The sequence below is a fragment of the Castor canadensis genome, chromosome 2, assembly GCF_047511655.1.
Source record: "Castor canadensis chromosome 2, mCasCan1.hap1v2, whole genome shotgun sequence".
Lineage (NCBI taxonomy): Eukaryota > Metazoa > Chordata > Mammalia > Rodentia > Castoridae > Castor > Castor canadensis.
This window is the reverse complement of record NC_133387.1, coordinates 161,769,575-161,841,663: the sequence shown is the minus strand read 5'-3', so window position 1 is coordinate 161,841,663 and position 72,089 is coordinate 161,769,575.

Sequence of the window (72,089 nt, the reverse complement as noted above, 5' to 3'; positions counted from 1 at the left end):
ATCAACAATCTGCCATTTGGTTTAATCTCTCTCTTTTTTTCTTTTTTTTTTTAATTCTTTGTCTCTGTATTTGTTTCTTCATTGTTGTTAATGTTTATAACTTCAACCCATCTAGTTTTCCTCTCTTACCTATCTTGCTTCTTCTAACATTTTCTTTAACCCATCTCCATCTTTTTAATTTTTAACATCTACAACTTTAATAATTTTTAAACTCTTAATTTATCTGATAAGCATCTTATTTCCTTTCTTTTCTGACCATATTGGAGGTATAGATTTTCCTATATTTTAATATCTGGTTTGGTTTTGAATTGATTTTATTACTACTGTGTACTATCTCTTCTCTGAGTAGCAGTGGGTGTTATGAGCTGAAGAGAAGGCTTCCCAATAAGAAAATGAAACAGAAAAAGAGGCATCAATCTCAACAGATACATGAATCACAACACAAATTAAGAAACATGATTCATATGAAAAAGCAATACAATAGGACTGTTCCAAAAACTCGTAACTCCTGAATAACTGAATCCAAAGATATTGAAATGACTGCAGTGTTGGAAAAACAATTCAGAAGTCTAGTTTTGAAAATGACAAAGGAATAAAAAAGGATTCAAACAAACAGAGGAATAAGATAAGGAAGTTAATTCAAGAGGTGGAGAAGAAAGGCAGAAACATGGATTAGAAATTCAGTAAGGAAATGGAGATTATGAAAAGAAAATGTAAATGAAAAACTAAATAAATCAAATAAAGAACACAGTGGAAAGTATTACCAATATGATAGGTAAAGCAGAAGAAGAAAGGAATATTAGGAATTAAGACAAGGTTAAGGAAATATTATATCTACATAGCAATAAAGAAAAAAATGATACAGACTACAACTTTCATGAACTCTGGAACATGATCAAGATACCAAGCCTAAGGACCCATGACATAGAAAAAGATGCTGAGATAAAAACTAAAGGCATAGAAAACCTATATATTAAAAATACTATAAAATTCCCCAAATCTAGTCCAAGATATGGTCATCCAAGAACACATCATACTCAGAATCCAAAATAGACTTGATCAGAAAGGAACCTCAACATTTGATTATATTAGTGTTACAATGTCAGGAATATGAAGCAAAGAAAGATTTTCACAAACTGCAAGAGAAAAATACCAATTTATTTAAAAAGGCATACTCATCAGAATTACATTCAGACCCCTCAGCAGAAACCCTAAAAGCCAGGAAAGCATGGAATGATACCTTTCAAGCCCTGACAGTAAATAACTGCCACTCCAGATTACTTTATAAACCAAAGTTATCCTTAAAGTTGGTGGAGAAAAAAGAACTTTCAAGATAAGCAAAAACTAAATAAGTTCATGACCACTAAAGCAGTATTGAAGAACTTAACAGAATCTTGAATGAGGTTGAGGAAGTAAGTAAACATGAGAACTCAGGAAAGAGTAAATATCACAAGAGGAAATAGATGAAAATAAGGAATTAGGAAAGAATTAAATCAGTAAACCAGCAAATTCCTAATATGAACAAGGGATAAAGATAAAAAACAGGACTTGAATCAACCAGGAAAAAACAGGAATCAGAAAACACCTCTCAATAATAACCCTAAATGTATATTATCTTAACTCTCTAGTTAAAAGACACAAACAGGCAGAATGGATTTTTTTTTTAAAAAAAAGATTCAACTGCTTATTGTCTGTAAGAAACACATCTCACTGGTTAAAACAGACCCAGAATTAGAGTGATAGGATATAAAATGATATTCCAAGCCATTGAAATCTGAAAGCAATCAGGACTAGCTATATTCATCTCCAATAAAGATTATTTCAAGACAAAATTAGTAGAAGGTCACTACTTAGTAAGAAAGGAAAAAGGGAATAATCTATCAAGAAGATGCAACAACTGTAAACATATAGACACCAAATGTTGAAGAACCCAATTTCATAAAGCAAAGACTATTGGACATAAAAGGACAGATAGGTGAAGATAAAGCAGAATATGTGAATTCAATAATCAACCGTCATTAATATATAGATCATTTGGACAAAAAAATCAACAAATTTCAGTGCTTAATATCACTATTAAGTAAATGGTTTTACAATAAAGAAATCCTAGATCTAAAACATACCATATACCATTTGATAATGGACCTAGTTGACGTCTCCAGAACATCTCATCCAACTTCTACACAATATACATTCTTCTCAGCAGCCCGAGGAACCTTCTCCAAAATAGATCATATCCTAGGGCACAAAGCAAGCCTCAACAAATATGAGAAAATAGAAATTATACCATGCATTCTATCTGATCACAATGCAATAAAACTAGAACTCAACAACAAAAGTAAAGACAAAAAACATGCAAACAGCTGGAAACTGAATAACTCATTGCTTAATGAACAATGAATGGGTCATTGATGAAATAAAAGAGGAAATTAAAAGGTTCCTGGAAGTCAATGAAAATGAAAACACAACCTACCAGAACCTATGGGACACAGCAAAGGCAGTAGTAAGAGGAAAGTTTATAGCCATGAGTGCATATATAAAATAGACTGCAAAATCTTAAATCAATGACGTAATTATACATCTCAAACTCCTAGAAAAACAAGAACAAGCAAATCCCAAAACAAATAGAAAGAGAGAAATAATAAAAATAGGAGCTGAAATCAATGAAATAGAAACAAAAAAAAACTATATAAAGAATTAATGAAACAAAAAGTTGGTTCTTTGAAAAATAAACAAGATCGATAGAACCTAGGAAACCTGACTAAAATGAGGAGAGAAAAAACCCAAATCAGTAAAATCAGGAATGCAAAAGGGGAGATAACAACAAACTCTATGGAAGTCCAGGAAATCATCAGAGACTACTTTGAGAACTTATATTCAAATAAATTTGAAAATCTTGAAGAAATGGACAGATTTCCAGACACTTATGATCACCCAAAACTGAACTGAGAGGACATTAAGCTCCTAAATAGATCTATAACACAAAATAAAATTGAAGCAACAATCAAGAGTCTCCCAAAAAAGAAAAGTCCAGGACCTGATGGATTCTCCGTTGAATTCTACCAGACCTTTAAAGAAGAACTGATACCAACCTGCCTTAAACTGTTCCACGAAATAGAAAGGGAAAGAAAACCGCCTAACACATTTTATGAAGCCAATATTACACATATCCCCAAAACAGGCAAAGACACCTCCAGAAAGGAGAACTATAGGTCAATCTCCTTAATGAACATTGATGCAAAAATCCTCAATAAAATAATGGCAAACTGAATTCAACAATACATCGAAAAGATCATTCACCATGACTAAGTAGACTTCATCCCAGGAATGCAGGGGTGGTTCAACATATGAAAATCAATAAACGTAATAAACCACATTAACAGAAGCAAAGACAAAAACCACTTGATCATCTCAATAGATGCAGAAAAAGCCTTTGATAAGATCCAACACCATTTCATGATAAAAGCTCTAAGAAAACTAGGAATAGAAGGAAAGTACCTCAACATTATAAAAGATACATATGACAAACCTACATCCAGCATTATCCTTAACAGTGAAAAACTGAAACCGTTCCCTCTAAAATCAAGAACGAGTCAAGGATGCCCACTATCTCTACTACTATTCAACATAGTACTGGAATTCCTAGCCAGAGCAATTAGGCAAGAAGAAGGAATAAAAGGAATACAAATAGGTAAAGAAACAGCAAAATATCCTTATTTGCAGATGATATGATCCTATACCATAAAGACCCAAAAAACTCAAAAGCTCCTAGACACCATCAACAGTTATAGCAAGGTAGCAGGATATAAAATCAACATAGAAAAATCAATAGCTTTTCTATACACTAACAATGAACAAAATGAGAAAGAATATATGAAAACAATCCCATTTACAATAGCCTCAAAAAAATCAAATACCTAGGTGTAAACTTAACAAAGGATGTGAATGACCTCTACAAGGAAAACTAAAATTCTGAAGAGATAAACTGAGGAAGACTGTAGAAAGTGAAGAGATCTCCCATGCTCATGGATTGGTAGAATCAACATAGCAAAAATGTCTATACTCCCAAAAGTAATCTACATGTTTAAAGCAATTCCCAACAAAGTTCCAATGACATTCATTAAAGAGATTGAAAAATCAACTGTTAAGTTTATTTGGAAATGCAAGAGGCCATGAATAGCCAAGGCAATACTCAGTAAAAAGAACAATGCTGGAGGTATCACAATACCCGACTTCAAGCTATATTACAAAGCAATAGCAATAAAAATAGCATGGTAGTGGCAAAAAACAGACATGAAGGAAAGTGGAACAGAATAGAGGACCTGGATATGAAGCCACACAACTATAACCAACTTATCTTTAACAAAGGCGCTAAAAATATATGATGAAGAAAACACAGCCTCTTCAACAAAAACTGGTGGGAAAACTGGTTAACAGTCTGCAAAAAACTGAAACCCCATACCAATATTAACTCAAAATGGATCAAGGACCTTAATAACAGACACCAAACTCTAAAGTTGGTACAGGAAAGAGTAGGAAATACTTTGGAACTAATAGGTATAGGCAAGGATTCTCAATGGAACCCAGCAGCTCAGCAACTAAGAAATAGCATAGATAAATAGGTCTTCATTAAACTAAAAAACTTCTGCTCAACAAAAGAAATGGTCTCTAAACTGAAGAGAACACCCACAGAGTGGGAGAAAATATTTGCCCGCTACACATCGGACAAAAGACTGATAACCAGAATATATAGGGAACTCAAAAACCTAAATTCTCCCAAAATTAATGAACCAATAAAGAAATGGGCAAGTGAACTAAACAGAACTTCTCAAAAGAAGAAATTCAAATGGCCAAAAAACACATGAAAAAATGCTCACCATCTCTAGCCATAAAGGAAATGCAAATTGAAACCACACTAAGATTCCACCTCACCCCTGTTAGAATAGCCATCAGTAGCAACACCACTAACAACAGTTGTTGGCAAGGATGTGGGGGAAAAGGAACCCTTTTACACTGCTGGTAGAAATGCAAACTAGTACAGCCACTCTGGAAAAAAATTTGGAGGCTTCTTAAAAGTCTAAACATTGATCTACCATATGATTCAGCAATACCACTATTGGGGATATACCCAAAAGATTGTGACACAGGTTACTCCAGAGTTACTTGCACACACATGTTTATTGCAGCACTATTCACAATAGCCAAGTTATGGAAACAGCCAAGACCCCCTACTACTGACCAATGGATTAAGAAAGTGTGGTATTTATACACAATGGAATTTTACTCAGCCATGAAAAATGAAATCTTGTCATTCACAAGTAAATGGATGGAACTGGAGAACATCATTCTGAGTGAAGTTAGCCTGGCCCAAAAAACCAAAAATCATATGTTGTCCCTTATATGAGGATATTAGATCAAAGATAAACACAACAAGGGGATTGGACTTTGATCACATGATAAAGTGAGAGCACCCAAGGAAGGTATGAAGATAGGTAAGACACCCAAAAAACTAGATAGCATTTGTTGCCCTCAATGCAGAGAAACTAACGTAGATACTTTAAAGCAACAGAGGCCAATAGGAGAAGGGTAGCAGGAACTAGGAAAAGGCTAGTTCGAGAAAAATTAATTTAGAAGGTAACACACATGCACAGGAAAGCAATGCGCGTCAACTCCCTGTATAGCTATCCTTATCTCAACTAGCAAAAACCCTTGGTCATTCCTATTATTGCTTATATGCTCTCTTCAACAAAATTAGAGATAAGGGCAAAGTAGTTTCTGCCTGGTAGCAAGGGGATAGGAGGGGTGAGGGTGGGAGTGGAGTAGGTAAGAGAGGGCACAGGGGGGAAGGAGGAGAAATGACCCAAACATTGTATGCACATATGAATAAAATAACAATTTTTTAAAAAAGAAATGACCAAATGGAAAAAAAAAGTAAATGGATTTAACAGACATCTATTGAATATTCCATCCAACAGCTGTAGAATATGCTTTCTTCTCAGCAGCCCATGGGACTTTCTCTAAAATAGATATTATTTTAGGCCATAAGCAAGTCATAACAAATTGACAAGTAGCTGAAATAATTTCTTTATCTTAACAGATCACAATATAATAAAATTAGAAATGATTAGCAAATGAACCTAGAGAAACTATACAAACACATAGAAATTGAACAATGCACTTTTTGAAGAAATCAGGGAGGAAATTAAAATATTCCTTGAATCAAATGCAAATGAAAACACAACATATTGGACCCACGAAATACAGTGAAGAGGTTCTAGGAAGGAATTTTATATTTATAAATACCTATAGGATATAAACAATAAAGGTCTCAGATAACCTAATGGTCCACTCAAAATCTTAGAAAAACAAGAGTATATTAATCCCAAAGTTAGTGAAATGAAAGAAATAATATTGGATCTGAAAAGAATGAAATTAAAATTAAAATAATAATAAAAGGCTCAATGAAATAGTGTTGGTTCTTTGAAAGGATAAACAAAATTGTAAAACCCTTAGTCAAACTACTAATGAGACAGAGAGAGAACAAGTTAATAAAAATTAGAGATGAATAATTTGATTTGACAACAGATACCACTAGAATACAAGGAATATTTGAAAACTTATATTCCAATAAATTAGAAAATCTAAAAGAAATGGGCAAATTTATTGATTCTATGAGCCACCAATATTTATTCAAGAAGATGCAAAAAAAAAAAAAACAAAAACAAAACAAATAAGTAATGAGCAATGTGATGTGATTGAGGCAGTAATAAAGTATCTCCCAACAAAACACAGGACTGGATGGATTCAATGCTGAATTATACCAGACTTTTAGAAGAACTGAAACCAATGCTCCTCAAATGATCTGATAAATTAGAAAGAGTAGGAACACTTCCAAGCTCATTCTGGAAGCCAGAATTACCTTAATGCCAAAAATGGATAAGAGTTCAACATCAGCAGCAACAAAACGTTTTTCCAATTGAATATAGGCTAAAAAAAGTCTTCAATAAAATACTTATAAACCAACTTCAACCACCTATTAAGATTATATACCATAATCAAGCTGGATTCATCCTAGGAATGCTAAGGATGGCTCAATATAGTCAAATTGACCAAGAAACAAAGCCCATAATCAGAATCAAGGACAAAAAAATCACATGATTATCTCAATAGGTGCAGAAAAGCCTTGAAAAATATTCAACAAGGCTACATGATTAAAATCCCCAACGAAATTAGAAATAGAGGGATCATATTCCAAGACAATAATAGTTGTATATGACTCACCTACAGCCAACACTATACAGAGTTGGGAAAATCTGCAAGGATTTCTTCAAAATCATGAATAAGGCAAGGTTATTCATTATCACCAGTATTACTCAATATTGTGCTTTAAATCTTAGCCAGAGGAATAAGGCGAGATAAAGAAATAAAAGAGATACAAACAACAAAGATAAAGTCTCCCAAATTATCCCTATTTGAAGATGATATAATCCTATATTTAAAATACCCTAAGGATTCCACTAGAAGACTTTAAGTCTGATAAATATGTTTGGCGAATTAGCAGTATACAAAATCAACATATAAAAATCAATAGCTGTTCTATATACCACCAACAAATTCAATTCAAGGAAACTAGGAAATACTCCCATTCACTATAGTCTACCCTCCAAAAAAAAAATACCTAAGTGTAAATCTAGCCAAAGATATGAATGGCCTCTATAACTAAAATTATAAAACTTTGAAAAAAAGAAATTGAAGAAGACATTAAAAGGTGGAAAAACATCACATGTTCATGGATCAGCAGAATCAATATTGTGAAAATGACCATATTACATAAAACTATATATGGATTTAATATACTTCTCATCAAAATTTCACTGAAACAGAAAAAAAATCCTACAATTCATGTGTAATTATAAGATACCCCAAGTTACTAAAGCAATTATGGGCATAAAAAAGCAATGCTGGATATATCACAATACCCAATCTCAAATTATAGTAACAAAAACAGCATGATACTGTCAAAAAAAAGAAGACACATGGACCACTGGAGTAAACCAGAAGATCCACAAATAAGTCAACAAAGCTATAGCCACATGATTCTTGACAAAGATGCCAAATACATGTATTGAAAAAATAACAACCTCTTCAACAAATGGTTCTGGGAAAACTGGATATCACACATAGAAGACTGATACTAGATCTCTACCGCTCACCCTGTATGCAAATCAACTCAAAATGGATCAAATACTTTCATGTGACACCTGAAACTTTGAAACTACTAGAGAAAACTCTTCCAGATATAGGGATAGGAAACAATTTTTGATAGGACTCAAAGAGCCCAGTAAATATCAAGAATTGACAAATGGGATTGAGTTTTTGGAAAAAAAACAAAAAGCTTCTGCACAGTAAAGGAAACAACAGAAGACATAGCCCACAGAATGGGAGAAAATTTGGTCAACTCAAAACTTAATAAAGAACTAAAAAATGTAATAAAAATAAGAAATTCAATTTTAGAAAATTGACAAATGATTTGAATAAATACTTCTCAGAAGACAAAATACAAATGACCAACAAATTTATAGAGAAATGCACAATATCATAAGCTACCGGGTACTACCCTGAGATTCCATCTCTCCCCCAGTGAGAATGACTATCATCAAGAAGACAAATGACAGCAAACTTTGGCAAGGATACAGGGGAAAAGCAAACCCTCATACACTTTTGGTAGGAAAGTAAATTAGTCCAGTCTCTATGGAAATCAGTATGAAGCTTCCTCAAAAACTAACAGAACTCCTGGTCTTATACCTGAAGGAATGAAAATCAGCATACAACAGAGATATACCTACCCGCCTATGTTTATCACAGCTCTATTCGCAACAGCCAAGTCTAGATGCCTATCAATGCATAGATTAATAAAGAAAATATGGTATATATACTCAATGAAGTATTACTCAACTATAAAGAAGAACAAATGAAATAATGCAGGAAAATTGATAGAACTGGAGATTAGATGTTCATGGAAGAAGCCAAACTCAGAAAGATGAGTATGCCATGTTTTCTCTGATATGTGGCAGTCTGAAAAAAAGGAAAGCTTGAAAGTTGAAGTGGTAGTATTAGGCAATAAGAAAGGGACCAAGGTGAAAGAGTAGGGGGAAAGTGTGGGTCAAAAAAGGAGGATAAATATGATCCAAATATCTTATATACATATAAGGAAGTTTCATAATCAAGTCCACTGTTTTGTACAATTAATATATACAATTTTTAAAAAGAAAAGAAAAAGTTATAATGGAAGATATCCTTCCTTAACCTTTCTGTGTATATAGGCATGCTCTCTGGAGTTATAGCTGCTATCTTATAAATATGAGGCCATATAACTTGAGAAAGGTCAATCAAATCACAGAGCCACTGGACCTGATATTTCAACCAATACCAGCAGCTGCTGAGAAAAATGAAACTGTATCTTTTTAAGCCTTCAGAGCAAGAATTTATTTAACATGCTATTGAGTACATATATAAAATTGTTAGAGACTTCAGTGACATATGAAATTATATAAGAATCATCACTAGGCTAGTGAAATGTTACAAAAGACCAACTAATACAAATGCTAAAATAATTGAGAAAATATTGTAGGATGTAACAAAGGCTGACACTAAGAGACTCTTTTAAAAATTTTGTATTAGGATATATTCATTGCACAGGTGGAATTCATTGTGACAATTCCACATAGGCTTGTATTTTACATTGATTAGATCATCCCTACCATCTCTCCCTCTTGACTCCCTCCTGTCTTAAAGCAATTGCAAGAGGTTTCTTTGTTCTATTTTATATCAGTATATGAAGTCCATCAACCATATTCCCACCAAGAGGCTCTTAATGGACCTTATCTTCATTATCATCTTACCTTATTACTTCCTCTGGTAACTTCATTTTTCTCCTTCTCTTTCTTGAGTTCTAAATTCAGTACAACATTCTTCTCTGGTATATTACAAAGTGAAGTACAAACTTGGATGAATGGATTGATAGGCAAGTAGATAGGTAGGTACAAAAATGGGAGAATGGGTGGGTTGGGGTTGGACTTGGGTGGATGAATGGGTAAATGTATAGATGAGTGGCTGGGTGAGTGGGTAGAAGGACAACTGGATGAGTAGATGAATGGATAGGTTTCTATGGGTACAAAAAACAGTTGAAACAGGTGACATTTTTCTTGGGGTCCTATTTTGTAGAGCAATAATGTCCAACAGAAATACAGACATATTATATGAAACATATACATAACTTTAAATATTCTATAAGCTACCCTTCAAAAAGTAATAGTTGAAACTGATTTTAACATGCTATATTTAACCCAATATATCCAAATTATTATTCCAACAGGGAATCAACTTAAAAATCACTATGGTGTTTATATTCTTTTTGTATACACACATGCACACATACACACACACACACACACACACACACACACACTCAACTGGTTCTATTTTTCTGGGAGCTTATAGTTCCAAACTTGTCTTGTAGGTGTCAAACGCTCCCCTTCCCTCTCCTATGTCATCTGAATGCTTATCTTGGGCTCAGAGAGCAGATAGGGTGGTGGGGAGGTGGACATATTGCTCATTGTCTCCATTGCTCTCTGTTTGACACTGTCCAAATTCAGTTCTCATTGAGATAGCTTCTGCATTGGGCTCCTTTCTCAGACTGCATTTAACTTGATGTAAAATCATTTTTTGTGGCTACCATGTTATCATAACAGCTTTATAGTATGAACAGCTTCATCTTGTGAAGAATCCTGACAACTGTATGGAAATCAGCATCTTGTCTGTCCACAGTAAACAGGACTCTGAAAAAATAACAACAGAAAGTCTGGATGAAGTTGTAGAATCTTGCACATGAATTTGGGCTGTTTAAAGAAAGTGTACCTGGTACTCATCCAGATTGAATATTTACTTTTGGTTATTTTATTAATTTAAAGATTTATGTCCCATTTTCTGTCCTCCCTAAAAATGGTTGAGGCAGCTTATATCAATGACTACAACACTGGTAATACAGTTGATGCAAATCAGAACTAAAGGAAAGAGAAGGGAGTATGAGTCAATACCTCTTCCATCTTGGAGGACATCTTAATTCTGACCAGATGTCAGCTATTTCTGCAATTCTAAACTATTTGCAAGGATCAGCAGTCTTAGCATATGATGCTCAGAGGTAAAATAGACTTGGAGGGATTAAGAGCTTTTAGGTATTCTGATATAGACTTCTGCTTCATTTCCCTTAAAACTTAAAAGAGGGGAGGACATGTAGCTCAGCAATAGGCCACTTGCCTAGTATGTGCAAAGCCCTGAGTTTCATTCTCAGCTCCAACAACAGCAACAAAAAGAGAAACACTGATTAGAAAAAACCTGCTAAAACAGGATCAAAACAAGGCTAGGAAAAGCCCACAATTCACAACAGATTTTGGAAACACTTCAGAAATTAAAATGAGACCAATAATATGACATCAGTTTCCAACTGCCTTGGGAAGGCTCATGAAGAGAAAGGGAGTCAGCCTTTATTGACTGGATTCAAGGGAGAGCTAGAAACTCAAGAGGGTCACCTCAGTCTCTTCTAGACTTGCATGCTGTCCAGGCCAGCCAGCATCTCCATCCTTCTTCAATGCCCTGTGCGCCTTGTTCTAAGCGCTGCTTGTATAGCCGAGGATGATAGAAAGTCATTGAGACCTCCCTGCTGGCCAGGGATGTCTTTCCTTTCTCTCTCCACTTTTTCCCTTCTGGGGACCTAGTTATAAGCCTCCTTGTGGTGGAAACAACATTGGTTTGCAGGTCAAGAAAGTTTCATTCTTGTACCTTCCTCTATAAACTTGGAGTACCTTCATCTAGGGGGGAGTTGGGGCTGTGTTCCTTTCAACAATGCACTTCAGAGAGTGAGGATGAGGAAATGAGCGCATAAATCCTTCAAAAATGGGAGTGCAAATAACCTACAAGATCCAGTAGTACAGGCGCATTTGCAGGGACAGGGTCAACTCTAACTTCTGTTTAAAATACTACTGAGACAGATCACTGACCTGAAATTTGAACAGATGTTTATAATCGCTAGAGGCAGCTCTCACACTGGCAAGATCCATATGTATGGTACAAGAGGCCAGCTGTGCTCCATTTTCCAGAAAAGAAGCCAGAGAAAATAGCCCTGAAAAAATGTATGTAGGATTCAGATTAGCTGTGGGAAGTCTCACTAGTGGATGCTCTGTGGCGAAGAGGGCAGCTATGTCATTTCCTGGTGCCATCAAATTCTTCATATGTGATGAAGTAGGCAGTGTGACCAAGTAATAAACACATCCACCAATTGTTCACCATCTGTCATGCATTTCTTCAATGCCTCACAGTCCTCTGAACAGTCCTGGAAGATTGGCAACTGTGAGCCCCATGTTAGAGAAACCCCAACCCTGTGCTCCCATGTCTTCCCAGCTGCACATTTTCAGCCTGTGGCTGTGGGATGTGCAGAGCTAAAATAAGAATGAGCTTAGACCAAGCAGAATACCTCTGAAGCTACCTGCTCCTGTTTATTCCACTCATTGTCTTGAAAGATCCTGATGGTCCTTGATCAGGAATCCTTTATTAACCAGGGTTATAGTTTTTCAGGAGACATACGGAGTGCAGCAGGGCTGGGAAAACACTTATGCCCCTTCATGCCCCTCCCCCAAGTAGTGAAGAAACAAGGAACCCATCAGTCCTTATCCTAATTGTGGTCCTACCTTACATACCTGAGTTAACACAGGTAAAGGAAGTGGAGGAGGTTTGGGCACAACAAACACTCAGTGAGTGCTCCTTATTTTTACTCTCATTGCAGCACCTATTTTGGGATTAAGTAAAGTGTCCACACTCAGAATAGACCAGAGAATGTATGGTCCTGAAAATTATTCTCAGTTCTGTCACATATTGCCATTATAACCATGGGAAAGTTCCTTATTAAGACTCAGTTTCTTCCATTTCAAAATGGGGATATTAATGATAACTACCACAGGAGGATATTGTGCTGATGAAATGGAAAAGAAGGAGGAGGAGAAAAAGGAGGAGGAAGAAGGAAATAGGAGGAGGAAAAAGATGACTTGTTTAAACAGTCATCACAGTACCTGATAAGCACTTAGTAAATGTTAGCTATAATTCCATTATTAATATTATTGAAGACTCAGCCCAGGCATGAGCTCCAGGATTTCTCAGCCTTAAAGGTTTCCTTTCCTCTTCTGTGTTATGAGATTGCCCTCTAGTGCCTATCTTGTAAATTACAATGAGACACCCTGAAGTACCAGAACTGGCACCTTGTTCTAAACTTTTTCTAAAGCAAATTTTGCAAATATTCTAAGTAAATTTCCAATTTTTTACTATGCAAATATCAAAAATAATTTTAATCTTTAAAATTTATATATTTAAAAATATATAAAGTTTAATGTTTAAAATTTAAAGCCTATTTCTATGCTTTAAACAAACCAGTGAGCTTCTATATAATCCCAGAACTGACAACAGTAGACACTGTGATTTCATAATTAAGGTAAATAATACATTAAAGTTACTTTATTTTTATTTATATTCCTTGGAAATGCTTCATTGTTTTGGTTAAGTTCATTGTACAGAACTAAAGATCCTCTCCCAACACAGAGAGTATTAAGTAGTAGAAATTAGTTGTTTTCTGAGCACAATAAAATTTGTATGATCCAATGTATATTTATTCCCTCCTATAGTGTTATCTGAGGCCACATGTCTGTTCCAGGGATATGCTCACTAATCATTTAGAGACTCTTTGTAGTGAACTATACAGTGACCTCAAAAGTATATTAACTGCTTAATGCTTGCAATCATAAATGTGATTTTCATGGCAAAAGGTATGATTAAAGTTAAAGATCTAGAGGGGAGAAGTGTGTCCCAAATGCAATCATATGCATGCTTGCAGGAGACAGCAGAAGATTAAACACAAAAGAAAAGAACAGATATATGGAGAAGGCCAAGTGAAGATGGCGACTGAAATTGGAGGGATGTGGCAATGAGCTCAGGAATGCCAGGGAAGCTATTAGAAGTTGGAACAGGCAGAGTGGTCACTGCTCCAGAGCCCCAGGAGGGATCAAAGCCCTGCCAGATTTCTGATGTCTGGTGTCTAATTTGCTTCTGTTATACAAGGTGATTTGTAATAGAAGTCACAGGAAACTAATACATTACCATCCCTGTGCAATGGTCTTCAGAACATACATTTTTTTCCTTAGTCAGTGGCAAAGCATTGCTTTAATGAGGATTTTGCCAAAAGTCAGTTGGGGACAAATCTGGAAGATAGAGTGAGTCATTCAGCTAACTAACCACAATGTGATTTGAAGCATAACTGTGGCCTTAAAATCATAGTGCTGTTTTCTGTGTGCCTCCTAAGTCCCTTTGGAGGCTGGCATGAAGATAGGTCTCACAAAAACAGAAGAGCCTGGGATAGGAAGGAGTAGGGCATTGGCTGCAGAACCTAGGACCTGTCCCTTCTGCTTTAAGTCTGCTTTCTGTTGCTGCACCAGAATACTTGTAACTAGGTAATTTAGAAGGGGAAGAGGTTTATTTTAGCTCATGGTTCTGGATACTGGGAATTCCAAGGTCAGGCAGTCACAACTGATGAAGTCCTCTGGCTGCTTCAGAACAAGAAGAAAGTTGAAAGGGAGACTGAGCACACATAAGAGAAAGAAATGGGGCCAAATACTTAATGATACCTAACTCTAAGTGAGAAAGACATTACTTCCCCTATGACTCAAACACCTCCCACTAGGACCCACCTCCCAACCCTGCCACACTGAAGGGTAAGATTCTGCAGTATGCACTTGTGGGAGACACACTCTCAAAGTGCCTTTAAGTGTACTCAGCTTCTCAAAGCTAGTGACTCACCATTAAAAAGAGCACAATACTACACTGCTCTTCTTGCAGTGCTTTGTGATAGATTAGAGACCAATATATTTACATTTCTGGAACATTATAGACACTTAATAAATGAGAAACAAATAAATACAAGGGCCACAAAATTAGAATAAACATGTAAACTTCCAAGGTGATTGTTCTAATGAATGGAATGTACTTGTATATAGTGCTTACTCATACATTCATTCATTCATTCATTCATCCAACAAATAAAGATTGTCTACCTACTATTTTTCCTGGCCTTGTTCTAGGAGCAGGATAGAGCAATCTGCAAAACAGGTCAATTCCCTGCCTTCTTGGATCTTACATTATATCAGGGGAGACAAAAAGAATACACTAAATATTATGCTGAAAAAATAAAGCAAGATATGGATACTTGCATGATGGGGAGTCCCATTTCATATCAGTCATTCCAAATGGACCTCTACCAAAAATTAATATCTAAGGAGTTGGCAAAAATTAGAGGGTGAGTGAGCCTTGAAGATATATGAGAGAGAAAAATGCACAGTAAATACAAAACTCTCAGTATGTTTTGTCTGGTTGCTGCATAATAGATTGATGAATTTAAAAGACGTTGGAGAGATAATGACATAGCATCCAAAGGAATGTAAGAGTCATTCAGCATTACTCTGATGGTGATGTGATATGTTCTTCCTGGACTCTAGTGGGCAGGACTCTACAGACACACTCTTCACATATCTATCAAAATTACATTTCCTAACAGGTGCTCTATTCACTTTTCTCATCCAAAGCAGAACCTGGAGAAGACCAGACCTTCCCTTTGGTAGAGGCTGCATGATTGAGTTTCTTACTATCTGGAAGACCAGGAATCAAATGCTAAATCACCAGCGGGCTCAAATTTAACTTTTCCAATATGGTTCCCCAGGAGTTAGGAGATGTGACTTAGAAGAGGCCTCTCATCCTCAGGTGAGTTTTCCAGCTCCAAAGACGGACACAGCCACACTGCCCTCTTCTTCTGTCTTCTCCACTCAACTTGGCCATCAACACCTCCCTGTTCTAGTAAGAGATTGATCAGCTGCCTCCTAAACAACGAAGGACATTTGAGAGATGGAGATGATTACAAATACAGATCAAGAAAACCTTAGAATGATGGGCAGGAACTGCAAGGAAAAGAGAAATTGATTATTTATTTTGTATTTTCTTTCATAAAAGCATTTCGGTAACCCAGAGCATGAAGAAGCAACACGGAGCAGTGCAAAGCCAGCAGAGCTGGTGGGAGGCAGAAGTGCAACATCTGGTCTCCAGGTGATCTCTCTGGGGATCAGCTCCAACATTTGTACCTGAGAAGGTTGCATGGTATTAGATGGAGACTGGCTTCTGGTTTTGCTTCTACTAGAATTTGGAAGTAAGCAAGCCCCTTAACTTGTCTGAACCCTGGGTTCTTCATATTCAAAGGAGGATAATGATACTTGCCTCATGGGGTCATTGTGAGGATCAGAGAGGGGGTTGAGGTTCTAGTTGGGTAGGGCCTGGCTTGGAGTGGGTGCTAGCCCTCAGGAGATGCACAAAAAGAGGACGCAGCTATAGCCCTGCCAGTTTCCATATCTGATGATTCCAATAATATACCAGGAATGAAAGCATGACCTTCCAGACCTCATATTGCTTTGAAGACATGGAAGCTCCAAATAGGACTATATGAGGATTATTCTATTTAGGATATGATGATAAAAATCAATAGCAAATATTAACAACAGCAGACATGTATAGTGCATTATCCATTGTCCTAGGTACTTAATATATAGTAACTCATTTAAATCTCAAGTATTAGAACTAGTATTATGCTAATATGCATTTTAGAGATGATTGATGCACCCATAGCTGATCAGTGCCAGCCCAGGCACATTCAGTCACAAACTCTGTGCTCTTAAGCATAACATAATTTCTCCTCTTCACAAGTGATACTTCATCTATTTTTATAACATTTGTTCCTCCCAACAACAAGAACAGCAGAACAGGAATTGTCATTCATACTTCATAGATATAGAAATTAAGGATGTCCAAAGTTTTTATTAGTTGTACATATTTGTGGTGTTCAGTGTGATATTTCCATACAGGTATACAGGGGCATTGATCATATTCAACTGCCTTTTTCTCCTCCAGTCCCCTAGAAACACACCCTTCCCAAAATCTAGTAATTACTATTCTACTTTCAAGTTGACTTCTTTAGTTTCCTTGTCTTTCTACATCTGGTGTATTTCACTTAACATAATGTTATCCAAATCCAGTCATTTTGCTGCAAATGAATTTTTTTATTTATGATTAAACCATATGCACACATACAACATTTTCTTTATCTGTCATCCATTAATGGATACCTAGGCTGTTCCATGTCTTTGCTATTGTGAACAGTGGAGTAATAAACATGGGTTTGCAGACATCTCTTTGGATTCTGATTTCATTTCATTTAGATATATACCCAGGAGTAGATTACATGGATCATATGGTAGTTCTAGTTTTAGTTTTTTGAGGAAAATTCATACAGTTTTCCACAGTGGCTGCACCAATTTGGCTTTCCTACCAACAGTGGATAAGAATTCCTTTTCTCCCACATCCTCTAAAATCATACAGAACCCAAGATTGCCCAAATACAGGTCTGGCCTATGCCATTGACGTCTGAGAGATGATCTGCATCATGCTTGTTACCAGTATATTTATTTAGGGTAGATCTGGTATTTCAAGAAATACCAACTGTGTCACATGGTATCAAATGATGTGGAGACTGTGTTCAGCCATGTTTATGATCACTTGATCAATTGCTCATGCATACATAACAAAGCTCCAATTAGATGTCTGAGCACTGACCCCCAGATGAGCATCTGTTTGGCAACATTACCTGTATATTGCAACACATAGACACTGGGAGTATAATGCATCCTGACTGTAATTAGAGGACAAGAGAATATCTGAAGTTGAGACTCTTCTATACTCTGCCTATACCTTCTTCCCCCATCTGATTTTGAACTGTATCCTTTCCCTGTAGCAAACTGTAAGCATCAGTTCAGCAGCTTTCAGTGGACTCTGTAAATTTTTACAGTGACTCACAGGTGTGAGCATAGGTTGGAAGCCTCTGAATTTTCAGTTGGCAAGAGAAGTCAGTGTTTTCCTCTATACCTGATAGTTAGCCATAAGCATGGTCCCAAAGCTAACTCTGCTACTGGCCATCACCTGATTCTCCTATGGTTCACTTTCTTCCTCAAAAACATTCAGGTACAAAGCTTTCCTTAAAGCTAGCTCTGAGCTGCCCAAAGCAGAGCCCCCATCATATGACCAGTAGCTCTTGGGGTCACAGCCTTCATCCTCATCTGCAAACTGAAACACCCCAAAGGCTTCAGACCCAGCCTCTGACTCTCAGATGTGGTCATTTCCTTCTCAGTCTAAATGATCAGAGGCTAAGCAGAATACAGGCTCTTCTGGGCTGTTAAAATTGATTCACAGTGAGCCACCTCTGTGATCACTCATTTCCTAAGAACTCAGTTGGAAACCTTGCACAAGGCTCTCTCTCTCAACACACTCTGACCTTAACAAGTGGTTTCAGATTTGGCTTTAGGCACAGGGCACCTGGATTGCTCACAGACTCAGTGTAGACTCCAACTTCATCGCTGTCAAGGTACATGACCCTCACATGACCATTACATGACCTTAATATGACACAAATCCTTATTCAACCCCCCTACAAACCCAATGGCCCTCATAATCCCTAACCTCATAATTCTCAAGCAATGCTCAGATGACCCCCATATCACCCCACATAATTCTCAAACAACCTTCACATGGTCATCAAATGACCCTCACACATCAATTGTTGAAGGACAGCCTTAAGGTGGAAAATAGTCATTCTGAACCAGGTAAATGGCTCATTTATTTCTCTGCTGTGGCTTGATCAAGCTCCATAATGACAAACAAGATCCACATGCAGAGCAGAGCGTGATGCTTACCCAAGATGGTGGCAGGCCATCCTAAGGATGAATATTGAGAGAACTAGACTTAACCATCACAAGATTCTGATCTGAGCAAGTTCCCTTCTCTCTTTGCTTCCCAAATACACACACACACACACACACACACACACACACACACACACACAAGTTCAGTTCACACACAAGCTCAAACATACCTAAACACAAACGTATTCACATAATCCCACTCAGTCTCCCTTTCTCTCTGTTTCTGTCTCTCTCTCTCTCTCTCTCTCTCTCTGTCTCCTCTCTCTCTTTCTCTACTTTCTCTTATCTCCTCTATTTTCTACAATCCCCTCTCCCTTCTTTCTATCCTGTTTTCAGCTATCTCTAGTGAATATTATTATTATTTCTGAACTCTTAATCTGTCCAGAGCAGGGGAACCCTCAACCTCCATCCCAGATCCCTGTCCTCCTGAAATAATTGTCTGAATACTGCTCTGTAGCTCCCCTCCACCCTGAGCACCTGATCTAGCTAAGAGTATAAAAAGAATCTAGCATGTTGCTTGGCCCATTTCTAGATGATCAGAATATAATTAACTTTTCTGTCCCATGAGGACCTGTGACACATTGGTATAGTAAAGTTAGGTCTCTTAACTCCTGCATTTCCCTGGAAAATAGTTCTGCCTTGTCACTAACAGACCCAAGTGCACAAAAAGCAGAACCAATTCAGTAAAGATCTGTCCATGAACAGGCAACTGGTTCAGTACCATTGATCCTCATGTGCCAAAGTATTAATTTTCAGTGGATCTTCATGCCTCAGTGTGTCACCTCATTTTTTATATTTTTATCTACTGAAAGCTATCTGGTCTACTTGTACATGATTTGCTAGAAATACCAGTTATATAGAATGGATTTTTCTGATGATTCCACAGATGTGAAGAAAGAGTCCAGAGCCTATAATACTTATCTTTTGCTGTATAACAAATAGTCCCCAAATTTAGTGGCTTAGAACAACAAGTGTTTATATCCACCTAATTTCTTAGTGTCTATAATCTAGGAAGAGTTTAACTAGATGGTTCTAGTTTGGAGTTTGGAGTTTTTCATGAGATTGTAGCCATGTTATGGGCCAGGACTACAGCCACGGGATTGGCTGGGCACACAGAATCCAAATGTTCCTCATATGGTTATTGATTGGAGGCCTCAGATCCTTGTCTCCTCACAGGACCATACATGACAAGATATCGTAGCTCATTTCCGCCCAAAAGAGAATTCTGTCCACCTGAATCCATATCTGGAGTTTCCCCAAAAGCAGTAGCAGAGGTGTTTGTACTATGGATTACCCCAAGTCCTCCTATCCTATCTGCTTATCTCAGGATGTTGAGATAGAGTTTATTGGGATTCCAAGCAAAGAGGCATTAAACCCCAGTATTATTAGTCCAGAGCACTTGTTGTAGGATCTTACATATAGAAGGCTGCAATTCCTCATAAAAGTCAGTTAGGCAAGAGATGCTCTAACTACATGTTTGCCACAAGGTTGTTGAGATATGTAGTTTTCAGGAGAGTTTAAGGAATTTGGCTTAGAGTCAGCATTAGTTTTTATGCATTTAGCAACATGGTTGATCCTCAGTGTTATGAGCAGCAATGCAACATCTTTGGCAGTGCCTCAAAATGTTCTAGTTCTCTTGCTTAGGTTCAGACATGCTGGCAGCTAGTCAGATCACAGTGGCCTAGAATCTCTGCAATTCTTGGTTAGGACAAATAAAGAAAGCAGGGGGAAATTGGAAGACTGTACACAAGAGCAAGAGAGGTATAAGCCATACTGTTGGAAGTCATGTGCTATTTGTTCTTCCCTACTGGTCATACAGACAAGTTCCAATACAGTGTGGGAAGGGGTTATACAAGGTGTAAATACTAAGAGAGGGTAAACACTGGGGGCCATCTGGAGTCTGGGCATCATACTGGGTCACACTTTGATAAATAACATAAATAATAATAATAAATAATACATAAATAATAATGAGTAACTCTTCCCCAACCTTCTTGGCCCTCCTTATTCTAGACCACATCTTTGTAAGTATGCATATGTTAGTCAGTTTTCCATTACTGTAACAAATATCCAAGATAATCTAATTATAAAGAAAAAAAGGTTTATTTTGGCTCAATTTTTAAAGGTTTCAGTATATGATTGATCAGTCTTGTTGCTTTTAAGCCTATGGACATGTAGCACATCATGGAGGCAACATATGGCAAAACCACATGCTTCATGGCAGGGGAGCAGAAGAGATAGGAAGAAGAAAGGACTTGGAGAGGGTGGTTACTGAAGGCCACACATAAGGATAATATTGTGTGCTCCCAATTAACACCTCAGGGCAAACACAGAAACAGGTGTAACTGGTGTATTTCTAGAATAGTTCTCAGGGGATTCTGTCAGAAGAAACAATTTTATAAGCACCTCAAAAGAGGTGGTTCAAATGTGTAGTTTTCTGAAGCTATCTTTCAATAGGAATTAACATGTGGTAATTTGGGGACAGGGCTAAGAGGCTCAAGGAAAACAAAGAAGAAAAAGTTGAAACAAAACACAACAGAATGTTAGAGGTCATGTACTGACTGTAGTTATAGTGAGTTCACTCAATTTGGTAAACTGTGGGACCTGGATCTCATGTGTGGGAGTCAGGAATACCTATAGTTTCCATCTGACTTTGATATGGAAAGTGCTCCTGAGCCGTATGCCCAAAGCTCAGAAGCCAAGTGTTAGTCTACCTTGCTGGGAGAATAACCTGATCTTAGGCCTGTGTGTATCTGTTTTCTGTTACTATAACAAAATACAAGAGGCAGGGTAATTTGTAAAGAATAGAGATTTATTTGGGCTCACAGTTCTGGAGCACAGGAAATTCAAGAGCATGGTGCATGGTAATCTTGCAAGGGCTCCCAGGCTGGAACATATCATGGCAGAATATATAACAGCCTTAACTCACAGTTCAAAACCACAGCATTCCCCAATCTTCAGCTTCAGGGAGGGACTTCACCTTGGAGTTGGGAGGAGCCTTACCTTGTTTTGGAGAAACTGACCCTGTGTTTCCAACTTGGGTGGATCCCTAGGAGCAGAGAGTGAAGGACAAGTTCTAGTTCCAACAACAGTCATTCCAGAGACATGCCTGCTTCCTACTACCATTAGCTTGCAGACATGAAATGCCTGGTACAAGGAGCCACTTGGTCAAGATGAACTCAGCTGTTTGTTTCAAGTCTGGGAAAAAGCACAGGCACTGAGGTCAAGGTGACATGCTGACTGTGACTGTCCTTGTGCAAAAAGTAGGAAAACACAAAGAACAAAACATAATCTAAAGAAAAGAACCACTAATATCACTGATACCTAACCATGTGCCAGGCACTTAGCCAAGTGTCCCAACCCATTTAACAATGAGAAAACTGCTGTATTTCAGAGTCACAAGTTGGTAAAAGAAGTTACCAAGTTGAGAGAAGAGGAAAAGCAAAGTTTTCTTATAACACTGCCAAGGACAACTGCAGGCAGTCCAGCAAAAAGAGGATGTTGCTGCTACAGTCATAAGGGATTAGGGACAGACTTTTATGCGGATACTTTGGATTTCACTGATTGTTTTTTTTCTTTCTCATGAGCCTTGCTGATTGGTTGTTTCTTGGAAAATGCTTTCAATCTAACAGAACATTAAACATGTGTAGAAACATTTTGCGGCTCAGTCCTTCCTTACTTCAGCATTTCACACATTTACTAAGCCCTTAATTCTTCATCCTGCCTGGCTATTGGTATTTTGTTCCTCCCATGCCTTTTTAAAGAAAGACTTCTCTCTACAGAAATGAAGACCCAGAGAGGGATACATTCTTACCCCAGGTGACACAGACACTGAGGGTCAGAGACAAATGTCCTATCCTGATAGTCTGATTCTAACAGACTGGTATAGATCTTGGGCCCTTAAGCAGGATGCCACACTGTAGAAAATTCTCCTGAGTCAACTCCTTTCAGCCCAGTTCCCACTCACATCTTTGTTTACATTAAGAAAGCACTAGACTGTCACATTCCTGGTCCTCAAAGCACACAAAAATACTTACCTAGCAGTTGCACAATTCAAAACAATCATGTAGACAGTGGACAAGCAGAAGCATGTTTTTCATTCAGCAAATATCTAATGAGTATCTATACTATGCCAGGAATCATTTTATTGCCAGAAAGACATAATGAATGAAACAAAAGCTGACATCCCAGGGAAACAGACATATAATATGGAATGAATAGATAAAATGCCCAGGTGTCAGCTAGTGGGGAAAATATGTAGGCATAGGAGAGAGTGAATGATGAGGTGAGGCAGTGAGGTGTCAGAGAAGACCTGAATATGATGGTGAAATAAAAGCCTAAATGAGTTGAAGACGCCACAGGTGTATAGGGCAAGAACATTGCAGACAGAGAAGGTGAAAAGAGGCCTTGAGGCATGTTCGTGTTTAGGGCATTTACAAAAGAGCAAATATGACTACAGAGAGACAACTGAATGGGTAAGAGTAAAAGAAATCCTGGAATTAGATAGGAGTTGCAGAACTTTATGAATAAACTTAAAACCTCAGAATCCCATACTTGGAAAGGCTGAGGTTGGTGATATGTGAATTATACTTCAAGTTTAAAAAACTACATGGAGAAAAATAATCAGTAGACAGAGAGGAAATGGAAGACATAACAGAACAGATCTTTTAGTACATTGCTGGCCATTGTAGACACACAGATTTCATGCTGATGTGTCACTGACTTGTAGTCTAACTGTACTCTTTGGCAGTGTATGGAGAACAAGACATTGGGACTTGGGGAGGGCAAAGTATCCATCTGTGTGTCCTGGCCATCTCCTGGCTGCCTGTTCATGGCAGGCAACTCATTCTGTCTTCTTCCAGCTCTCATCCTGGTGGGTCTGAACAGCCACCCCTGCACAGAAATGAGAGTGAATGTCATGTGATGTGAATGTGGGTGGAGGGTGGAGTCCAAGGTATTGTCAAACAGTTGTTACTCAGGCAAATTAGCTTCTTGAGTAGAAAACAAGTAGTGCCTTCATTTGTCACAGGAAGCTGAGGCCTATTGCACAACACAGCCTCATGGGACAGAGGTGCTGCCCTCACATCTTTTCCATATGCTATCCACAGACACAAATATCCTGAGTGACTCTCTCCACAGCTAGCTTCCTCAGGGGCTGCTGTATTAATCACTTGATGACAGACACCCAAAGGGAAGCTGAGATTCAAACGGTGGACAGAAGCAGCCCATGTCACACAGCAGCCTGTGAACAGACAGGAGATGTGCCTGGAAGAGACAATTGTGTGGTCCTTCCCTCCTGGATGGATGACCTGACCAGAGGGAGGAGGTGGCTTCAGATATGTGGTAAGGCCACTGTAAAGGGCTAGTGGTCAGGTCATCAGCTGGATTATGCTACATCCTTGCTGAACTCTACTCCTGCCCCCAAGGCTCCTCAACACTACTAAGAATCAGCTGAAAGTGCTCACCATGAGGCCTGGTTCTTGCCAACCATTACTGATCTCACCTCCTGTAATCTCCCTTCCAGCTCTCCTAGCCTCTAGCTGGTCCTCTGATCTCAGTTCCGCATCATGACCTCTGCATACATATCTCTCTCATGTCCACCAATTGAATGAATAAGAAAATTAGTCAATGAAAGCACCTACTATCCACACCCTACTTTGGTCTTGGCCTTACTCTTCCTGACAGAAGCTCATTGTAGAAGCTGTCCGCATTCCCCAGCAGGAAGAAAGAACAATTCCAGATCCTGGTGGCCAGTGGTCACCTTCTTCCACCAGCCATCAGTGACCCCAGTGCTGAAATAGCTTTGCCTCACCTATCCCAGAATCAGAGGATCTTCTGTCAGAGGCAACCTGGGGAAGAATCGCAGGTGGAAGACACAGCTTGCGTCAGACTCCAAGGCAAAGGAGAAGTTGCCAGATTCTCATCTGGCCAGATAACAAAAATAAATCTCCAAATCCACACAGCACTGTGAAGCTGAAGGTCTCCGTCTCTCCTTAGGACTAGGCATAGAGGACAGGTGCACCTGTGAGTCTGGCCTCTGCTAGGTGTGTGCTGGGCTCTTTCTTTGGGCTATAACACATGCTCCTTGATTACCCTAGGAGAGCTATGACCATCTACACTTTGCAGACAGGGAAACCTGGGCCTCAGGAATCAAAGGGTTATGCCTAAAATCTCATGGCAGCTCCGAAGTCCATCTTATAAGGTCAAGAATCATATGTGCCCTGATGAGGGCTGCATTCTCATAACACTGCACACTGCCGAGAAGGTGCAGCAGGTGCCCATCCATCCCTGCACACTGAGAAAAGCACTCTAATGTCTTTAGAGTTCTACCTGTCCATGCTCTTCTTGCCATGCACAAGAAAGTGGACCCATTTTACATTGCATGCACTTACGTTGGTTTTTATCACAAGGTTTTCACTGGCTTCCTAGTCAAGGCTCCTTGGCATCCTAAAGTGACATGATTTGGACCTTCTAGCCTAATTCTTGCCAACTTGAGCAGGTTATTAGTCTCCCAAAAGCAGTCATTTTGTTCATGAACATGTTAGATCAGTGCAAGGTAATGTTAAAGAATGCAGCTAAAGGATGGAGGCAAGGAGGTAGATTAGTGACAGCCCCAAACCCTGGAGCTCTTGCTCTCACAAACCTGAATAAATGTGGAAACTGAGGGTCCTGGAAGGTGTGCCAGGTCACACAGTCAGCAAGTAGCAGAACTTCTTGAACACAAAAAGAATAAAGCAACAGAATATGTGAAGAAATTGTTTGCAGATTTGCATTCCCCCCAGCATCTGAGCTGAGTGCCAGATCCTACAGCAGGGTGGGGGAAGCTCACATCTTCATCCACAAGTTCCACATAGAGAAGGTTGATGCCCAAACAAGAAAGGTATCTAGTGTGTGACCTGCTGACAAAAGATGCTGGGACTCAGTGAGCAGAAGTGAAGATGCACCATATGGTTTGCCTTTAAAACAAAGACCCTCCCTGGATCCCATGCAACCCTCTCTGGAACCCTCATAACCCTCACTGGAGCCTCCACGTTCATCAGCATCGGCAGTGAAGGCCAACACAAAACAGGTAACCACCAGGGAAAACTTACTGGGACCTGGCAGTAGCACACAGAGTTCCCAGGGAACATGTCACTGTGTGGCCTAAGAAGATGTTGAACATGCAGCAGAAGCAGGGATGGCACTACTAAGAGCAAGCTGCAAATCCAACCCTGCTTGAGACCTCCACCAGTGAAGACATCTGGACAAAACCCTGCATTTGTGTATCACTACAGTCTGTAGGTTCTAGGGAGCCTGAGAGTGGGGAAATTTGCAAGTGTGGTTGGGATGAGGCTGGCAAGTGGACAGTACAAAACTGCAGAGATCCTACTTAGATCTCCAAACACCCTCCTCTCCCTAGCATCAGGCACCATTCCAGAGGCAGGTATCCAATTCACTTGCCATCTACTGGACTGAAAAACTCAGACACAGGGGGTGGCAGCAGATCAACTGCTCAGAGGAGCAATAGAAAATTCACATTTTTTATGTAAAATTTGTCTTCATTTCTGAGAAATCTGGGATTTAGGTTTTTACTCATTTGTTTGTAGCTTTTTCCCCTGTACACTCTAACTGTAGTTTTGCATTTTGCTCTCCAACTTTCTGTTTAATACTAAATTCCTCTCTTCCCCATCACTGCAGCCATCACATAAGAGCCCTATAACCCAAATTTAAGTTTGCAATTTTAAACATTTATTCCCCACCCTCTCTCTACCACCATTCCCAATTTATAGTGGTTGTTCTAGTAAACCACTAGAAGAGCATCCTAGTCTTCAATTTCCCTTCTCTCTATTTACACACCCACAATCCTCCTTCACTACCAACACTTTCAATAGATCCCAAGATTTTTTCAGTTCTGTGGTGTTTATATTTGTTTCTCTGTTCAATTTTCTCCATTCCATCTCCCTCTCTCCCCTATCTTAATACATACTTGATATTTTCTAACTATCCCAATCTGTTTCTTAACTCCTTCTATTAGCTCAAGTACCACCCCTTTCTACTACATCAGCTTCTCACCTAATATAATCTATTACAGCCATTCCCCTCTCTCCCTCTCATCACAACCCTTAGTATCTTTAGTCTTCCAGGACCTATCTTTGTCACAATAGATAGCTAAAGATACTGCAGCAGTAGCAGTAACTGATGCTCATCAGGATCAGTTTAACAACTGTGTTTGCTTTAGTAGCTAAGCCTTTTTGTCCTATGTGGAACAGGGAGTAGAATCCAGTATCTTGAGGAAAAGAAGCTGAAGGATTTAGTATTGTGTTCCTATCCCCCATCTAGAGATAAGAGAAAAACACTAGAACTGAAACAACACCCAAAGAGGCACAAGGGATTGGAACTGCCAACCAAAAAATGACCCCAGATGCAAAAATCTCAATGTAGAAACCTGAAGCAACAAGACAACAGCTTTACCTCCAAAATTAACTCCACCACTAAGGATCTAAATAACAGTGAAGAGGAGGAAATATCAAATGTTGAATTTCCCAAAAATAATAGTAAGAATGATCAATGAGCTCAAAGAGGAGACGCATAAGCTAGTGACTAAACTCAAAGAGGATATGAATGAACAACTAAAAGAGATCAAAGAGAATTCAAACAAATGAATGAAATTAATATGACCACCCAGGATATGAAAGACAGAATCAATAAAGATATAGAAACCCTGAAAAATAGTCAATTTGAAATGAACAGCTCAATATCCCAATTGAAAACCTCACTTGAAAGTTTGGCTAACAGAGTGAAGTAAACTGAAAATAGAGTGTTAGGAACCAAAGACAAAGTAGAGGAATTAGATCAAACAGTGAAAGACCATGAAAAAATGCTAAGAAAATATGAATGGAATATCCAAGACATTTGAATCATCAAAAGACTGGATCTATGAATCATGGGTATAGAAGAAGGATAAGAGATAGAAACTAAAGGCATATATAACTTTTTCAATAACATAATAGCTGAAAACTTTCCAAGCCTTGAGAAAGGGATGGATATCCAGGTTCAGGAGGTTTACAAAACACTAAACCATCTGGACCAGAGAAGAAATACCCTCGGACATATCACAATTACAAGAGTCAATATACAGAACAAAGAAAGAATGCTAAAAGGTGCAAAAAAGAAAAGACAGGTCACACAAAAGGCAAATCCATTAGAATAACAGCAGATTTTTCAACACACCTCTATATGAAAAAGGTCATGAAAAGATATATTTCAGGCCTTGAAAGAAAACAACTGTCAACCTAGACTAGTCTATCCAGCAAAACTACGTTGTATATGATATGCTATTTTTGACAAAGTAGCAGGATACAAAATTAATGTAAAGAAATCAGTAGCCTTTGTACATATGGACAATGAACAGACTGAAAATGAAATCAGAGAAACAATTCCATTTACCTAGGAATCCCAATATCTAGGAAAAATTTTACAAAGAAAATCAAAACCTTTTCAATGTAAACTGTTAATCATTGAATGAAAAATCAAAGAAATCAGAAGATGGGAAGATCTCCCATTCTCATATATCAGCAGAATCAACATTGTGAGAATCACTATCCTATCAAAACAATCTACATATTCAATGCAATCCCTTTCAAAATTTCAATGACAGATTTTTCCAAGATGGTGACTAGTGGGAGGAAGCAGAAAGCGTGCTTCCTAAAGTAAAATCTTGGAGAGATGCTGGAGATACGCCTGGCAGGAAAAACCACCAAGAAGAGGTAAAACTCCTACTCCTCCACATCTCCAGCTTGCACATAGCATCCCCACTCCACATTAAATGGAGAAACCAGGAGGGCTCCTGCACTGCCAGATGCCAGCTCCTAGACTGCTTGGGAAACACAGACTATCAGGTGAGCTAAGCAGCACCCTGTAAATCAGCATAGCCCCCAGGTCAGACTGACCCCCACCCAAGGAAAAAAGAGAAAAAAACCAAACTGAATAATAAACAAGCAGCTGAACAAAAAAATAAAATAAGAAAGACACCTAGCAAAGAGGGCAGAGCACCCTGAGCTCCAGAGAGTCGGGGAGGGGCACACCCTACTTTAGCTGTAAATAAATAAGCTGGCTGGAGAAGGCAGGAGCAGCATCCCCTCCCCCAGTGTGCTTGGAGAGGGAAAGGCTTGTAACAGCAAGCTAAACTGTAGCACTCTCCTCTGGAGAGTCAGGGAGGGCCACTCTTTCACACAAACTGTAAATAAACAAGCTGGTGGGAGAAGGCAGGAGTGGCAGCACCTCCCCCAGTATGCTTGGAGAGGGTAAGGCCTGTAATAGCAGCTAAAGTGTGGCTCGCTTCGCTGGAGAGTGGAAGAGAGACACATCCCCAGGTGAACTCTAAATAATAAAAAAACAGACTGCAATTGCAACAGGCAGGTAGGGCTGTATACTGGAGAAAAGAAAAGGGCATGTGGCCAGGAGAACTCTGAACAAACATAGCCTGCAGGGCAAGGTGAGTGTAAACCTCACTCCTGAGATCTGCATAAATAAAACCTGCAGCAGCAGCTGGCTGCAGGTGAGCCGCAGCCTCAGATAGACGTTCACAAAGCTGTCTCCAGACTCTTTTTTTTTTTGTTTCTTTGTTTCTCTCCTCCTTTAATGAGACAATGACAGAAATAGGATTGGATGCTGAAAGACTAACTGAAACTGTATTGCATTTAAACTTGGGATTTATTGGTTTTGTTTTCATTTGTTTTTTGGGTTTTTTTTGTTTTTTCCTCTTTGGTGAGACAATGACAGAACTTCATTGCAGACACCAACACCAGGACCTGAGGCTGAAGGACTAACACCAAAATTATTAAGACTGAAACTTCATTGCAGTTGAACTTGAGGATTTTTTTTCTTTTTTTTTCTGTTTTATTATCCTCTCTCCATCTCTCTAATGCCTGTTTAGCTCACTGTTGATTACTACACTATCTCTCCCTGTTTATTTCTTTGGCTTTGAGTGTGTGTGTGTGTGTGTGTGTGTGTGTGTGTATTGATTTTTTTCCCTTTTTCTTTACCTTCTTTGCTTTCCCTCCCCTCTTACCCTTCCATTCTATATATCACCATTGTTATTATTACAAGCTAGACAATACTGAATTACACACAGTACAGGGACAAAAACAATAGCAAGGGAAATGATGGGAAGACAGAAAAAAGAGGGAAACCACTTCTCCTCAATAATAAATTAGTACAGGAACCAGAGGTAAATGAAGAAAACAGATACCCAGATTCAGACTCCAACAAAACGAAGATAAACTATGCCAAAGAACCCAATGAAGCTCACAAGAACAACCTGAAAGAAGAAATCCTGCAAGTAATCAATGAGAATTTTATAGAGATGGTACTAGATATGGTCAATCAAAATGTACTGGAGAAACTCAAGAAATTCCAAGACAACAAAAATAGAGAATTCAAGAAAGCACAAGAAAAAATAAAAGAAACTATAGAAGCACTGTATAAACACCAAAGTGAAACAAAGAACACAATTAATAAGAGATAAATGAACTCAGAATGAAAATAGACAATATTCAAGAAGAAGTGACTCAGGATATAGAAAACCTCAGAAAAAAGAATGAAACAGAAATGCAAAACAAAATGGAAGGCCAATCCGGCAGACTAGAACAAGCAGAAGACAGAATCTCAGAATTCAAAGATGAAATGGTAATTAAAGGAAAAACCAAAGAACTATTAGTTAAACAACTCAAGACCTATGAAAAGAAAATGCAAGAACTTACTGACTCCATCAAAAGACCAAATCTAAGAATCATGGGCATTGAAGAAGGAGAAGTGCAAACAAAAGGAATGCATGATATATTCAACAAAATAATAAAAGAAATTCCCCAAATCTAGAGAAATCCATTCCCATACAGGTGCAAGAAGCCTCCAGAACTCCAAACAGACCTGACCAAATACAACTACCCCACAGCATATTATCATTAAAACAACAAGTACAAAGACTAGAGAAAGAATATTGAAGGCTGAAAGACAGAAAAAACAAGTAACATACAAAGGTAAACCCATCAAAATCACAGCAGAGTTTTCAACAGAAACATTAAAAGCAAGAAGAGCTTGGGGTGAGGTCTTCCGGGTACTGAATAAAAATAACTTCAACCCTAGAATACTCTACCCAGCAAAACTGTCACTAAAAATAGATGGAACAATAAAAGTCTTTCATGATATGCAGAAATTAAAACAATGTATGACCACCAAGCCACCACTACAAAAGATCCTTCAAGGGATTCTTTACACAGAAGGTGAAACTCAACATAGCCCTGAAAGGGCAGGCAGTACCAAACTACAGGAAAAGAAAAAACAAGAAAGTAGAGAGTAACATTGATTTAGTTACACACAATTGAACCCTCAAATAACAAAATTTCAATGACATTCTTCATACAGACAGAGAAATCAATCCTAAAATTCCTATGGAAACACAAAAGGAATTCTGAATAAAAAGTCAAATGCTGGAGTTATCAAAATTTCTAACTTCAAAGTATACTACAGAGCCATTAGAATAAAAACAGCATGATATAGGAACAAAACCAGATATGTACCCCAATGGAATAGAATATAAGACTCAGCTATAAACCCATGCACCTACAGTTAACTGATCTTTCATGAAGGAGTCCAAAACACATAATGGAGAAAAGACAAAAATGTTGTGAAAACTGAATACCTACATGTAGAAGACTGAAACTAGATCCCCATCTTTCATCCTGCAACAATATCAACTCAAAGTGGATCAAACTCCTTAATATAAGGCTTGAAACATTGAAGCAACTACAGGAAATAGTTTAAATACAGTGGCACATATAGGTTTCCTAAATGGAACTCCAATGGCTCAGCCACTAAGAGAAAGAACAAACAAATGGGACTTCTTGAAACTAAAAACTTCTGCACAGCAAAAGAAATTAGTCACTGGCCATAAGAGACTGCCCATAGAATGGGACAAAAATCTTTGCCAGTTATTCATCTTATAAGAGACTAATATCCAGGATCTACAGGGAACTCAAACAACTCAACCCCAAAATAATCAACTTCCCAGTGAAGAAAAGAGCATATGAATTGAATAGGAAATTTCCAAAGGAAGCGGTACAAATGGCCAATAAATACATGAAGAAGTGATCAACTTACCTGGCTATAAAAGAAATACAAATCAAAACTACCATATGAAATGGTCATCTTCAATAGCAAAAACAATGATGAATGCTGGCAAGGATGCAATGAAAGAGGAACCTTAATGCACTGTTGGTAAGAATCCAAATTACTACCACCATTATGGAAAACACTATGGAGATTCCTTAAAAAGCTAAAAATAGAACTGACATAAGATCCAGTGATACCACTCCAAGGCTTATATCCTAAGGAATATAACTCAGAATACAATACAGACACTTGTACACCAATGTTTATTACAGCACTGTCCACAATAGCCAAGATATGGAAGCAACTCAGATACCCTACAGCTGATGAACGGATCAAGAAAATGTGATACACACACACACACACACACACACACACACACACACACACACAAACAAACATACAGTGAAACTGGAGCTTTATTCAGCCATAAGTAAGAATGAAGCCATATGCTTTGAAGGTAAATGAATGCAATTTGAGGACATCATTTTAAGTGAAGTAAGCCAGGTTCAGAATGACAACAGTTTCTCTTGTATATGGAAGACAGTTCCAAAGATAAACATATACACAAAACAAACATGATCATATACAAATTTATATGTAGAATGTGTTTGTACGAGTAGAACTATTCTATGGAACTTATGGTAGGAAGGAAAGGAGAGTTACAGTCAGCAATATTGAAATATATTACATTTGTGCAGGTAGAGGATATAATATCTATTGAAAGCTATTGACTAATGAGCATTGGGAGAGAACGGGTAAGTAAGAGTAATGGAAAGGGTTGAACTGAACAAAGTAAAGTATACTCACAGTGGGGATACATCCAGAAACCCCTTTTAACATTGACTTTGGAATTAATAAGGAAAAACAGAACATTAAAATAGATAGAGCATGTGGGGGGTGCTTTTGGGAGGGAGGAGGGTGAATGGAAGAGATGAAGGTGAAGGAATATGGTTGATGGGCTTCCTATACATATATAAAATGGAACAATGAAGCCTCTTGCAAATGCTTTAAGTAGGATGAGGAGGAGGTTGGTAGTGGGAGATGGTAGTGGTAACCTAACCAATAGAAGCCTATTTCAATTGTTATAATAAATCCCCCTAAACATCAAATATATCTAACGCAAATGAATCTAGATCACCTGGGTATGAATTTCAGCTCTGCTAGGCAGTGTGATCTTGACAAATTGTGTCTTTTTTCAATTAGACAATAGGAAGCACAGGATATTGGCAACTGTTATAATGTAGAAAATGCTTTCCACAGGAGTACAAATGAATAACTGTTAGCAAAATTACTGTTGATGCTGCATTAATAAAAATACCGTTCCAAAGATGTTTCTTCCTTTTTTTTCAGTGACGGAAATCAAACCCAGGTTTTTGAGCATGGAAAATATGTTTCTTTACGTTGACACTTTGAAAAATAAATCCAAATCCACATAACATTCACAATTTTATATGAAAAAGATATTACAGCAGGATTTCCTAGTACACTTCCCATTTTATCTTCCTACTTGCCTTCTCTACAAGACCCACAAACTTCCATCCTTTTCTTCAAGCTTCTGTAACCTTACACATAAACATCATGATTATTATTCCTTTCCAGAAAACATAACTATATGTTTGCAATTCTTTTTTTCCTTTGTTGTTGTAATGGGTGGGGATATATTGTGGTATTTACATAGGTTCTTACAATGTATCAAATATATCCCTCTACCATTCTCCTTAATCCCCCTCCCCCAATTCCTGGAGTAGTTTGGACAAGTATCATTTTTGCATTTACATACATGTGTACACATTTTTGCATTGTATTCACACTCCTACACCCTTTCCCAAATACCTCCCACCTCCCACTAGTGCCAGCCTTCCTCCCTGGCAGGACTCACTCTGCCCTCCTATTCTCCGATTTTGTAGAAGAAAAATAAAATGAAAGCATGACATTTTAGCTTGTTTGAGTTTCCTTGTGATATTTCCATGTATATATGCATTATAACCCAAATTGGTTTACCTTCTCTAATTTTCTTAATTGTACCTTATTCCCCTTTCTTATGGTAAGAAAGTTGGTTTAAGAATTCTATATTCATTTTTGTACAGAGAGTATATCAACCCTATTCAATTTCTTAGTTTCCCTACCCCTCCCATGGGAACCTATTACTTAGAGTGACTAGTGTTTTGTAATATTGCTACATTTGTGTTAGTTCTATATTCCACGTATTAGAGAGAACATGTGCCTTTTGGCTGTCTAAGTCTGGCTAATTTCACTTACAATGCATTTCAGTTCCATCCATTTACCTGTGAATGACAAAATTTCATTCTTCTTTGTGGCTGAGTACAATTCCACTGTATATAAATACCACATTTTCTTAATCCATTAGCCAGTAGTGTGGCATCTTGCTGTTTCCATAATTTAGCTATTGTGAATAGTGCAGAAATAAACATGGGTGTACAGATGTTTTTGTTGTAAGCTGACTCACAAATTGGGTATATCCCTAGGATGGTATTGATGGATCATATGGAAGGTGTATTTTTAGTTTTTTAAGGAACCTTCAAACTGCTTTCCATAATGATTGTAGTAGCTTACATTCACATCAGCAGCACTGTATGAGGGTTCATTTTTCCCCACATATTCGTGAGCATTTGTTATTGTTTGCATTCTTGATGGTAGCTATGCCAACAGGAGTAAGGTGGAAATACAATGTGATTTTGATTTGTATTTTCTTTATGGTCAGGGATGGTGAGCATTTTTTCATATGCTTTTTGGCCATTTGGACTTCTTCCTTTGAAAATACTCTGTTCAGTTCATTTGACCATTTCTTCATTGGTTCATTGATTTTTTTTGGAAGTGTGGGTTTTTGAGCTCCCAGTACATTCTGGCTATCAACCCCTTGTCAGATGTATAGCTGGCAGAAGTTTTCTTCAATTCTTTGGATGCCCTCTTCAATTTAGATACCATTTCTTTTGTTGTGCAGAAGTTTTAAATTTCATGTAGTCCCATTTGCTCATCTTTTCTCTTAGTTGCTGAGCCATTTAAGTTCTCCTGAGGAATTCATTGCCTATATCTATTGCTTCCAATGCATTCTCTGCTCTTTACTGTACTAACCTCAAGGTTTCAGGTCTGATATTAAAGTCCTTAATCCACTTTGAGTTGATACTAGTACAGAGTGACAGGCATGGATCTAGTTTCAGTTTTCTGCAGGCAGATAACCACTTTTCCCTGCAACATTTGTTGAAAAGGCTGTCTTTTCCCCTTTGTGTTTTTGGCACTTTTGTCAAAAATTAGGTGTGAATAGCTGTGTCAATTTATATCCGGGTCTTCTATTCTGTTCCACTGGTCTTCATATCTGTTGTTGTACCAGTACTATGCTGTTTTATCGCTATGGCTTGGTAGTGTATTTTGAAGTCGGGTACTGTGATACCTCCAGCATTGTTCTGTTTGCTCAGTACTGCCTTGGCTATTCATGATCTTTTGTGATTTCAGATGAAATTTAGGGTTGAATTTTTTCAATCTCTGTGATGAATGTCATTGTGATTTTGATGGGAACTGTGTTGAACATGTAGATTTCTTTTGGTAGCATACCCTTTTTTATTATGTTGATTCTACCAATCCATGAGCATGGGAGCTCTTTCCATCTTCTATAGTCTTCTTTGATTTCTTTCTTCAATCATTTGTAGTTTTCCTTGTAGAGTCACTCACATCTTTTGTTGAGTTTATTCCTAGGTATTTGATTTTTTTAAGGTCATTGGAAATGGAACTGTTTCCCTATATTATTCCTCAATGTGTTCATTGTTGATATGTACAAATGCTACTGATTTCTGTTAAGTTGATTTTGTGCCTTGCTACTTTCCTGAAGATGTTTATGTATGGTGTTTGGAATGGGGTTTCTTTTTTTGTTGTTGAGTTTTTCTATTCCTTTAGGTATAAGATCATATCATCTGTGAATAGGGATAGTTTTATTTCTTCCTTACCTATTTGTATTCCTTTTATTTCTTCTTCCTGCCTTATTGCTTTTGCTAGGAATTTCAAGAGTGGGGATAGTGGGCACTTTTGTCTTGTTCCTGACTTTACAGGAAATGTTTTCAGTTTTTCCCCATTAAGTTTGATGGTTTGCTATAGGTTTGTCCTATATAGCCTTTATTATGTTGAGTTACATTCCTTCCATTCCTAGTTCCATTAGAGTTTTTAATCATGAAATGGTGTTGAATTTTATCAAAGGCTTTTTCTGCCTCTATTGAGATGGTCAAGTGGTTTTTGTCTCTGCTTTTGTTAATATGTTGTATTACACTTAATGATTTGTATATGTTGACCATATCCCTGGGATGAAGCCAACTTGTCATAGTGTGTGATCTTTCTGATATGTTGTTGAATTCAGTTTGCCATTATTTTATTGAGGATTTTGTATGTATGTTCATTAAGAAGATTGGCCCATAGTTCTCTTTTTTGTTATGCCCTTGTCTGGTTTTTGGAATAAGTATAATACTGACTTCATAAAATGAGATAGGCAGTGTTCCTTCCCTTTCTATTTTGTGGAAAAGTTTCAAGTGTGTTGTTATTACTCATTTAATGGCCTGGTAGAATTCAGTGGAGAATCCATCAGGTCCTGGACTTTTCTTTTTTTGGGAGACCCTTTATTGCTGCTTCAATTTCATTTCATGTTATAAATCTGTTTAGGTGATTAATATGCTTTTGGTTCAGTTTTGGATGGTCGTATGTATCTAGAAATTTGCCTATTTCTTCTAGATTTTCTAATTTATTTGAATATAGGTTTTCAAAGTAGTCGCCAATGATTCCCTGGATTTCCTTGTTATCTCCCCTTTTTCATTTCTGATTTTATTAATTTGTGTCTTTTCCCTCTTCATTTTAGTCAGATTTTCCAGGGGTTTGCCAATCTTGTTTAATTTTTGAATGAACCAGCTTTTTGTTTCATTGGTTCTTTGTATTGTTTTTGTTGTTGTTGTTGTTGTTATCCCAGTCCCAGAAAAAAAAAAACCCACAAAAATCCGTATCTTTCTTATGAATTTTTTTTAATTTTATTATTCATATGTGCATACAAGGCTCGGGTCATTTCTCCCCCCTGCCCCCACCCCCTCCCTTACCACATACTCTGCCCCCTCCCTCTCCCCCCTCACCCTCTCAATTTGTATTGTTTTTTGATCCCTGTGACATTGATTTCAGCCCTTATTTTTATTTTCTCTTTCTGCTTATTTTGGATTTTGTTTATTCTTTTATTTCTAGGAGTTCAAGATGCAGCATTTGGTCATTCATTTGAGATCTCTGTTTTTAAATATATGCACTCATGGCTCTAAATTTTCCTCTTATGACTACCTTTGCTGTGTCTCATTGGTTTTGAAAGGTTGTGTTTTCATCGTCATTGCTTTGCAGAAACTTTTTGATTTTTCTCTCTTAGTTCTTCTATAATCTATTGCTCATTGATGAGTGTGTTGTTCAGCCTTCAGTTGTTTGCATATTTTATGCTTCTTCTTTTGTTTTTGAGTTATAGTTTTATTGCATTGTGATCAGATATTATGTAGGGGGTTATTTCACTTTTCTTGTATTTGTTGAGACTTGCTTTGTGCCATAAGATATGGTATATTTTAGAGAATGTTCCATGGGCTGCTGAGAAGAAAGTATATTATGATGTTACAGGATGGAATACTCTGTAAATATTGGTCAGTTCCATTTGATCTATGTTGTCATTTAGTCATAGAATTTCATTGTTGATTTTTTCTTTGGATGACCTATGTGTTGGTGATAGAGGTGTATTAAAGTTTCCCACTACCAATGTGCCAGGGTTTGTCTGTGATTTTAAGTCCTTTAGTGTATATTTAATGAGTTTGATGCACCAACATTGGGTGCATATAAATTAATAATTGCTATTTCTGCATGATGTATTGCTCCTTTTATTAGTATGAAATGGCCTCTTTGTCTCCTCTAATATAGTTTTTAAGTCCACTTATCTCATACAAGTATTGCTACTCCTGTCTGTTTTGGGAGGCCATTAGGTTGATAAATTTCCTTCTACTTTTCACCTTAAGAGTGCTTATTTCTGTCAATAAATTGGGTTTCTTCTTTTTTATAAAATTTTTATTCATTTATTCACATGTGCATACATTGTTTGGGCCATTTCTCACCCTTGCCCCCTGCCCCCTGCCTCTCCCCCCATCCCTCCTTGCTTCCAGGCAGAACCTATTCTGCCATTTTCTCCAATTTTGTTGAAGAGAAAACATAAACAATAATAAGAAAGACAAAGTGTTTTTGCTAGTTGACATAAAGATAACTATACAGAGAGATTCCTACCATTGCTTCCATGCACACGTGTGTTACAACCCAAGTTGATTCACCTTTACCTGAACTTTTAAATATTTCCTGATCCCCTTCCCATTGTTTTAACCACTCTGGAAAAAATATGGAGGCTTCTTTAAAATCTAAACATAGATCTGCCATATGATCCAGCAATCCTACTCCTGGGGATATACCCAAAGGAATGTGGTGCAGGTTACTCCAGAGACACCTGCACACCCATGTTTATTGCAGCACTATTAACAATGGCCAAGTTATGGAAACAGCCAAGATACCCCACTACAGACTGGATTAAGAAAATGTGGTACTTATACACAATGGAGTTTTATCAACCATGAAGATGAACAAAATCTTATTATTCTCAAATAAATTCTGTTTCTTATAAGCAAACAGTTGTCAGGTCTTCCTTTTTAATCCAGTTTGCCAAATGGTGTCTTTTGATGGAGGAATTGAGTCAATTAATGTTGACTGATAATATTGAAAATTATGTGGTGATTCCTGCCATTTAGTTGTTCTTGTTGTTTATGGATGTGAGTGTGTGCAGTTAATCCAATGCTACTATCTGAGTACTTGTATGTCATTCTCATAAGGTTTAAAATTTCCTGTCTTTTGTGGTTATGTTTGTTTTCATCATCTGTGTGTAAGATTCCTTTCAGAATCTTCTGTATTGGTGGTTTGATGGTCATATATTGTTTTAGTTTCTTTTTATCATAGAAGACTTTTATTCCCCCATCAATTTTGATTGATAGTTTTGCTAGGTAGAATATCCTAGGACCAAAATTATTCTCCTTCCATGCTCTAAATACCTCACTACATGCTCTTCTTGCCTTTAAGTTTTTTGTTAAGAAATCTGCTGTTATTTTTATGTGTTTACCTTTATATGTTATTTGTTTTTCCTCTATTACAGACTTCAATATTCTTTCTTTGTTCTCTGTGCTAGTTGTTTTAATGACAATATGCCATGGAGCGAGTCTGTTTTGGTCATGTCTGCTTGGTGCCCTGGAGGTTTCCTGTACCCGAATGGCCATCTCTTTCTCAAGATTTGGGAAAATTCTTGCTATAATTTTGTTGAATATATTATGTATCCCTTTGGCTTGAACTTCTTCTCCTTCTTCAATGCCTATGCAGGTTTGCTCTGTTCATGGAATCATTGAGTTTTTGTGTATTCCTTTGTCAGCTCTTGAGTCACTTTTCAAAGAATTCTTCAGTTTTTTTCTTTAATATCTATTTTGTCTTTGAGCCCTGGGATTCTGTCCTCTACTTGTTCTAGCCTGCTAGAAGGGTTTTCAAGTGTATTTTTTATTTGATTTAAGGAAATTTTTATTTCCAGGATTTCTATTTGATCAGTTTTCTTCAGTTTACAATACCATTGTTAATCTCTTCTTTCATATCTTGTGCTGTCTTATTTCATATATCCTTTTTTAATATTCTCTTTTGTTTCACTTTGAGATTTGTTGCAGTCCTTTGTAAGTTCATTTAGTTGTTTGTGTGTTTTCTCAAGTTTTTTTATTTGTGTTGTCTTGATATTGAGTTCCCTTTGTATGTTCTGTTTTAACTTCTCTTGAAGCTTCTCCATGAGTATCTCAATGAGCTCATTCTTGATTTCTTCTTCAAGAAATTTTTTATGGAAGTCATTGAATTCATTGTTCATATTTATCATCATTATGTTGGGGTTAGGAACTAGGTACTCATTTTCTTCATTTCCCACTAAAACCTCTTTTGAATTATTATTCTTTTGAGGGATGGAATTCCCTTGCCTTCTTCTTCTCTCCATACTTCTATTTTGTGCTATGCTTCTATGTTATTCATTGGCTAGTTGGAGTTTTCAATCACCTGTTACCTTTCCCTTGACTTAATTACTGCATTGTTGCTTACTTAATCATTAGCTAGGTTGATATGCTATTTCTATCCCTGACCTGGACATGTAAAGTAGCAATAACAAATTCACAGATCAATGCTAGACCAGTTGTTTACATAATATGTAGAGAACCACTTGGTGATATTATCTATAAGCATGTGAATTGAGGGGGGTAACTCTTGTTTGGGTAGAGATAGATACTCATGTGATTTTAAAAGTTGGCACTGAGAGGGGACAGAAAAGAGGAGGTGGGGTGGTGGGGAAAAAGTTATGGAGGCTATAGAGTTTCAGGGCACTTATGTCTGTTAAGGTGTTGTTCAGTGGGTGGTAAGGGACGGGGTGGGGGCAGGGGGGAGAAATGACCCAAGTCTTGTATGCACATATGAATAATAAAACAATTTTTAAAAAGGTGTAGTTCAGTTGTTGTAGAGGAGGGTGCTTGTGTCAGGGATTGCAGAGGTATAAAAATGTGTAGGGTTGGTACAGCAGGCTAATCATTGAGTGGTAAGTGTGGAGGAGAGAGGGATAGTGCCATGAAAGGCAGGAGAAAGTGAGGGTGGGGAGGTGAAGAAAAGGGAGAGAAAGGAAGAAAAGGGGCAGAAAAATAGATGGGGGAGAAAAATGGATTGTAGCCCAAGAAAAGAAGAGAAAGTTATTGGAGCAAGAATACAGATAAGAAAATAGTAGCAATAAAATTAAATATATTTTTAATTTAATAAAATAAATTAAAGAGGATTAAAATAGAATAAAGTAAAAGCAAACAAACAAAAAGTCAGTTTGGTGAAAGCTCTGGACTTATTCCTTTGGCATCAAATCCCAGTATTTTCGCTTATGATTGGGGCTTTCTCAGTGTCTTTGTCTCTTCCTAAGGTTGATATGCTGGGCTGTGTGGTAATGGGTGCTGCTCCACTTTGTTGAACAGCTTGGGGGAGTCAAATGGGGTTTTTTGAGTTCTGTTTTCCTTGGTCTGATGGACCACCTGGTGTGGGCAGTATCTTTGAAGTGGTCTCACCAGAAGGCTGGGTTTTGAGCAGTTATTGTATCTGTCCACCCACAAAGCAGTTTGTAATTGAGGTATATGGTTGCTCACCAGATTGTACAAAGTTGTCAGATATGTTACTGTTTTGCCAGGCAGCAACTAAGTCACTCCACAGCTACAACTCTAGCTAGTCAGCTCTTTCCCAAACAAAGTGGGGCAACTCACTTTTGTGTGCCATCCACAGTCCCATCTATAAGCTCAGTGATACACCATGCTTCCACTCTGGGATGTTGGCGTCTCACTCCACTGCTTCTGTCAATGCTACTTTCTCACCACGCCCTCACTCTCACAGTTTGGTTCCTTTCCCCACCTCTACTCTCTAAGGTTGGTTCAGCATTCCATCCTACACCCACTGACAGTGGTGAATTATATTCACTGTCTAGGTTGTTCAGTTTTGTTCAAGAGGGATGATGCAATCTGCCCACAGGCTGCACTGGATAATTTTCCTTGGGGCATGTGATGTGTAGTGAATATGGGTTTACAGATTCACACAGGTGGCCAGTGGGGAGAAATGGTGGGTGATTTTTCCCAAGGCAGACACTCACTGGGACTGGGTCCAGGCCAGCAGGGTGTATGTAGGCTGTCCTTGGGTTAGGAGTCCAGTACATTGCAGAGTACAGTTTTAATTGATCCTCATTCTTCTGCTTTTTGCAAAGAAAGAATAAAAAGGGAGAAACAGTCAAAGGTTTTTCCCAAAGAAGAGAGACCCTAGTAGCTGTGCTGTCAGTGCTGGGATTTCCCTGCTGTTAGGTGTAATCAAAAGCTGTGTTAAGGGTCAGTCTTTGAATTTTATGTGTACACTATGTGTTGGCAGTTACTTAATTGTCTGAAAAGTAACAGTTACTCAAATATAGTTACCACAATTCTGTGTGAGTTCTGAAATCACAAAGCTCAAGAATTCTGACTCCCTCTTCTATGCATCATCTTGGATCTCTGCCATGTTTGGACTTCTTAGCATATGATTTTTTGAAAATCTCTGAGTCTCTAGGTAAATCATTCAGTCTCAATAACTTCAGAATCAACTGTGTCCCCCAGTACACTTCATCCTGCATTTTTCCCTACTGTGAACTAATGACATAGTTATTTTAAAAAAGGAAATATAGAGCCATGTACTGGTAGCTCATGCTTGTAATACTAGCTAATTTAGAGGCTGAGAACAGGAGGATCATGGTTCAAGGCCATATCAGGCAAAAAGCTCAAGAAACCTCATCTCAACCAAAGCTGTGTGTGATAACACACACCTGTCACCCCAAGCTTCATGGGAGGCTGAGATTTGGAGGATAATGATTCTCTGCCAGTTTTGGAAAATAAGGTTGTGAAACCCCCATATCAAGGGACAAAAGCTGGTCATCCTAGCTATGGTATCAGAGACAAATAATGAAGGCATAACAACTGATGAGACAGATATGCAAAAATTGTTAGGGAGTGATATGAACAACTACATAGCAATAAATGAAAAACTTAGAATAAATGGAAAAATTCCCAGACAGATACAATGTAGTATGAATCATAAATAAGTAGATAAACTAAACCTCAATGATGAGGAATAAAATTGAGTACTAAAAAGAAAGAAAATTCCTGGAGCATTTGGCTTCAATGTTGAGTTATACTAAAATTTTCTTTTTTTTCTCTTTGGCAGACATTACATCATAATGTCAAAGGTATTAAACTTCATGTAAATACCTGGTTTGCTTTTGAATAGGTACATTTGTTTTGCTAAGTTATAGCCCAGTGAATGGTCAGAAATGACACAGTAACTTAGTCAATAACCAATCCTGCCAGAACATAGAAATTACTTCAAGAGGTAACTAAAGCCCCCAACCCACTAATTGAATACAGATAGCAAATCTCAAAATAGAGGCATAAGAAATATGAAAGAGTAGGAAAATATGACTCCTCAAAATGTCAAGAATCACACAAAGGATCTGATGTATAGTGAGGTAGATGAAACCTCAATTTCCAAGCACAATAGAATAATGACAAAAGCAATTAATGAGATGAAAAAAGACATGCAATGACAAGTCAATAAAATCAAAGAGAACATGAATAAAAGACTAAATTAATCCAATGAGAATGCAAAAAAAAAACCCACCTAAATGAACAAAAAGGATACAAGCAAACATCTGAATGAATTCAAGAAATATACAGATAAACAAATTAATGGTATAAGTTAGACAATATAAGACATGAAAGGAGAATTTAATGAAGATATAGAATACCTAAAAGAAAACAAATTGAAGCTTTGGAAATAAAACGTGTTTTATGTCAACTGAAAACTTCAGTTGAAAGCCTCTCCAGCAGATTGAAACAAGTAGAAGACAGAATTTCAGGACTTAGAGACAAAGTAGATAAAAATTTTAAAAACCACAAGAGTACATAGAAAAATGAATATATATTAAAATAGGCAAGATCTCTGTGACTATTAAAATATGAATCATGGGCATTGAAGAGGAAAAGAGGTACAAACCAAAGGCATAGGAAATATTCAACAAAAAAAGCAGAAAACTTCCCAAATCTTGAGAAAGAGATGCCAAACTAGATAAAGGGTGCTAAACAGAGATGACCGAAAGAACCTCTCCATTATATATTATATTTAAAACATTAAGTACAGAATTGAAGGAAAAATATTTAAATCTTTAAGGGAGAAATTTCAAATCACCTACATTGGCAAATGCATCAGAATAACAGCATATTCCTTTCATTTACTCTGAGAAATCATTTTATCATGCAACCTCTGTAATTAAAATTCTTTAGCTCTCAGATTGCCCTTGAATTCATGAGGTGTTAAATCACCTGTCAAGATGCATGCAATTCCCCCAAATCTTCCTGAACATTCACTTTACTTGTCAATTTTTTAAACTAAGAAAAGGAGAAGAATCTTCTAAAATTGGTGGATTTTTCAAGAACCCATTACCAATCACTAAATAAATGAGTTTTAATTAGAAAATCATACAAAGAGTGGAAACCCTTGGATGACTTCAAACTTAGAGGATAGGAACATTGTTAACAGGAGTTTGCAAAGAGAACTATTTTGATGAAAATGTAATGTTGATTTTGGATATCTTGTACTTGAAGTGACTAGGGATATATAAATGAAGATTCCATTTGGAACTCTGAAGTGCCAATGAGAAATGATACATAATGAAAACTTTCATTTCAGTCTTTTGTACCTGTGTATATCCCTTAAATGTTGCAGATTTACTTGTTCCTTATTCACCTGCATTTAGGAGAAAGTGTGCTAGGAACAAGAACCATCAGGCCAAGGCCTGTTGTAGAACAGAGTATAACCATTTTGTTAGAACATTCATAAGAGGAGGGGTACATCATAAAGAGACTTTAGAAAGCCCTATTTTAAATGTTAATTTTTGCATGAAATTATTCTTAGACATTTATTTTTGAAGATAATTTTTTCTCACAGTAAAGTCAATAATCAATGTAATATTGGAAAATGCAGAAAAGTGTGAAGGAAAATGTTTTACTCTGAAATCACTGATAATCTTAGCAGTTAAAAACTGCAAGAAGAGCATGGAATGAGGTATTTAAAGCACTGAAAGAAAATAATTTCAAATGTAGATTACTGTACCCAAAGAAGCTAGGTATTCTTCAAAATTGAAGAAATAAAAACTGTACATGACAAACAGAAACTAAAGCAATTAATGACCCCACTCCAGAAGATACATAAAGGAATCCTATACACAAAAGATGAAGATAATAAAACTGCTATGAAAAATATCACCAGATGTGTAGATAAGTGAATGAAAATTCAAACATACACACATACACTGAAGAAAATGGCAGGAATTAACAAATATCTTTCAATATGAATACTAATATTATTTGTCTCACTTTTATTGTTACAAAAGAAAACTTGACAATTTGTTGCCTATAAGAAAAACATCTCACTGACAAACTTTGGCATAGGGTGAAAGGGTGGAAAAAGATTTCAAAGCAAATCAATCCTGAAAATAAGCAGAAACAGCTCTACTTACATTTAATAAGGTGATTTCAAACCCCAACACATTAAATGTGGGATATTTCAATAGCCCACTGTCAGCAATAGATGGGTCATCCACAAAATTCAACAAAGAAACCTCAGAATTAAATGATACCATAGACAAAATAGGCTTAACAGGCAGATACAAAGTCTTTCATCCATCAAGAAAACAATACATATTTTCTCAGCAGCCCATAGAATGTTCTCCAAAATGGATCATATTTTAGTTCACAAAGCAAATCTTAACAAATATAAAAAATGTATGTAAACAAATACAAGAAAATTGAAATTGCTCTTTATATTCTATCAGGACTCAACAGAATAAAACTTTAAAAACAGCCAATGAAACCACAGTAAATATTCTAACACATAGGCACTGAACAACATGTTGGATTCTAGTAAGTATGAAAACACGAGAGATTCCAAGATGGCAGCTAGAGGTAGGAAGCAGAAAGCGACCCTCCTATAGTGAAATCTTGGAGAGATGCTGGAGACACACTTTGCAGGCATAATCACTGAGAAAAGGCATAACTTTGACCCCTCCACATCTCCAGCCGGTGCAGAGAATCTCCACTTCACGTTAAATGGAGAAACGAGGAGGGCCCCCGGGGCCGCCAGTGGCCGGTGCCCATATGGCGTGGGAAGACACGGACCAGGTGAGCTTCGCAGTACCGTGGTACTCCCACAGACAAGCCTGGGCCAGAGCAGCATAACCCCCTGGACAGACTGACCTCCACCTGGGGAAAAAAGAGAAACTGAGTAATAAGCAATAAGAACAGTTAAGACATGCTGGAAAGAGGGTGGGGTGCCCTGAGCGCTGAAGATTGGGGGAAGGGAATCCTTCCCGGGACTGTAAACAAACAAGCCAGGCAGGCCGGAGAGCCTCTGGTGGGAGCAGGACACGCACCAAGCAACCAGGAGCGGGGAAGCTTGTGAGAGTGGCTGAGGGAGGAAAACTAAACAGGAGAGGAGGGAAGACCCACTTCCCACATGAACTGTAAATAAACATGGTGGCTGGCAGGAGCAGCAGCACCACCCAGTAAGCAGGAGCAGGAAAGCTTCTGAAAGTGGCAGTGGGAGGAAAACTTCAGAGGAGAGGGGGGAAGACCCACCTCCCACATGAACTGTAAATAAACACGCAGGCCTGACAACGCGAGGGCAGTGTCACCTTTCCCAGTGCTTGGAAAGGGGAAAGCCTGTAGCAGAGGCTCCCACACAGGAGAACTCTGAGCAAACAAAGCCTGTGGGACCAGGTGAGTGCTAGCTCACCCCAGAGATCTGCATAAATAATGCCGCCAGCTACAGGCTGAGAGCAGCAGGCAGGCAAGCCACAGTTGCAGATACCACTCTCAGAACTGTCTCCAGACACTTTTTTTTCTTTTTCTCCCTACCTTTGATGAGAGATCATCCGAATTACACCTGCAAGCCAAAAAACTTACTGAAACTGTATTGCATTTGAACTTGGGACACTTGGTGGGGCTTTGTGTGTGTGTGTGTGTGTGTGTGTGTGTGTGTGTGTGTGTGAGAGTGTGTAGTTTTGTTCTACTTTATGCATCCCCTTTGATGAGACAACTACAGAACAACATCTGAGGCACCAACTCCAGGACAGGAGATTGAGACGTACACCCAAATTATTAAGACTGAAACTGCATTGCATATAAACTTGGAAAATTTTTGGTTTTTTTTTTTTAATTTTCTATTTTCCATTTTATTTTAATTCATTTTTATATATAGATATTTCTTTCATTTACTTATTTTTTATTTTTTTATCTTTGATTTTCAATCCTCTCTCTGTCTCTCTAATATCTGTTCAGCTTACTGTCGATTAGTACACTAACACTCCCTGTTTATACCTTTGAAACTCTCTTGTCTGATACCTTGTTCTGCTTTCTCCCTCTTGTCTGTATATTTGTTTTCCCCTTTTCTTTAACTTCTTACTTTCCATCTCAGCTCACCCTTCCATTCTAAATATTACCATTGTTATTATTACAAGCTAGAAAATACTTAATTGCACACAGTACAGGGACAGTAACAACACCAAGGACAATGACGGGAAGACAGAAAAAAACAGGGAAACCAGTTTCCCCACAGCAAAAAATTAGTACAGGAACCAGAGGGGAATGAAGAGAACAGAAATTCAGATCCAGACTCCAATAAAATGAAGATAAACTATGCCAAAGGACCCAATGAAGCCCACAAGAATAATTTAAAAGAAGACATACTACAAGTACTCAATGAGAATTTTATAGAGATGATACTGGATAGGGTCAACCAAAATGTACAGGAGACACTCAAGAAATTCCAAGACAACAAAAATAGAGAATTTGAACAAGCAAAAAAAGAAATAAAGGAAACCATAGAAGCACTGTATAAACACCAAAGTGAAAGAGAGAACACAATGAATAAACGGATAAACGAACTCAGGACAAAAATAGACAACATTAAAGGAGAAAACTGCCAGGATATGGAAAACCTCAGAAAAAAGAATGAAACAGAACTGCAAAACAAAACAGAAGGCCAATCAAGCAGAATAGAACAAACAGAAGACAGAATCTCAGAACTTGAAGATGAAATGGCAATTAAAGGAAAAACCGAAGAACTATTAATTAAACAACTCAAGACCTGTGAAAAGAAAATGCAAGAACTCACCGACTCCATCAAAAGACCAAACTTGAGAATCATGGGCATCGAAGAAGGAGAAGAGGTGCAAGCGAAGGGAAGGCGTAATATATTCAACAAAATAATAATGGAAACTTTCCCAAATCTAGAGAAAGATATTCCCATACAGATGCAAGAGCCCTCCAGGACACCAAACAGACCAGGTCAAAATAGAACTACTCCGTGACATATCATCATTAAAACAACAAGTTCAGAAACTAAGGAAAGAATATTGAAGGCTGCAAGAGAGAAAAAACAAGTAACATACAAAGGTAAACCCATCAAAATCACAGCAGACTTCTCAACAGAAACATTAAAAGCAAGAAGAGCGTGGGGTGAGATCTTCCAGGCACTGAATGAAAATAACTTCAACCCCAGGATACTCTACCCAGCAAAGTTATCATTCAAAATAGATGGAGCAATAAAAGTCTTCCATGATAAGCAGAAACTAAAACAATATGTGACCACAAAGCCACCATTACAAAAGATTCTGCAAGGGATCCTGCACACAGAAAGTGACACCCAACTTAACCATGAAAAGGCAGGCAGCACCAAACCACAGGATAAGAAAAAGCAAGACAGTAGAGAGTGACATCAAGTTAGGTACACACAATCAAACTTTCAAACAACTAAGACAACTAAATGGCAGGAATCACCACATACCTATCAGCACTAATGCTTAATGTTAAAGGACTTAATTCACCCATCAAAAGACACCGTTTGACAAAATGGATTAAAAAAGAAGATCCAACAATTTGTTGCTTACAGGAGACTCATCTCACCGACAGAAATAAGCATATGCTTAGGATGAAAGGCTGGAAGAAGATTTACCAAGCCAATGGCCCCCGAAAACAGGCAGGAGTAGCAATACTTATCTCTGACAAAGTAGACTTCAAACATACATTGATCAAACGAGATAAAGAAGGACATTCCATACTAATAAAAGGGGAAAAAGACCAAAAGGAAATAATAATCATCAATCTGTACACACCCAAGGTCAACGCACCCAATTTCATCAAACATACCCTGAAAGAACTAAAAGCATATATAAACGCCAACACAGTGGTTGTGGGAGACTTTAACACCCCATTATCATCAATAGATAGCTCATCCAAACAAAAAATCAATAAAGAAATCCAAGATCTAAAATATGCAATAGACCAAATGGACCTAGTAGATGTCTACAGAGCATTTCATCCAACCTCTACACAATATACATTCTTCTCAGCAGCCCATGGAACCTTCTCCAAAATAGATCGTATCCTAGGGCACAAAGCAAGCCTCAGCAAATATAAGAAAATAGAAATAATACCGTGCATACTATCTGACCACAATGCAGTAAAAGTAGAACTCAACAACAAAAGTAAAGACAAAAAACATGCAAACAGCTGGAAACTAAATAACTCATTACTTAATGAAGAATGGATCATTGATGCAATAAAAGAGGAAATTGAAAAGTTCCTGGAAGTCAATGAAAATGAAAACACAACCTACCGGAACCTATGGGACACAGCTAAGGCAGTCTTGAGAGGAAAGTTTATAGCCATGAGTGCATATATTAAAAAGACTGAAAGATCTCAAATCAATGACCTAATGATACATCTCAAACTCCTAGAAAAACAAGAACAAGCAAATCCCAAAACAAATAGGAGAGAAATAATAAAAATAAGAGCTGAAATCAATGAAATAGAAACCAAAAAAACCATACAAAGAATTAATGAAACAAAAAGTTGGTTCTTTGAAAAAATAAACAAGATCGATAGACCCCTGGCAAACCTGACTAAAATGAGGAGAGAAAAAACCCAGATTAGTAGAATTAGGAATGCAAAGGGGAGATAACAACAAACACCATGGAAGTCCAGGAAATCATCAGAGACTACTTTGAGAATCTATATTCAAATAAATTTGAAAATCTAAAAGAAATGGACAGAGTTCTAGATACATATGGTCATCCAAAACTGAACCAAGAGGAAATTAATCACCTGAATAGACCTATAACACAAAATGAAATTGAAGCAGCAATCAAGAGTCTCCTCAAAAAGAAAAGTCCAGGACCTGATGGATTCTCTGCTGAATTCTATCAGACCTTTAAAGAAGAACTGATACCAACCCTCCTTAAACTGTTCCACGAAATAGAAAGGGAAGAAAAACTGCCAAATACATTTTATGAAGCCGCATTACACATAACCCAAAACCAGGCAAAGACACCTCCAAAAAGGAGAACTATAGGCCAATCTCCTTAATGAACATTGATGCAAAAATCCTCAACAAAATAATGGCAAACAGAATTCAGCAACACATCAAAAAGATTATTCACCACGACCAAGTAGGCTTCATCCCAGGGATGCAGGGGTGGTTCAACATACGAAAATCAATAAACGTAATAAACCACATTAACAGAAGCAAAGACAAAAACCACTTGATCATCTCAATAGATGCAGAAAAAGCCTTTGATAAGATCCAACATCATTTCATGATAAAAGCTCTAAGAAAACTAGGAATAGAAGGAAAGTTCCTCAACATTATAAAAGCTATATATGACAAACCTACAGGCAGCATTATACTTAATGGAGAAAAACTAAAACCATTCCCTCTAAAATCAGGAAACAGACAAGGATGCCCACTATCTCCACTCCTATTCAACATAGTACTGGAATTCCTAGCCAGAGCAATTAGGCAAGAAGAAGGAATAAAAGGAATACAAATAGGTAAAGAAACTGTCAAAATATCCCTATTTGCAGATGACATGATCCTATACCTTAAAGATCCAAAAAACTCTACTCAGAAGCTTCTAGACATCATCAATAGTTATAGCAAGGTAGCAGGATATAAAATCAACATAGAAAAATCATTAGCATTTCTATACACTAACAATGAGCAAACTGAAAAAGAATGTGTGAAAACAATTCCATTTACAATAGCCTCAAACAAAATCAAATACCTAGGTGTAAACCTAACAAAAGATGTGAAAGACCTCTACAAGGAAAACTATACACTTCTGAAGAAAGAGATTGAGGAAGACTATAGAAAGTGGAGAGATCTCACATGCTCATGGATTGGTAGAATCAACATAGTAAAAATGTTGATACTCCCAAAAGTAATCTACATGTTTAATGCAATTCCCATCAAAATTCCAATGACATTCATTAAAGAGATTGAAAAATCTACCATGAAATTTATATGGAAACACAAGAGGCCACAAATAGCCAAGGCAATACTCAGTCAAAAGAACAATGCAGGAGGTATCACAATACCTGACTTCAAACTATATTACAAAGCAATAACAATAAAAACAGCATGGTACTGGGACAAAAACAGACATGAAGACCAGTGGAACAGAATAGAGGACCCAGATATGAAGCCACACAACTATAAGCAACTTATCTTTGACAAAGGAGCTAAAAATATATGATGGAGAAATAGCAGCCTCTTCAACAAAAACTGCTGGGAAAACTGGTTAGCAGTCTGCAAAAAACTGAAACTAGATCCATGTATATCACCCTATACCAAGATTAACTCAAAATGGATCAAGGATCTTAATATCAGACCCCAAACTCTTAAGTTGATACAAGAAAGAGTAGGAAATACTCTGGAGTTAGTAGGTATAGGTAAGAACTTTCTCAATGAAACCCCAGCAGCACAGCAACTAAGAGATAGCATAGATAAATGGAACCTCATAAAACTAAAAAGCTTCTGTTCATCAAAAGAAATGGTCTCTAAACTGAAGAGAACACCCACAGAGTGGGAGAAAATATTTGCCAACTATACATCAGACAAAGGACTGATAACCAGAATATACAGGGAACTTAAAAAACTAAATTCTCCCAAAACTAATGAACCAATAAAGAAATGGGCACGTGAACTAAACAGAACTTTCTCAAAAGAAGAAATTCAACTGGCCAGAAAACACATGAAAAAATGCTCACCATCTCTAGCAATAAAGGAAATGCAAATTAAAACCACGCTAAGATTCCACCTCACCCCTGTTAGAATAGCCATCATCAGCAACACCACCAACAACAGGTGTTGGCGAGGATGCAGGGAAAAAGGAACCCTCTTACACTGTTGGTGGGAATGTAGACTAGTACAACCACTCTGGAAAAAAATTTGGAGGCTACTTAAAAAGCTGGACATCGATCTACCATTTGATCCAGCAATACCACTCTTGGGGATATACCCAAAAGACTGTTACTCCAGAGGCACCTGCACATCCATGTTTATTGCGGCACTATTCACAATAGCCAAGTTATGGAAACAGCCAAGATGTCCCAGCACTGATGAATGGATTAAGAAAATGTGGTATCTGTACACAATAGAATTTTATGCAGCCATGAAGAAGAACGAAATGTTATCATTCGCTGGTAAATGGATGGAATTGGAGAACATCATTCTGAGTGAGGTTAGCCTGGCCCAAAAGACCAAAAATCGTATGTTCTCCCTCATATGTGGACATTAGATCAAGGGCAAACACAACAAGGGGATTGGACTATGAGCACATGATAAAAGCGAGAGCACACAAGGGAGGGGTGAGGATAGGTAAGACACCTAAAAAACTTGCTAGCATTTGTTGCCCTTAACGCAGAGAAACTAAAGCAGATACCTTAAAAGCAACTGAGGCCAATAGGAAAAGGGGAACAGGTACTAGAGAAAAGGTTAGATCAAAAAGAATTAACCTAGAAGGTAACACCCACGCGCAGGAAATCAATGTGAGTCAATGCCCTGTATAGCTATCCTTATCTCAACCAGCAAAAACCCTTGTTCCTTCCTATTATTGCTTATACTCTCTCTACAACAAAATTAGAAATAAGGGCAAAATAGTTTCTGCTGGGTATTAGGGGGGTAGAGGGAGGGGGCAGAGTGGGTGGTAAGGGAGGGGGTGGGGGCAGGGGGGAGAAATCAACCAAGCCTTCTATGCACATATGAATAATAAAAGAATAATGAAAAAAAAGATTAGCATGAACCAGTAAGAAGTGCACCTTAAAATTTTTAAACAAGCAAAAAAAAAACAAAAAAAGAAAACACAACCTACCAGAAACTATGGGATACAGAAAATGCAGTGCTAAGGGCAGAGTTTATAGCTGTCAGTGCCTAAAAACACAGAGAGGCTGGGCACTGATGGCTCATGCTTATGATATTAACTACTCAGGAGGGAGAGATTACGAGGATCACACTTCAAAGCCAGCCTTGGCAAATAGTTCATGAGATCCTACCTTTGAAAAAACCCACCACAAAGAATAGGGCTGGTGGAGTGACTCAAGGTGAAGGCCCTCAGTTCAAACTCCAGTGCCACAAAAAACACACAACAGGATCCCAAATAAATGACTTAATGTTGCATCTCATACTCCTAGAAAAATCAGAAAAAGCTAAACCTAAATTGGCAGAAGGAAAAGAATAGTAGTAACAATAATAATAATAATAATAATATCACTTGAAATCAATGAAATAGAGACCCACAAAAATCCTACAAAGAAACAATGAAAGAAAAAGTTGGCTCTTCAAAAAGATAAATAAGATGAATAAATCCTTAGCCAGTCTGACTAGAAGGAGGAGAAAAATGATCCAGACTAATAATATTAGAGGTCAAAAGGTGATATCACAACAAATACCAATGAATTCATTAATCATTGGGGAATACTTTGAAAACCTATGGTCAAATACACTGGAAAATCTAGAAGAAATGGATAATTTTCTAGGTACACTGATTGTACCAATCAAAATTGAACCAAGAGGATATAAATTACCTTAATATATATATATATGTGTATATACAATAAGCAATGTATATATATATGTATATATACAATAAGCAATGAAATTGAAGCAGTAGTTGTTTCCCAACAAACTAAAGCCCAGGATCCAATGTATCCATGGCCAAATTCTACCAGACCTTTTTTTGTGATATTGAGGTTTAAACTCGGGGTCTTCACCTTGAGCCACTCCATCAGCCCTACTTTTTGTTATTGAACTTTTCAAGATAGGGTCTCATAAACTGTTTTCCCAGGATGACTTTGAACTGTCATCCTACTGATCTCTGCCTACTGAGTAGCTAGGATTATAGGTGTGAGCCACTGGTGCACAGGCTGAGACTTTTAAATGAAAAATAATGCAAATATATTTTCTATTTCTTTTACAGGAAATAGAAAAGGAAGGAACACTACCAAACTCATTATACAAAGCCATATTACATCATTCCAAAACTCTACAAGGATGCAACAAAAAAGAAATTATAGCTCAATAACTTCATAAAAATTTTATTAGTAGTATATAACAGTTGTACAGGAGAATACATTGTGATATTTACACATGTGCTTATAATATATCTTCGGTTCACACCTCTATATTTCTCCCTCCTCCCCTTTTCTTACAATAATTTCAACAGGTTTTAAGATTATATTTTTATGCATGAATACAAAATACATCCACAATATTTGCCCACATTCACCCTTGCCTTATTGTCCCCCTCTTCCAGTGGTACATACTCCCATAAAGACCTGTTTTAGCCTCTTATCCAACAATTTTTCTAAAGTGCATATTGGTAGTCCAAGTGAGTTTCAACTTGGAATTTCAGCCATGTATACATGGTGTTTAAATTAGATTAAGCCTCAATTATTTACTCTTTCTCTTTCACCCATCTTCTGTATTATCCAACAGCTTATGGGGCATTACATTATATTGTGTTCATACATAGTTAGGATGTTTCAATATCATTCATTCTCTAACAATTTCTTTCCCTCTCTCAGAAAGATCCACTAATACTATCTTTATCTCTCTCACTGTGTGTGTGTGTGTGTGTGTGTGTGTGTGTGTGTGTGTATGTCTAGCTTCCACATATGAAAGAAAACTTGTGACCTTTGTCTTTTTGAGCCTGTCTTACTTCACTTAATATGATGTTCTCTGTTTCCTTCCATTTATCTGCAAACAACTTAATTTCATTCTTCTTTATGGCTGAATATTACTCCATTGTGTATATATTCCACATTTTCATCATCCATTCATCAGTTGTGGGGCATCTCGGCTATTTCTAAAACTTGGTTCTTGTGAATAGTGCTGCAATAAACATACATGTGCAAGTGGCTCTGTCTTATCCACGACCACATTCTTTCAAGTATATGCCCAGACTAGTATCCCTGGATGATATGGAAGTTCTATTTTTAGAGTTTTGGGGAACTTCCACAATGCTTTCCATAGCAATTCCACTAATTTACATTCCCACCAACAGTGTAGAAGTGTTCATTTTTCCCCTACATCCTCAAGAGCATTTGTTGTTGTTTGTGTTATTGATGATAGCCATTTTGACTAGAGTGAGGTAGAATCTAAATATCATTTTGATCTGAATTTTCTTTATGGCCAAGGATATTGAGAATTTCTTCATATATTTATTACTCCAATCTCTTTAATGAACATAGATGAAAAATTCTAAATAAAATGCTGGTGAACTGAATTCAACAACATGTCAAAAAGATCATACATGATGATCAGGTCTGTTTCATTCTAGGGATGCAGGGATGGTTCAACATACACGAATTGATCAATGTAACACAACATATGAACAGAAGCAAGGACAAAATTATTGGGATCATCTCAATAGATGCAGAAAAACACATTGAGAAAATTCATCACATTTTTATGAAAAAAGCTTTGAAGAAAGTAGGAATAGGAGGAATATAATTCAACACAATAAAGGATATATATGACAATTCTAAGTAAAACTAACAACCTGGAGGTATCAGAGTACCTGAGTTTAAACTGTACTACAGAGCAATAGGTATAAAAACAGTATGATATTGGCAAACAAAGAAATGAAAACCAATGGAACAGGATTGAAGACTGAGATACAAATCCATGCAGGTATAGTCATCTGACTTTTGACAAAGGAACCCAAAACATATGTTGGAGAAAACATAAATGAGATTGCCAAAACTGGACATTTGCATGTAGAAAAACTGATACTAGATCCCTGTCTTTCACCCTATACTAATAACAATTCAAAGTGTGTCAAACATCTCAATGTAAGACTTGTAACGTTGAGATGACTACAGAAGAGAATAAGGAAACAGTGGGAGATGTAGTCATATGTGGAAGATAAATCCAAAGGATAAACTTATATATAAAACCTTGATCACACATACATTCTTACATACATAGGTAAATATACAAATTATGTATATACATATACATATGTAAACCTGTATAATGCTTGCAATTGTGGGACTGTTTGATGGGACTAGGCAAAAAAGGGAGAGTAAAAGGGAATGAAAGAGAGTGGATAATACTGGAATACACTGCATTTGTGCAGGAAGAAGGCATAACACAATGCACTGAAAGTAGTTTGATAATGGGAAGTAGGGCTAAAAGGGTAAGGAAGAGTAATAGAGCAGTTAGAATTATTAAAGTACAATATAGTCATAGGTAAAATACCATAGCTAAATCATTTGAATAATGAATACACACTTAAGAAATGAAGAACAGCAATATAAAACAGATCCTGTTAGGTGGATAAGGGCAAGGGTATTGGGGAAGGAGGAGAGGGTGAATGGAGAGGGTAAAGGAGGATGAATACCGTTGATGTGCTTTGTATACCTTATGAAAATAGAACATTGAAGCTTGTCAAAATCATTTTAAGGAGGGGACATTTAGATAAGGGAGAATGATGGAGATGAGATTAACAACAGTACATTAAAGCGTATATGAAAATGTCACAATGAGTTCCCCTCTACAACTAACATATAATAACAATATGTTTAAAACATATATAAACTTAACTAAGGAGAGGGAAGTAATCTACATCTAAAACTATAAAACATTTACAAAAGAAATTTAGGAGGACCCACACACAGAAAAGGACAGAAGTCTCATGTCCATAAATTGGAATAATTATAAATGTTTAAAAATGACCACAGTACTCAAAGTTGTCTACAGATTGCAATCCTTATCAAATTATTACTGACATGCTTCAAAGAAATAAGTATAAACAATCCTAAAATTAGTGTTGAACCACAAAAGGCCACTGTGACCAATTAACTCTTAAGCAAATAGAGCTGGACACAGTGTAATGCCTTCTCAAAAACACACTAAAAAAGAGGATGATGGATTTCATATAAAAGAAACAACAAATAGAAACATTCCTTAAGTGAAGTCCAGAGTCTCCCCACGTAAGAGGGACTGGATATGCCCCAGTTTTTTTTCTTTTGCTTTGTTTTGCTACTGGTACATTATATGCCACAGTGCAAACTGTACCATTGTATGGATGGCTAAGCGTAGGCTGGCAAAACTTGTCCATTCACTGAACAGAAGCCAACCAGCAACTGTGGCTCCCCACCCAGTGCATTGGCAGGGCATGGGAGCAAACAAGACCAGTGGGATTCCCTCTAACTAGCTATATCCCTAGGTTCACTAGCCATCCCAGTGCTTCAGGGTCAGGTGGTTGGCTTGAAAGCACTCCCACCAACTAGATGGCCTGCTGAGGGCATAGGGTGGGCATAAGAATAAGTTAATCAACTGTCTATATTCCTAAATCCACTGACCAACTCAGCAGTGAATGTAACACAAGTGACAGAGCTAATCACTGGTCAAATCTCAAACAAAACATCAAAATGGAAGCCAAAGTGGAAAAGAGAAAAGCTTTCTGTGGATAGGCCAGACTTCCACTGAATCAAATTTGCAGGGGAATCATGGGCTTGGAGAGTTGGCACAGCTATCAGAGTGCTCTGTGCTTAACTAGCTAGGTGTGCTGAGGCACCTCTATGTACCCCAATTGCTACCTCAGATGCCTGGATCCAGTCCAACCTTAGTAGAACCTGGGCAGAGCACTCCAAACCTGGGAACTTGTTGCTACTCCACAGGACTTGCCCCGCATCATTCCAGTTGCTGTCCTTGTTCCTGAGCTTTAAATGTTCATAGAATTCTGCAAACAGGCTGTACCCAGAGGGAAATATCAAGCAATCTGGGACATAGAGTGGATATGAGAGTAAACAGAGAAGGATAACCACAGACAGAATGTTGAAGACTATAGGTTTGAGGAGAACAATCACTGTACTAATAGAACCCAGCAGACATACACTTTAATTAACAAGAAAGAAATACTGACTTCATTTTTCTATTTCTCATTTACAATTTTTTCTGCTGGTAGTTTATTCTACCTCTTCTGTTATTGTTTTAAATTTTTCTATCCTTTTGCTATTCCTAACTATAACATCTTTCTCCACAATAACTAAAACATATTCCTACATGCTATTATTTTATTTACCTTTAACCCATACACTCCACTCCCTTTTTCCTATGCTTTTCTTCTTTATTTCTTCATCCATCCCCTCTTATTTTTATACCTAGTTTTTGAATCCTACACAAATAATTTTCTCTACCATAGTTTACCATATAAGAATCCTAGTCTCTTTCATATGTAACATTGTTGGTGGTGTAGTTGATGTTGTCATTTGTGATTTACTTCATGTGAATACCTGGATTGGTATCAAATTGGTGAATCAGGCCAGTAGTGAAATATATCCCATCAATCCTGCAACTACCCAGTCCTGCCAGAACATGAGCATAATTCAGCTGAAAGACTTTAGATGATTAAAACCTCCAACCAGTTTTTTGACTTCAGGTGAACAATTGTCAATGGATAAACTTAATAAATGTGAAAGACAATATGTCAACTATAAAAGTCAAGAACCAAACAATAAAGGATCTGAGTGATAGTGGAGTGTATGATATATAAAATATTAAATTATATTAAATTCAAATAGATGATAAGAATGATATATGAAATTAAAGGGGACCTTAATAAACAATTCAGTGTATTGAAATTGAATACAAATAAATGGCTAAATAAATTCAAAGAGAATACAAATGAACAGAGAAGTGAAACAAGGAAGACAATAAAAGACATTAAAGGTGAAGTCAGTAAAGATATAAAAATCTTGAAAAATATCAAACTGAAATTCTGGAAATGAAATCTCTGTAAATCAAATAACAAAATCATTTGAAAGTGTCTCCAATAGACTGGATCAAGTGGAAGACAGAACATCAGGACTAGCACACAAGGTAGATGTAATGGAAAATTTTGATGAAGTTAAAAAAATAGAATGAGACAGTATAAATAGAATATGAAAGAAATTTTATACACGATTTAAAAAAAACCAAACCTTTGACTCACAAGCATAGAATGTGAAGTGCAAACCAGCAGCACAGAAATATAACAAATATTAAATATTTAATAAAGTAATAGCAAAAAACTTCCCAGCTCTTGAGAAAGAAATGGCCTTCCAGTTATAGAGAGGAGGCCCTTAGGATTCCAAACATAAAAGAACAAAACAGAACCTCTCCCCATGATGCTATACTTAAGCAATAAAGTATAGAGAACAAGGAAAGAATACTGACAGCACAGGGAAGAAGCACTGGGTCACCTGTAAGGCAAACCCATCAGAATAACTTCATATTTGTCAACAGAAACTGTATTAGAAAGGAGGACATGGAAGAATGCATTTGAAAATGCATCCTAGATTATTCTTCCCAACAAATCTATTCTTCATAATTGGAAACAAATTCAAACTTCTTATGATAAACAAAACTTAAAAGAATTAATGATCACTAAACAGGTAATATAAAAGAAACTCAAAGGTATCCCACACAGAGAAATATAGCCATGAAAGTATGAGAAAAATAAATTTCATAATACAAGTAGATAAGAAAATAAGTGTACAGAAAAATAAAAAACAAAAATAGTTGGAATCAGAAAATATCTTTCAATAATAATGTTAATGGCCTCAATTCTCCAATCAAAAGACACAGCCTGGATTTAAAAATAAAAATAAAAAACAAGACCCAGCCATTTGTTGCCTACAGGAAACACAACTTACTGACAAAGACAAACAGCTCAAAGGAAAACAATGGAAAACTGTTTTCCAAGTAAATGTAACTCAAAATCAAATAGGAGTATCCATATGCACACTGACACAGCAGATTCAAGCCAAAATTAGTCTGAAGAATAAAGAAGGTTACTACATATTGGTAAAAGAAATATTTCATCAGGACGATTTAAGTACAATATATATCCATCAAACATTGGTGGACTAAATTTCACAAAGAAAACAGTACTGAACATAAAATCTCAGTAGACTCAAAGCCAATAATAATAAATTACTTTAATAATCCACTCTCAATAATAGATATGTCATCCAGACAAAAAATAAAGAAGAAAACTTATAAATTAATTGATATTGTAGATATTTGTTCTTACTGTAGATCTTAGTTTCTGCTGCCTATACTTTTTTTCTCATTAAGTAAAGGTCTTCACATTCTTGTATAAATAAAATACTTTTTGGCTTGTCTTTGTCATGCTGTAATTGCCAACATTGCTACTCTTCTGCTTTGGTTATGTTATTAAGTAACATAAAGGTAACTTAAAGACAAACATTTGAACACTAGAGTGGTCAATTTGAAACCTGTAAGCAAGTAATGGGTAAGTAGAGTATCAACTGCCAGACTGAGAAATGATTCACATCCCACCTGAAACAGAGTAGAACAGTCTAATATTTCATCATGTTACTCAAAATGGCACACAATTTAAAATTTGGGAATTGTTTATTTCTGGAAAATTCTCTTTGACATTTCTTATCAGCAGCAATTGCAGATAACTTAAACTCAGAAAATTAAACAATGTGTGAGAAAATTAAACAATGTGTAAATGAATGTAGTATTTCATTCCTAGTTGCTAGGTAACCACAGTAGAAATATTTCATTTTTTTCCTAGCTTATCTTATGGGAAAAATTGGAACTACAAGTCAATAAATGTAATACAGCATAGAAACAAAAGAAAAGAAAAAAACCTTAAGATCATCTCAACAGATGCAGGAAAACCCTGTCATAAAAATCAACATCCTAAAAAAACTTAAATTCAATCTCCTTTCTTGATAAAAGCTCTGAAAAAACTAGAAATATAAACAACCTCAATATAATAAAGGCTACACCTGTCAAATCTGTAGCCAACATCATACTAAATGGGAAAACTTGAAACCATTTTCTCTAAAGTTAGGTATAAGACAAAGCTATCCAATCTCCTTACTCTTATTCAAAATAGTTTTGGAATTTCTAGACAGAGCAATAAGATTGGAGGAAGAGCTGAAAGGAATTTAAATAGATAATATAGAAAACAAATTATCTCTACTTGCAAATGATATGTTCCTATTCATAAAAGACACTAAAAACCCCACCCCAAACTCTTAGCGATCTTAAGCAGTTTCAGCAAAGTAAGAGGATACCAATCAACATACAAAATCAGTAGCTTTTCAAAAAATGAATAGACTGAGAATGGCTAAGGAAAACAAGACCATTCACAATAAACTCAAAAAAAAAACCCAACTAGTTATAAATTTAAGAAAGAAAGTGGAAGACTTCTACAATGATAACTATAAACAATTAAAGAAAAAAATTGAAAACATCAGAAGATGGAAATAGCTTCCATGCTCATGATTTGGCAGAATACAGTAAAAATGGCCAAACGTTCAATGAAATATTCATCAAAATTCCAATGATATTACTCACAGAGATAGAAATATCTATCCTAAAGTTCATATAGAAGCATAAAAGGCCCCAAATAGCCAAGGCAATACTGAGGAAAGAAAAAATGCTGGAGATATTACACTTCCTGAGTTCAAAGTATGTTATATCCATAACAATAAAAAGCACATTGTACTGGCACAAACACAGACATGAAGACCAGTAGAATAAGATAGAAAGCCCAGACATAAATCCACACAGCTACAACCATCTGATTTTTGATAAAGGAGCCCAAAACACATGTTGGGGAAAAGATGCTGGGAAAACTAGACATCTGCATGTAGATAACTGAAAATAGATCCCTGTCTTTAATCCTGTACTAACAACAATCCAAAGTAGACCAAACTTTTTAATGTAAGGCCTGGAAATTTGAAACTGCTACAGAAAAGACTAGGGAAATACTGGAACATATTTACTTAACTTCCTGAGTAGAACTCTAGTAGTTTAACAATTCAGAGAAAGAATCAAAAAATGAGATTACATGAAACTGAAATACTTCTGCACAGCAAAATATATAGTCACCAGACTGAAGAGGCAGGTCATAGAATGGGAGAAAATGCCAGCTATACATTTGACAAGGCATTAATAACCATAATTTACAGGGAGCTCAAAAACTAAACTCAGAGAATCAGTAACTCAGTGAAGAAAGGGGCAAATGAACTGAACAGAGCTTTCTCAAAGGAAGAAGTCAAATGGCCAAAAACATGTGAAAAATGATCATTATCACTGGCCATAAAGGAAATGCAAATCAAAACCATGTTAAGATTCTACATCACTCTGGTTAGAATGGCTTTTATCAAGAACACAAAAACACTAATACACTGTTGGTGGGAATGTAAATTAGTACATCCACTATGGAAAATATTATGGTGGCTTCTCCAAAAACTAAAAAATGAGCTGCCATATGATCCAGCAATACCACTTCTAGGGATATACCTGAAGGAATTTAAGTCAGGTTACAATAAAGGCACTTGTACACCCATGTATATTGCAGCATTATTCACAATAGCTAAGATACAGAAACAGCCAATATGCCCCACTACTGATGAATTGATTAAGAAAATATAGTATTTATATGATGGAATTTTATTCAGCCATAAAGAAGATAGCACTAAAGGGAGGTCATATGTAAGAGAGGAAGGATAAAAAAAAGTATATTAAGAGGTGAAGATGTTTGCTGTACTTCCTATACAAGAATGAATATACAAATTTTCAACATGTTGAAATCACCATAAGAAGGGGACTAAGGGAAAAAAGAGAAAAAGAGAGGGGATGAACCAATTGAGGTTCTGATACATGTGTACATAGAAATATCATAATGAAACATCTGTATAGCTATCTCAAACAACAAAAATATCTTCTTTTTTTACAAAAATGGAAAACAGGAGGCAAAACAGGTCCTTTCTGAGGATTGGTACCAGTTTGATGGGAGAGAATATAAGGAAAGGTTGTAGGAAGGTGAATATGGTGGAAATATTATGCACACATATATTTAAATGGCAGAATGAGACCTGTTGAAACTTTTCCAAAAAATGGATAGAGGTAGGATAAAGAAGAATGATGGAGAGGGTGAATGCTACTATGATATATTGTCAAAACTTTTCAAAATGTCTCAATATATCCAGAGTACAATAGAAATAAAAAAGTGGAAAAAATAATAGAATGAGCTTGTACAGAGATGAGGGAAAACACAGGATATCTATGTATTTTCTGCACAATTTTTATGTAAATGCAAAAGTACTCTAAATACAAATACTATCATACTTTAAAGAAAGAAATAATAAAAATGAAAACACTGTAGGCTTGTCATGTGGACTTTCTATACAATTTTTATGTGCATCTGATAAAAATGCGTGTTCTTCCAGTGTTGAGCAAATTATTACCTTGATTTCTCTTAAGTTTAGTTGGTTTACAGTGTCATTAAGGTTTGTGGTAGTTATTGCTTTATCTTCTACACAGTTTTTCTGCTGTTGAACTACAGCTGTTATAATCAAATGGCCTACTTTTCAATTCAATCCTTTCAGTTTTTGCTTTATGAACTATGGAGTTCTGTTTTAAGTGAATATGTGTTTATTATTATTGTTATTATTATATCTTCTTGGGGCATTGACTCAATTATCATTATGAAATGTCATCTTTAACCATAGTACAATTTTTGTTTAAACTCTATTTTTATTGATGTTCTTGCAACCACTCCAGCACTCCAGGTCTGTTATGGTTGTTATCCATCAAGCTTATGTTTCCCATTCTTTCAATTTAAATTCCTTCATATCTTTAAACTGAAATTATATCTCCTGAAGACAACATTTAGCTGTGTTTTTAGAAAATAATCTTTGCCTTATTTTAAATAGTTTAGTTCATTCACACTTAATGTTATTGATATGGCTCTGTGCTCACCTGCCATTTTGTTTTTTGTTTCCTATTGGTCTCATGTCAGTTGTTCCCCTATTCCTCACTTATTATATTAATGGATAAATTCTATTTATCCATTCTATTATATTAATGGATAAATTCTAATGTAAAATTTAGATTCCTTTAATGATTTTTAAATTATATTTTTTATTTATATTCTTAGTGGTTTCTCTAAAGCTTATAATCATACCTCAACCAGCAGAATACATGGATGTTTATTGATGACTTAGTTCCAATGAAATACAGAAAATTTATACCCATATGGCACTGTTCTCTCTCTACTTCACTGTGACATCTGTTAACCTACAAAATCTATGTTACAAATACTAAAAATGCATTGTTAAAATTATTAATTTATATTATTTTGTGCATTCTAAAGTATGTGAGACAGAGAAAATATATACAGTTTGTAATATTAACTTTGGTCATTGGCCTTTTTTATTCCCCTCATTACTTCCATTGCATTCAAGTTACCTGATATCTTTTACCTACTCCAACACAAATATACTCCCATCCATCAACTTTGTGCCATTCGGAATGGGAGGTACATGCTTCTTTACAATACAGCATAATACTATATTATGAGCCAAATGATGTGGATTTTTAAATGATAATAGATTGGGAGAACTCCTATAAAATGAAGATAAAATTCTTCACATGGAAACTTGTGAAGGAAATCTTATAGCTAAATTGGTTTTTGTGTGGCAGTTAAGCAATTCTTTGCCATAGAGCATAATACCACATTGCGAGACAAATTCAATGTGTTTTCAAATTGAAAAATGTGGTAGATGAAAAGAAACTTTATGAAATGCAGACTTAATTCCTAGAATGGAACCTTGTGCAGAAGGGTCAATCTTCTGACTAAGTTCAATTTAGAATGAAAGTTAAATGCCCCATTTGCTATTGAGCATAAAACTATTGTGAGCCAAATGGAATGTTACTTCAAATGGAAAACAGTGATAGACGAAGAGATATCCTATGAAACACAGATTTAAATCCAAGTGTTGAATATTCTACAGGATAGTCAACCTTCCAACTAACTGAGTTTTAGAATGGCAGTTGTATGCTTCTTTGCCTGAGAGCATAATAATGTATTGTGAGAAAAAGGGAATGTGGCTACAAATTGAAAAATGGAGATAGAGGGAGAGAAATCCTTTGAAGTACACTTAACTCTTAGAGTGGAATATTGTGCAGGATGGTCATTGTTGTAACTAAGGGGGTTGCATGGTCCTTTGCCATACAGCATAATACTCTAACTTGAACTAAATTGTATGTGGCTGTAAATTGAAAATGGAAACAGAAAGGGGAGAAATATTACAAAACTCAGAATTAATTCATAGTGTACAACCATGTGCAGTATTTTCATCATTCTCACTAAATTGGTTTTAGAATGACAATGATGTGTTTATTTTCTATACAGAATTATAGAGAAAATGTACAAGGATTCAAATTGAAAAAGTTTATAGATGGAGAGAAATCCTGTGAAACACAAATTTAATTCCAGTGTTTATTGCAGCATTATCCACAAGAGCCAATGGAAACAACTCAGATATCCGACAATTGATGAATTGATCAAGAAAATGTGGTATATATACACAATGGTGTTTTACAGAGCCATAAGGACTAAAGACAACATGTGTTTTGAAGTAAATGGATGCAATTGGAGAACATCATGTTAAGTAAATAAGCCATCCTCAGAAAGAAAAGGTTCCTGTTTTCTCTCATCTGTGCAAGATAGAGCCAAATGATATATATATATATATATATATATATATATATATATATATATACATATATATATATATATAGAGAGAGAGAGAGAGAGAGATACACACACACACACACACACACACACATATATATATATATATATATATATATATATATATATACACATAATCAAATACAAACTCATAGATAGAACATGTTTGTAATACTGGAACCACTCTATGGAACTCAGAGAAGGAGGGAAAGGAAAAGAGAATGAAAAGTCATAAAATATCATAAAATATAAAATCTGGGAGGAAGAATATGAGGATATGTATTGAATGCTTTTGAAGTATGGGGGTGGGAGATAAAAGGGTTAGGGAGAGTAATGAAAGATGATGAATAGACCAAAGCAAAGTGTATCCATGGTGGAGATACATTGAGAAAGTCCTTTGAACATTGACTTAGATATTAATACCAAAACATTGGACTGTAAAATAAGTACATTGTGTAGGGGGGACACTTGTGGAATGGTGGAAGATAATGGAAAGAAATTAAGGTGGGAGAGTATGGTTGATGGACTTCATACACTTATACTAAATAGAACAAAGAAACCCCTTGTAATAGTTTTAAGGGAGAGAGGAAGGGACTGAGGGGAAGAGAAGGTAGAGGTGATCTAACTAATGCATAATATTAGCCTATCTGGAATTGTAATGGTGCATTCCCCTGTAGAATGGTTATATCTTAACAAAAAATAATGATAAAAAGAATGGAGTATTATGCTTTCTTGTCACAGAGCATAAGAGAACATTAGGACCAAAAATGAATCTAGCCTGAACTTGAAATTGAGATTATATGGAGAGGAATGCTATGAAAAAGTTCAAAATTTATACAATGGATCTTTCCACAGGAAGGTCAACCTTCTGCCATTATTTGTTTTAGAATGGCAGTTACATTATTCTTTGCATTAAAGCAAAATAGAGTAATATATGCAAAATGAATGTGGTTTCATAGTGAAAATAGTGGTAGAGAAAAATTCTATGAAAAACACACTTAATTTCTATAGTATAACTTTGTGAATCATTGTCAACCCCCTAATTAAATTTGTTTTTAAGTGTTAGTTACAAGCAATTCTTTAATAGAACATAATACTCTACTATGAGTCAAACTGAATGTGAATTAAATTGAAATCTGTGATAGATGGAGAGAAATTCTTTGAAATTCACTGTATTATTAGAGTGAAACTGTGTGTGGGATAGTCAACCTTCAAATTATATTTGCCTTAAAATGAGTGTTACATTCAATCTTCTTATTATGTTTGTTTTAATGTGGGGGTTACAAGCTACTCTTCTAGAACACGCACAGAGTGGGAGAAAATATTTGCCAACTATACATCAGACAAAGGACTGATAACCAGAATATACAGGGAACTTAAAAAACTAAATTCTCCCAAAACTAATGAACCAATAAAGAAATGGGCAGGTGAACTAAACAGAACTTTCTCAAAAGAAGAAATTCAAATGGCCAGAAAACACATGAAAAAATGCTCACCATCTCTAGCAATAAAGGAAATGCAAATTAAAACCACACTAAGATTCCACCTCACTCCTGTTAGAATAGCCATCATCAGCAACACCACCAACAACAGGTGTTGGCGAGGATGCGGGGAAAAAGGAACCCTCTTACACTGTTGGTGGGAATGTAGACTAGTACTAGTACTCCCCAAAGTAATCTACATGTTTAATGCAATTCCCATCAAAATTCCAATGACATTCATTAAAGAGATTGAAAAATCTACTGTGAAATTTATATGGAAACACAAGAGGCCACGAATAGCCAAGGCAATACTCAGTCAAAAGAACAATGCAGGAGGTATCACAATACCTGACTTCAAACTATATTACAAAGCAATAACAATAAAAACAGCATGGTACTGGCACAAAAACAGACATGAAGACCAGTGGAACAGAATAGAGGACCCAGATATGAAGCCACACAACTATGAGCAACTTATCTTTGACAAAGGAGCTAAAAATATACGATGGAGAAATAGCAGCCTCTTCAACAAAAACTGCTGGGAAAACTGGTTAGCAGTCTGCAAAAAACTGAAACTAGATCCATGTATATCACCCTATACCAAGATTAACTCAAAATGGATCAAGGATCTTAATATCAGACCCCAAACTCTTAAGTTGATACAAGAAAGAGTAGGAAATACTCTGGAGTTAGTAGGTATAGGTAAGAACTTTCTCAATGAAACCCCAGCAGCACAGCAACTAAGAGATAGCATAGATAAATGGGACCTCATAAAACTAAAAAGCTTCTGTTCATCAAAAGAAATGGTCTCTAAACTGAAGAGAACACCCACAGAGTGGGAGAAAATATTTGCCAATTATACATCAGACAAAGGACTGATAACCAGAATATACAGGGAACTTAAAAAACTAAATTCTCCCAAAACTAATGAACCAATAAAGAAATGGGCATGTGAACTAAACAGAACTTTCTCAAAAGAAGAAATTCAAATGGCCAGAAAACACATGAAAAAATGCTCACCATCTCTAGCAATAAAGGAAATGCAAATTAAAACCACACTAAGATTCCACCTCACCCCTGTTAGAATAGCCATCATCAGCAACACCACCAACAACAGGTGTTGGCGAGGATGCGGGGAAAAAGGAACCCTCTTACACTGTTGGTGGGAATGTAGACTAGTACAACGACTCTGGAAAAAAATTTGGAGGCTACTTAAAAAGCTGGACATCGATCTACCATTTGATCCAGCAATACCACTCTTGGGGATATACCCAAAAGACTGTTACTCCAGAGGCACCTGCACATCCATGTTTATTGCGGCACTATTCACAATAGCCAAGTTATGGAAACAGCCAAGATGCCCCAGCACTGACGAATGGATTAAGAAAATGTGGTATCTATACACAATGGAATTTTATGCAGCCATGAAGAAGAACGAAATGTTATCATTCGCTGGTAAATGGATGGAATTGGAGAACATCATTCTGAGTGAGGTTAGCCTGGCTCAAAAGACCAAAAATCGTATGTTCTCCCTCATATGTGGACATTAGATCAAGGGCAAACACAACAAGGGGATTGGACTATGAGCACATGATAAAAGCGAGAGCACACAAGGGAGGGGTGAGGATAGGTAAGACACCTAAAAAACTAGCTAGCATTTGTTGCCCTTAATGCAGAGAAACTAAAGCAGATACCTTAAAACAACTGAGGCCAATAGGAAAAGGGGACCAGGAACTAGAGAAAAGGTTAGATTAAAAAGAATTAACCTAGAAGGTAACACCCACGCACAGGAAATCAATGTGAGTCAATGCCCTGTATAGCTATCCTTATCTCAACCAACAAAACCCCTTGTTCCTTCCTATTATTGCTTATACTCTCTCTACAACAAAATTAGAGATAAGGGCAAAATAGTTTCTGCTGGGTATTGAGGGGGGGAGTGGGAGGGGGTGGAGTGGGTGGTAAGGGAGGGGGTGGGGGCAGGGGGGAGAAATAAACCAAGCCTTGTATGCACATATGAATAATAAAAGAAAAATGAAAAAAAAAACAAGCTACTCTTCAATAGAGCAAAATAATGCTCTATTGAAAATTAATGTGCCTTCTAATTGAAAATAGTGACAGATGGGAACAAATTCTATGAAACACAGACATAATTCCTAGAGTTCAACCTTGTACAGATCACTCAACCTTCTATCTGAGTTGGTTTTAAAATGGTAGTTACCTGCTTCATTGCCATAGAGAAACAAATTTACATGTTGCTTCAAATTGGAAAAGTGATAGATGGAGAGAAATTCTATGAAACACCAACAAAATCTTAGAGTTGAAATTTGTGCAGGATGGTCAACAGTTCAACTAATTTTATTTTTGAACAGCAGTTACATTCTACATTGCCATAGTGCATAATACTGTATTGTGAGCCAAACTGAATGTGGCTTCAATTTTAAAATGATGATAGGTGGAGAGAAATCCCATGAAACACACAATTAATTCTTAGAAATGAACTTTGTTCAGAATATCCTTCAAACTCAGTGGGATTTAGAATAGCAGTTACATGTATCATTTCCATAGATCATAATATAGCATTAGGGGCAAAAATGAAAGTGTCTACAAATTGCAAACAAAGATAGAAGAATAATAATTCCTTTTAACACAGACTTTGTTGTTACAATGGAACCTTATACAGTATAGTCATCTTCTAGGTTGGTATTTGGAAATGACCTAGAAACTTTTTCACAGTAGAGCATAATACCTATTATGAGTGAAATTTAATGTGACTTCAAATTGAAAATGGTGATAGATGGAGAGAAATCTGATGAAACAACTAAGTTCCAGATTGAACCTTGTCCATCATGGCCAACATCTATCAAAGCTGGCATTTTGAATGGTATTTACATGCTTCTTACCACATAGAACATAGTAGACTATTATGAGTGAAAATGATTATGGGGTTCAAATTTAAAACAGTGATAGAGGTAGAGAAATGCTATGAAACACTGACTTAATTCTTAGATGGAACGAGGTATTCCCCTCTCTAACTAAGTTGGTATTAGGTTGACAGTTACATGTTCCTTTATCATAGAGAATAATAGAGCATTGTTGGACAAATTGAAAGTTGCTTCAAGTTGAATAGTCCAAGAGATAAAGAGAAATTCTATGAAACACAGACTTAATTCTTAGAGTGGATGCTTGTGCAAGGTGATCCACATTTTAATGAAGTTGGAATCAGAAAAGTATTTACAAGCTTCTCTGCCTAGAGCATAAAAAAAGTGTAATGAATAAAAATAATGTGGCTTCAAATTGAAAATTGTTTCTGATGGAGAAATGTCCTATGAGCCACAGATGTAAACTTGTGCAAAACACTCCCTTTCTAACTAGGTCATTTTTACAATGGCAATTTGGAACTTCTTTGCAACAAATTTAAAAGAGCATCATGAGCCTAAGGAATATGTCTTCAAGTTTAATTAGTGATAGATGAAGACAAATTTTATGATATATAGAATCAATTCTATGGCTGAACCTAGTACAGACAATCAACCTTTTAATTTAGTTGGCTTTTAAATCAGAAGTACGTGTTTATCTACAGTAGAACAAAATACTGTATTATGATCTAAAATGAATGTGGCCTTAATATCATTATTGTGGTGGAAATAGAGAAATTTGATGAAACAAAGATTTAATTCCAAGAGTGTAATCTTGTCAGGATGTTCAAACTTCTAAGTCTGCTTTTGAATGCAGTTGCAAGTTTCTGTGCCATAGAACATAACACTATCTTATGAGACAAATTGAAAGTGTCCTCCAATTGAAAACAGTGACAGATGGAGAGTAATCCTAAGAAAATCATTCCCACTTTGTAGAGTGGAAATTTGTGCTGGGTGGTTAACCTTCTAACTAAGTTTGTTTTTGAATGGCATTCCATGCTTCTACTCCATGGAGCATTATAATATAATATAAGCCAAATTTTATGTGGTTTCAAATAGAAAATGGTGATAGATGGAGAGAAAGCATATGAACATCAGAATTCCTAGAGTATAACCTTTTGCAGGATGGTCAACCTTCTAAAAAATGTGGGATTTAGATGATTGGTACCTGCTTCTTTGCTCTAGAGAATATAGAGCATTATTAGTGAAAATCAATATGACTTCAAATTGAAAGTGTAACAGATGGAGAGAAATCCTTTGATACACATACTGAGTTCCAAGAGTTGAGTATTATGTATGACAGTCAACATTCTAACTAAGTTGGTTTTACAATGGAAGTTACATGATTATTTCTCATAGGGCATTACATAGCATTATGAGGTTAAGTTCATGTGACTTAAATGGAATATGGTGATAGATGGAGATAAATACTATGAAACACAGAGTTAATTCCTACAGTTGACCCTTGTCAGGTTGATCAACCCTCTAATTAATTGGTTTTAGAATGGCAGAAACAGACTTTTTTTCCATAGAGCATAATAGTGCATTGTGAGACAGAATTGAATATGTTGGTAGATGGAGAGAATTCCTATAAAAATAGTCTTAACTCCTAGAGTGTAACCTTGTACTGTATGGTAAATCTTTAACTACTTGATTTGAGAATGACAGCTATATCTTTTTTTAACCATAACACCATAATACAAGTGAAAATGAATGTGGTTTCAAATTTAAAATGGGTAGGGGGGAATGGAGAGGAATGTGATGAAACACAGACTTCATTGCTGGAAGGAATCTTTGTCCAGAAAGCCTTCTAGTTATGTTTGTATTATAATGGCAGTTATATCCTGTTTAGCCAAGTATACTAGTACTATAGTATGAGCAAAAATGAATGTGGTCAAACCAAAAATGGTGATAGATGGAGAGAAATTCTGTGAAACACAGAACAAATTCCTAGAGTTGAAATTTTTGCAGCATTTTCAACCATCTCAAATTGGATTTAGAATTGATACTATGTGCTTTTTTTTACACTAGAACTTAATATTTTATTTATTCAAACTGAATGTGACTTAAAATTTAAAACTGT